The 72,089-nt window shown below is 43.5% G+C and overlaps 1 pseudogene; it reads left to right on the forward strand.

Moving 5' to 3' along the window:
• Window positions 1–9,208: 9,208 nt before the first annotated feature.
• Window positions 9,209–33,487, forward strand: LOC125532206 ((S)-beta-macrocarpene synthase-like; annotated as a pseudogene).
• Window positions 33,488–72,089: the final 38,602 nt, after the last annotated feature.

Genomic DNA, 72,089 nt, shown 5'->3' on the forward strand with positions numbered 1-72,089 from the left:
CTCTCTGATAATAAGGTCTCGATGTCATGATCAACACATAAAAAATGAAAATATACTCCAGGAACAACACATATTATGTGGACAAATAAAAAGACAAGTCTAACTCAGGCAAACAAATAATTATTGAGGAAGAAGGGGGAAGCCTTGGGCATCCCCGTTCTTAGATGTTTGAGACTCTTGAAAATATTTCTTGGGGTGCCTTGGGCATCCCAAGCATCAACACGTGTATATACTTATTCCTCTCATATTACTGTCTCAAAAAGGGTCCTAAAAAGCTTCATCCACATAAAACTTACACATGACTCGAGATAGGTTAGTATAAATAACACTTAATACTTCTTGCAAAAAATAAAATAAAAAAATAACACTTAATACACAATCATGCCTGGCTATAACATAATTGTCAAAATGTAATTCATTATTAGCTAATGCATGCTAACACAATCTAAGAAAAGTTATATACCTCTACAGGAATAACAAAATTGCAAACATCAGTAGTTAAGCACAATTACAACAAAAATATGTCTACACGGAGTAGTTTGTAAATATGCAAATGCATGTTTTTATTTACATGTCTGCTTTTAAGTACACATTGTACATTTTTTGATAACACATCAAACATTTTTCTGTTACACGTTGAACATTTTTCCAATGAATGATGAACATTTATTCAAATACATGTTTTGATTATTTTTGGCGAGACATGTCCAACATTTATGAAATACACATTAATGTTTTTTTAAATACCCAAACATTTATTTTGACATTGTATTAACATTTTTTTCTAAAAAGACAGGAACATATTTTGACAACATGTGGATTTTTTAATGTCAAGAAAATTAGTTTTAATGACACACAACAATTATTCAAGATACATATTTTTACATTTTCCAAAAATAAAGTCATGATCATTTTCTCGATATGTGTGAACTTTTTTGCTTGTTCCTACAAAGATTTCTTAAAATTACATGTTTTTTACATTGTATAAAAAATATTTAAAACATTCATCAAACATATTTTTTGAAACAAGTAAACATTTTTTAAATGGCACGAAACCTATGTTTTTCATGCTATCCATATTTTCTAAAGGTTGTACAAGAATTTTGTTTACAATGCCAGAATATTATTTAAATGTAAGATGAAAATTGTAGTAACATTTACTAAATTAATTTTTGAGTATATGTAAAAATTGTCAAAATTTAAGCAAAATATAAAATTACCAAAAATGAGGAAATAATGCTACTGGGACGGCCCGTTTCGTCAGCTCAAGGGGAGACAAAGGCACGCCTGTTTGGGAAGATCCTATTTAGCGCTTTAGGCGTCTGTTAATGTGCAGTATGCAACCGGGCGCCTTAACCCTTCAAGCTGGTCCGGCCAGTTTAGCTATTGTTTCTTTTTCTTATTTGTTTTTCCTGTTCCTAAATTTCGTGAATTTTTTCCCAAAATCGGTCAAGTTTTTTCTGAAATGATGATTTTTTTTCAATTTTGTGACTTTTCACAGAATTGCTGTACTTTTTTAAATCGATGAACTTTTTTCAAATTCAATGAATATTTTTTAAATTCGACGTTTTTTGAAAATCATTGAAACTTTTTTAGATTTTATGAACTTTTTACAAATTTAATGATTTTTTATATATCGATGAATTTTATTTCAAAATCAGTGAACTTTTTTTCAAGTTCATAGACTATTTTCCAAAATCCAAGGAATTTTTTAATTAAAGATTTCTTTTTAGTTTTTTGCGGTTTTTTCCTGTGCTTTTTTTTCAAAGATGAACGTGTACATGGGCCAGCCCACTAGAGCCTGCACATCGGCGCTAGGGAGCTTTTGATGGCGCCTGAAGCCCCCAATAGGAGCTACCAGGTGAAATCGCTGATTAAGGAGCACTCTTTATAAAGTTCACTCCCACCTTTTCAGATTGCGGCAAGTGGCACATCCACGTATCGCAACCTATGAGTCTTTTTCGTAGATCTGGTTTTTGAAAACATTTTATCTCTTAAATTGTGCGTCCAAATCTTGAACCGTTTTCGCTGTTGGATTCATCGCATCGAGATCTTCACAACTAGATCCCATGTTGATAGATTTTGACGAACTTTTTTTTCACGAAAAACCAGACAAAAAAACCGAACCGGGAGCATGCTTTTTCCCTTGCCGAAATAGGTACGACTGTGCTTCTCGCGGAAGCAAATCAGTGCCTCCACGAGAAGTAAATATGTGCCTCTCACGGCAGAAAAAAAAACACTTTTCTTTTCCTTTTCCGATAGACACGACTTTGCCTCTCGCGGAAGAAAAGAAAGTTTATTTATTTCCGTTCCTTAAAGCCACGACTGTACCTCTTGCAGAAGGAAAAACAAAAGAAAACGTTTTTTTGTTTCCGAAAGGAATGACTGTGCCTCTCGCGAAAGGAAAGAAAGAAAACCTTTTTTTTCGTTTCCGAGAGGCATGACTGCGCCTCTCGCAGAAGGAAGAAAACATGTTTTTCCCTGCTAATTTTTTTATCTCCAAAATCTAAGAAAAACTGAGGGAAAACGAAAAACTCGAAAACTCCCGAAAAACCCTCTAAAAAGCCGAAAAGCGTGTAGGAAATAAAAAATAAAAATCAGAGGGAACACCGAGAGCGTGACCCGTGGCAGTGGCGGAGAGCGTTCCAAGTGGCGCGTTCTCCACCCACCCTAGGTGACCCTTGCGGGGGCTCGTGAAGGAGTAGTCTCTCGTTAGTTGCTCTCGCTCCGGGGAACAGACTATGTGTCACCCACTATGTGTCCTCCCACAGCTTACCTGCTGGGGTAGGTATTGGGCTAGCGCAGTAACCATGTTCCACCATCATGCAACGCAATTTCGGTTTTTTGCTTTTCATCCATTTTTATTCATATTATTGTTATTTTTTGCTTTACTTTTTTTTACTTTATGTATATATATATAACTTTTAATTTATATTTCTATTTTTCTTTTCTTTATATTTTAGAATATATTACAAAAGATAATTTACATATTTTTGAAATAAAATTAACCTTACATTTAAAAATGTTAAACATATATAATTGTTTAATGTATACAAAAATATGCAATATCAATATAAAAAAAATATTAATCATGTGAATTGAATATGTGTAATCATGTGTATGAAAATTGTTTCTGACATTTTAAAAATGCTCAAATGAACATGCATTTTAAAAAATGTGTAAAAGTAATTTGTACGTTAAGAATATATATGTTAAATATATGTAAATCTTCGCAAGTTCCGAATATATATATTTAGTAAAAATATTAGCAAAATTTAAATTTCTTTTCACTAGGAAAAAGTTTCTATCGTTAAAAAATACCCAATGTGTATTTGAAAATGTTTGAAATGTCTTGAACAATTTTTAGATGTATGTAAAAAGAGACAAAAGAAATTATATTTGAAAAATGTTAATCATTAATTTGAGAAGTGTGAAATCTTACTAACATATACAAAAATGTGTAATGCATATGAAAATGTAGACGTGCGTTGAAAAAAACGAAGGACAAAAAGGCTAAAATTCAATGAAAACCTGAGAAAATTAGTTTATACTAAAGAAAAAAGTAAAAAAGGAAAAAGTAAGCAAGAAATCCAAGGGAAAAAAGAAACATAAAAAAGTAAAAGAAATAAAACCAGGAAAAGACCAAAAACAAAAAAGGAAAATAAAAAGTAGAGAAACCAGTGAAAACCCATAGAAAACTGGTCTTGAAAACTGGAAAAACCAGAAGAACAGAAAAACAAAAGAAAAAAGGACTCACGCCACTCTACAGTGCTTGGTCGGGCTACTAGCGTCCGCCTTTAGTTTCTTTCTTTTGACTGCTCCATGCACAAGTAGAAGCCGTTTCAGGGCAAGAAGAAGCCATTTTGGTTGGGATAATATGATTGTTGAAGTTCTCGGGCTGCCATTTTTCTTCCAAAACCACTATTACAGGAATTTTAAAAAAATCTGCACTAATTTGAAAACTCTCATAAATTTAAAAATCATTCTAGAAATTTAGCAATCTAACTATTTTGTGAGATTACAAAAATGTTCGTGTATTTAGAACTTATAGAATAAAAAATATACTTAAAGTTTTAAAAAATGTTCACGAAGTACAAAAAAGTTCATGATTAAAATAAGCAAAGGATTTTCATTCGCAAAAATATAAAGGATTTTTAAAAATGGTAAAAAATTAAAGTATGTACATTATTTTTTCTAAAAAGTTTGCGGATTATTAAAAATGTTCTATAATTTATAAAGTATTTACTGAAACTCAAGAAAGAAAGAGGAAATGAAGGTAAAAAGGTAAAAAAGTAAGAAAAGTTATAAGAAGAAAGATGCCACCCACTTCACACTAGAATCTAACCTTACATTTAAAAATGTTAAGCATGTATAATTGTTTAATGTATACAAAAATATGCAATACCAATATAAAAATAAATATTAATCATGTGAATTGAATATGTGTAATCATGTGTATGAAAATTGTTTCTGACATTTTAAAAATGCTCAAATGAACATGCATTTAAAAAAATGTGTAAAAGTAATTTGTACGTTAAGAAAATATATGTTAAATATATGTAAATCTTCGCAAGTTCCGAAATATATATATATATATATATATATATATAGTAAACATATTAGCAAAATTTAAATTTTCTTTCCACAGATTAGGAAAAAGTTTCTATCGTTAAAAAATACCCAATGTGTATTTGAAAATGTTTGAAATGTCTTGAACAATTTTTAGATGTATGTAAAAAGAGTCAAAAAGAAATTATATTTGAAAAATGTTAATCATTAATTTGAGAAGTGTGAAATCTTACTAACATATACAAAAATGTGTAATGCATATGAAAATGTAGACGTGCGTTGAAAAAAAAGAAGGACAAAAAGGCTAAAATTCAATGAAAACCTGAGAAAATTAGTTTATACTAAAGAAAGAAGTAAAAAAGGAAAAAGTAAGCAAGAAATCCAAGGGAAAAAAGAAACATAAAAAAGTAAAAGAAATAAAACCAGGAAAAGACCAAAAACAAAAAAAGGAAAATTAAAAACTAGAAAAAACAGCGAAAACCCATGGAAAACTGGTCTTGAAAACTGGAAAAAACCAGAAGAACAGAAAAACAAAAGAAAAAAGGACTCACGCCACTCTACAGTGCTGGGTCGGGCTACTAGCGTCCGCCTTTAGTTTCTTTCTTTTGACTGCTCCATGCACAAGTAGAAGCCGTTTCAGGGCAAGAAGAAGCCATTTTGGTTGGGATAATACGATTGTTGAAGCTCTCGGGCTGCCATTTTTCTTCCAAAACCACTATTACAGGAATTTTAAAAAAATCTGCACTAATTTGAAAACTCTCATAAATTTAAAAATCATTCTAGAAATTCAGCAATCTTACTATTTTGTGAGATTACAAAAATGTCCGTGTATTTAGAACTTATAGAATAAAACATATACTTAAAGTTTTAAAAAATGTTCATGGAGTACAAAAAAGTTCATGATTAAAATAAGCAAAGGATTTTCATTCGCAAAAATATAAAGGATTTTTAAAAATGGTAAAAAAAAATAAAGTATGTATATTATTTTTTCTAAAAAGTTTTGCAGATTATTAAAAATGTTCTGTAATTTATAAAGTATTTACTGAAACTCAAGAAAGAAAGAGGAAATGAAGGTAAAAAGGTAAAAAAATAAGAAAAGTTATAAGAAGAAAGATGCCACCCACTTCACACTAGAATCTGCGTTTACTTGAAAACTGTATGTTACACAAGAATAGAAAATCGCGACATATATGACACTCATTGTGTCGATTTTTTGAGCCTTTGATAAGGGACGACCGTCATGGGCCATGCCTAGTACCGAAGTGCGATGATTTTTTACGTTCGTTCAACACTGCTCAGTTTTGCAATGATTATACATGGTTCCTTTCGTTGATGTTTCTATTTTTTTACATCAATTTTTTTAGAGTTTCTCTTTTCTGTACTTATTAGTTTTTATTTTATTTTCTATCATTTCCCTTTCTTTAGAGCATGTTCCAAATTTTAAGTATGTTTATGTTTTTATGGAAAAGAATGCTCACTCATTTAAACAATCCATGAATCTTCAAAAGTGTTCATAAATTTTAGAAATTGTTCAAATTTTGAAGTTCACTTTATTTTGGAAAAAATGTTCATAATTTCTTAAAAAAATAAGTTTCTTTCTATTGTTGGTGAGTTTGGCAGTTGGCACCTAAGTCTTATGTCCAAGCCATCTGCATGTGTTGCTGCCCAATAGATAGTATCATCCATGTGAATGTGTGTTTGGTCTTCACATTGCCTTGATCTATGTAGATGCATCCACCATTTTATGTTAGCCATTTTGCCTTGATGTGGACGAATCCCGATCACGTGTCATTTGGGCTCACTTCTAGTGTCATTGTCGGCTGATCCTTGGACATCATTGTTTCCACATATTGCTTTTTTACTATTCCTTTTTGCCTCCTCGTCATATGTAAAAGGCTAAATTCCTATCTTGCTATCAAACATCATGGTACCGTCGATGCCGTATCAAAGCTCCACTAACACCACTAAGAACATCATTTTTCTCGATATACCTATTGTTGTGTGTGGTGTGACAGGGATCACCCTACGCTTGCTACTCCTTTTATTGGGACAACATTTGTTTGGTGCCCACGCACAAGACTTTGCAAACTAGTACAAACCAGTTCAAATAAGACTAATCATCACACATGGTCGGCCCGTTAGCGCTTGCGAAATAATTGTCGCATACACATGATGATTTACATGCGTTAAATTAAGAAACCCACTGCCTTAGAAAATGTAGAGATAAGGGATGCATTCATGTAGAGAAAAGATCACAAACTTGGTCCTTACTGAAAGTCCTGGGAGAAGCTCAGGACAAGGACAATACATAGAGAGAGAGAGAGAGAGAGAGAGAGAGAGAGAGAGAGAGAGATCCGCGCATGAGTCCATGATGATCGATGAGCCACGAGAAGGATCACCATGTAGATTGCCTTGGGGTCGGCAGTGGGGGTGGGGAGCCATTTTTCGATCTAGTTTTTTTTTTAATAAACACATCCTTGCTTTATAATGATATAATAGAAATGTCAGGATGAAGAATTTGAAATAGGGGCAACATATGCTCCTGGATAAATAGTAATATCATAAATATTTTAAACAAAAAATTGTTTTCTTTCTTTCTACAATATAGATGCTCGTGCCTTTCAACTACGTGCAAGTTTTATGAAGAAATGCTTTATTTGATACTCTAAAAATAACCATCACTCTAAAAAGTCAGTTATGTAAGCTCCATATTTGTTACTCCCTCCATCCAACAATACAAGAGCATTTTTGACACCGGTGTAGTGTAAAAAATGGTTGAAAATACATGGATGAACCCGGGTACATATGATCTCACTTCGGAAAACACATTCCTAAATGTCAAAAAAATCTGAAAAGAGTTGCATCCATACACCTACGCGTTCTATGTGCGCATATGAAGTTTTGCGGAAAAACAACTTTTATATTGGCGTGTACAAAAAAGACAAAAAAAAACTGTCGTCGAATGTTATTTAGAAGCACTGAAATTGTCTTTTTTGCGAAGGCAAAATAAAAACACATTTTATTTGCAAAACTTTGTGCCCGTACACATATTTATGAAGATGTACTCATGAAATTTTATTTTGTAGTTTTTGAAAATTTTAAAACACGTTTAAAATGCATTTTTAAAAAGTGGGTTCATATGTACCTAGGTTCAGGTAGTGCCTACTCCAAAAATGCTCTTCTATTATGGGACGGGGAAGTATTTCCCACACATGCCAAAGAAACATTTTTTTATTAAAGTTTTTTTCGAGAAACTGGCAGGAGCGCTGCCTTTCATTTTTATTAAAGTTATGTATGTGCATAAAAAATGTTTTTTTGTATCGATAGTATGACCTGTTTCACCATGGAATCATTAATTTTCTCTTGGGAGAATATCCAACAATCCCTTTTTCCCTGCAGTGAACGATTTTGTTGAAGCTTCCCGGAATCTTGCAGCCCCGGGAGTTCTCTAACTGCTGTGAATTGAAAAAAGAAGCTGGTTGTGGTCTGATAGACCAGCGTCCAAGATCCTAGCTGCTGCAGCAGCCTTCGTCGAAGTTCCATGTTGTCAGATTTTTATTAACCTATTGGGACTGATAGCCGTCGATGGCTCTTAAATTTCTATTTTGTCAGCATTGGCCTGGGGGATATTAGAATCTGGATTCTGGGAATGCAGTATTAGATCCGTCTAGCTGCCTAGCACGGACCTAAATCGTTGGATACACTCTTAGCTCACGCACAGAATACCCTTTTTTTTAATATTAGAAAACAGTGATGTTATTTTTTTTGCGGGAAGTCATGTTATTTTTTTTTTTGCGGGAAGTAGATAGAAAAACAGGAACAATGACGGCTACGTACGTTATCATATCATCATAACTTTTGAATATTCATGCATGTGTCATGGACTTCTTTTTGGAGGTATTGCACGTGTCATAGACTTTCGATGATGCCATTTCATATGACTTTGAGAGTTCGTGTTATTGGCAACTCCAAGCAAATAATATGTACTCTCGAGAAAAGCAGAAAATATGTAAAGATGCTCTGAAAATGGTATTTTGTCAACACGTCAATACCAAATCCTAGCTAGTGGAGTTTTAAGAAGGTGATGGACTTCTTTTTCGTAGGGATTGCATGTGTCATGGACTTTTGACCGTGCATGCCAGTTCAAATGATTTTGAAGGTTCGTATTATTGGAACCCCTAGTGGAAAAAAATTGTAAACTCGGTTCAAGTGCACGTCAATGCCAAATCCTAGCCAGTATTGACGGCGAGCACCTTCGTGGTGCCATGGTCTTAGGGCCGAGCAGAAGAAAATGATGTACAAGTGGATATTTAATTGTAATCTTGTGAAATTAATGATGTACAACTCTGTTCAGAGCTTAAAATACAGGAAAAGGAAAAAACAGCCGTACTGACATTTTTTTACTGGCAGCTCCAAGTCACCGGCACTTGATAATGCTTCGGTCGTAGTTTCCACCGGCCCTTGATAATGATCCATATGACCGAGTAATATTTTTGGAGTGTGTTTTCTCCATGGCTGCTATGTGGAGTATGTCAGCAGACTTTAATAGTTCGTCTAAGGTTACGGGTTAGAACCGGTTCTCTATATATATGTGCCCTTCTGCATGCATGGCACAAGTACACCTACAATTTGTCTCTGATCTACTTCACCGAGCACGAAGCACTATACATAAGAAGAACTGAATGGCAGCAGCACATGGACATGGAGACAGTGCTGGCCAGGAGCAGATGAGTACTTTTCATCCAAGCCTGTGGGGTGATTTCTTCCTTACTTATCAGGCCCCATCTTCAGCGCTGGTATGTGCGAGCCGGAGATGCCTGATTTATAAAGTTTGTGATTTAACTTAAATCTAAAAACAACTTTTTTGTTTTTATGGGAGTCGAGGCTTTGCGTTTTCTCCTCACAAGAACAAAATCATTGTAGTATTAATATATCAATATTTTATTTGGTGCGTATTGTTGTCCATCCTTCTTACAAGATACACATTAGACGTTACCACCATCTATTTTGGCATGTTTTTGTTAATAGGATGGATTAATGTCATATTCTTTGAAATTTTATTAAATTCAAAAATTATGACCCAAACCATGGCTGTTCATAAGATTGGCACTTATACTTGCAGCTACCTCAAATGAAAGAAAGAGCAGGAGTGTTAAGGGAACAAGTAAGGGCGATGATAAAAGATTCAAATGAAATACCAAAAATATTAGATCTTATAATGACGCTAGAACGACTTGGTTTGGACTACCATTATGAGAATGAGATCAACCAGCAATTCAATGTTGTTTTCAACTCTGATTACGATGATAATAATCTACACTTGGTTTCACTTCGGTTTTATCTTCTACGAAAAAATGGATATGATGTGCCATCAGGTAAGCGTTATTTATTAATGCTATAGCAAATTAAGATTTGAACATTTTGCTACTGAATTAGAAATCGAAAGGTTTGTTATCAATCAACTTTCAGATGTATTCCAAAAATTTCAAGACAAAAATGGATATTTTGTGAATGTTGATACAACAAATTTGCTAAGCTTATACAATGTGGCATATATGAGGACCCATGGTGAGGAAGTATTAGATGCGGCTATCTCTTTCACCAAAAGACGTCTTCAGTGTGATTTAGAACTGGAATCACCTTATGCAAAGGAAGTGTGTTCTACCCTAGATACACCTCTTTTTAGAAGGGTTGGAATATTAGAAACAAGAAGTTACATATCCAAGTATGAAAAGGATTCTATACGAAATGAAGCCATACTGGAGCTTGCAAAACTGAATTTTAACATTCTACAAATTCATTTCTGTGAGGAGTTAAAAGATGTCACACTGTAAGTTTATTAGAATTTCACATATTGAAATTAATGTCGGGAACTCTTCATTTCTTGCAACCATAATAATTTCATATGGTTTATTGTTTTCCTTATGGTAGGTGGTGGAAGGAGCTCTATGGTAAATCCAATTTGAGTTTTGTTAGAGATCGAATAGTAGAAGTGTATTTCTGGATGAATGGGGCATGCTACAAACCTCAATATTCTCATTCGCGAATTATACTGACAAATATCACAGCTTTCATTACCATTATAGACGATATATTTGACACATATGGTAGTACCAAAGAGAGTATGCAACTTCAAGAAGCAATTAAAAGGTCACAACATTCCTTGCATTCTCCATTTTTTTATTTAAGACAACTAATTCCTTTAATTTAAAAAAAATCTAGCATCAATTTTGAATGTTGTATGTCAATATAGGTGTATATAAACATAAGATTATATGAGTTTAAGCTATTAAGTAGTATGGAATGCCTATGTTGCTGATATGTATATTACATAGGTACATGACTCCTTTCAGCAGGCATAATAACTAGGCATGGTATTCCAGGTTGCCATATTGTTTCTTGAATCATTGTAAATGATATTGTTTAATAAAATATGGCTCGTGTTAAATAAGCTCATGGTCATGAAACATCATCTCATCAAATTACTGGCTCCCAAGAAATGAAACAACTAAAAATACTAGACACAATAGCATTTGAATGGAAATGAAGAATTGCTTAGGCCTACATTTCAAGATTTTTTTCCATCACAGCTACTATATTTCTTGACCATACATAATATCATAGCAAATTGCAGGTGGGATGAAAGTGCAGTAGCTCTTCTTCCAGAGTACATGAAGAATTTCTACCTGTATTTACTAGAGACATTTGCTTCCTTCGAGGTGGAGTTAGGAGTTGACAAGACCTACCGTGTGTTTTACCTAAAAGAAACGGCAAGTACTCTATTTTATTTCAGCAAACTAGCTCATTGTAAATAATTAGACAATTAGAAATGAAATGTCTGTCCTCCTATAAGTATATTATGATTGTGTATTGCCAAAATAGAACCACAACGGTCTATATGTATATATGTTATGTTTTAATATCTTATTTTGATACAATCAAGTTGATGACATAATGTAAAAATGTGAATATATTTTCATATAAATAATTAAATAGTATGTAAACATTTTCACTAAATAAAATAAGGTAAGGTAAAATGGGCATGTTTGGTATGAGACAAAAATTGCATGTTTCATAGTTCTCAAGGTTGGACCACAATCATTCACCATTTATTCCTTTCATTTCTAGTCATTTATTCAGAAATGGTATTTTTATTGGTCAATGAATTATTTAATATTGTTCACTCAAAACACAGAGACCTTCTAGGTGCATAAAATTGATGAAGTTCTTTTCCCTTTAAATGGAACTTATCCTGCAGGATACACCATATCATGTGAACTAATTGATTTTTATTGCAAGTAATCTAGCTTAAATAGTCGGTACTTCTAAGAAACTATAGAACCATCTACTAATATTGTTTTTATATATACACAGCTGGAGCAATTAGTTCAAGCATACGCCGATGAACTAAAATGGCGTGATGAACATTATGTGCCAAAAACAATGAGCGAACATCTTAAAGTTTCATCTACAAGCATTGGACCCTACCTGCTAGCTTGTGCTGCATATGTTGGAATGGATGAGATAACATCAGAGGAGACTTTCAAGTGGGTTCTAGAAAGTCCACAACTAATCAAGTGTTTGGGTATATTTGTCCGTCTCTCAAATGATATAGTGTCAACCAAGGTATTTCTCTATACTTACACAAGTGGACATGTGAATATTAATTTGGCATCTTGGAAAAAATGATGAATTTGCATGTAAAGAACTATGTTATGTATGTTTAGAACAAAAAGGAATACAAACATCAAAGGAGGCACAATTACGTTGATAATAGTAACTACTCCCTCCGTTCCTAAATATAAGGAGGCACAATTAGTTTTCAAAATTTCAAATGTCGAATATGTTTGACCAAATCTACAACAAAATATATAAATATTAAAAATACTAAATATATAAAATATAATTCCTGATGAATCTAGTGATAATGATTTGGTATTCTAGATATTGATATTTTTGTCTATAAACTTGGTCAAAGATAGATAAGTTTGACTTTTTGAAAAATATATAATTCATGATGAACCTTATATTTAGGAACGGAGGGAGTATAATATTACCTTCACATTTGATTTGGTGCTAGATTAAAGAAGCGAGCCCGAACCTGTCACATAGAAGAAGTAATTTGCAAATGTTATATTATTTGACACTTTGTAACTGAAGGAAATATGCCCTAGAGGCAATAATAAAGTTATTATTTATTTCCTTATATCATGATAAATGTTTATTATTCATGCTAGAATTGTATTAACCGGAAACATAGTACATGTGTGAATACATAGACAAACAGAAAGTCACTAGTATGCCTCTACTTAACTAGCTCGTTAATCAAAGATGGTTAAGTTTCCTAACCATGAACAAAGAGTTGTTATTTGATTAACGAGGTCACATCATTAGTTGAATGATCTGATTGACATGACCCATTCCATTAGCTTAGCACCCGATCGTTTAGTATGTTGCTATTGATTTTCTTCATGACTTATACATGTTCCTATGACTATGAGATTATGCAACTCCCGTTTGCCGGAGGAACACTTTGGGTGCTACCAAACGTCACAACGTAACTGGGTGATTATAAAGGAGCATTACAGGTGTCTCCAAAGGTACATGTTGGGTTGGCGTATTTCGAGATTAGGATTTGTCACTCCGATTGTCGGAGAGGTATCTCTGGGCCCTCTCGGTAATGCACATCACATAAGCCTTGCAAGCATTGTAACTAAGATGTTAGTTGTGAGATGATGTATTACGGAACGAGTAAAGAGACTTGCCGGTAATGAGATTGAACTAGGTATTGGATACCGACGATCGAATCTCGGGCAAGTAACATACCGATGACAAAGAGAACAACGTATGTTGTTATGCCGTCTGACCGATAAAGATCTTCGTAGAATATGTAGGAGCCAATATGGGCATCCAGGTCCCGCTATTGGTTATTGACCGGAGAAGTGTCTCGGTCATGTCTACATTGTTCTCGAACCGTAGGGTCCGCACGCTTAACGTTATGATGACAGTTATTATGAGTTTATGCATTTTGATGTACGAAAGGTTGTTCGGAGTCCCGGATGTGATCACGGACATGATGAGGAGTCTCGAAATGGTCGAGACATAAAGATTGATATATTGGAAGCCTATGTTTGGATATCGGAAGTGTTCCGGGTGAAATCGGGATTTTACCGGAGTACTGGGAGGTTACCGGAACCCCCCCGGGAGCCATATGGGCCTTAATGGGCTTTAGTGGAAAGGAGAAAGAGGCAGCCCAAGGTGGCCGCGTGCCTCCCCCCTCCCCTAGTCCTAGGTGGCCGGCCCCCTTCTCTCTCTTTCCCCCTCGGGGAATCCTAGTCCAACTAGGATTAGGGGGGGGGAGTCCTACTCCCGGTAGGAGTAGGACTCCTCCTGCGCCCTCCTCCTGGCCGGCGGCCCCCTCCCCCCTGGGTCCTTTATATACGGAGGCAGGGGGCACCTCTAGACACACAAGTTGATCCTTGAGATCGTTCCTTAGCCGTGTGCGGTGCCCCCTGCCACCATATTCCACCTCGATCATATTGTAGCGGTGCTTAGGCGAAGCCCTGTGACGGTAGAACATCAAGATCGTCACCATGCCGTCGTGCTGACGGAACTCTTCCCCGACGCTTTGCTGGATCGGAGCCCAGGGATCGTCATCGAGCTGTACGTGTGCTAAGAACTCGGAGGTGCCGGAGTAACAGTGCTTGGATCGGTCGGATCGGGAAGACGTACGACTACTTCCTCTACGTTGTGTGATCGCTTCCGCAGTCGGTCTGCGTGGGTACGTAGATAACACTCTCCCCTCTCATTGCTGTGCATCACCATGATCTTGCGTGTGCGTAGGAAATTTTTGAAATTACTGCGTTCCCCAACAGTGGCATCCGAGCCAGGTTTTATGGTTTGATGTTATATGCACGAGTAGAACACAAGTGAGTTGTGGGCGATATAAGTCATACTGCCTACCAGCATGTCATACTTTGGTTCGGCGGTATTGTTGGACGAGACGACCCGGACCAACATTTCGCGTACGCTTACGCGAGACCAGTTCCCCCGACGTGCTTTGCACACAGGTGGCTTGCGGGCGACTGTCTCTCCAACTTTAGCTGAACCGAGTGTGGCTACGCCCGGTCCTTGCGAAGGTTAAAACGGAGTCTATTTGACAAACTATCGTTGTGGTTTTGATGCGTAGGTGAGATTGGTTCTTGCTTAAGCCCGTAGCAGCCACGTAAAACTTGCAACAACAAAGTAGAGGACGTCTAACTTGTTTTTGCAGGGCATGTTGTGATGTGATATGGTCAAGGCATGATGCTGAATTTTATTGTATGAGATGATCATGTTTTGTAACCGAGTTATCGGCAACTGGCAGGAGCCATATGGTTGTCGCTTTATTGTATGCAATGCAATCGCGATGTAATGCTTTACTTTATCACTAAGCGGTAGCGATAGTCGTGGAAGCATAAGATTGGCGAGACGACAACGATACTACGATGGAGATCAAGGTGTCGCGCCGGTGACGATGGTGATCATGACGGTGCTTCGGAGATGGAGATCACAAGCACAAGATGATGATGGCCATATCATATCACTTATATTGATTGCATGTGATGTTTATCTTTTTATGCATCTTATCTTGCTTTGATTGACGGTAGAATTATAAGATGATCTCTCACTAAATTATCAAGAAGTGTTCTCCCTGAGTATGCACCGTTGCCAAAGTTCGTCGTGCCCAGACACCACGTGATGATCGGGTGTGATAAGCTCTACGTCCATCTACAACGGGTGCAAGCCAGTTTTGCACACGCAGAATACTCAGGTTAAACTTGACGAGCCTAGCATATGCAGATATGGCCTCGGAACACGGAGACCGAAAGGTCGAGCGTGAATCATATAGTAGATATGATCAACATAATGATGTTCACCATTGAAAACTACTCCATCTCACGTGATGATCGGTTATGGTTTAGTTGATTTGGATCACGTGATCACTTAGAGGATTAGAGGGATGTCTATCTAAGTGGGAGTTCTGAAGTAATTTGATTAATTGAACTTAAACTTATCATGAACTTAGTACCTGATAGTATCTTACTTGTTTATGTTTGATTGTAGATAGATGGCTCGTGCTGTTGTTCCGTTGAATTTTAATGCGTTCCTTGAGAAAGCAAAGTTGAAAGATGATGGTAGCAATTACACGGACTGGGTCCGTAACTTGAGGATTATCCTCATTGCTGCATAGAAGAATTACGTCCTGGAAGCACCGCTGGGTGCCAGGCCTGCTGCTGGAGCAACACCAGATGTTATGAACGTCTGGCAGAGCAAAGCTGATGACTACCCGATAGTTCAGTGTGCCATGCTTTACGGCTTAGAATCGGGACTTCAACGACGTTTTGAACGTCATGGAGCATATGAGATGTTCCAGGAGTTGAAGTTAATATTTCAAGCAAATGCCCGGATTGAGAGATATGAAGTCTCCAATAAGTTCTATAGCTGCAAGATGGAGGAGAACAGTTCTGTCAGTGAGCATATACTCAAAATGTCTGGGTATAATAATCACTTGATTCAGATGGGAGTTAATCTTCCAGATGATTGCGTCATTGACAGAATTCTCCAATCACTGCCACCAAGCTACAAGAGCTTCGTGATGAACTATAATATGCAAGGGATGGACAAGACTATTCCCGAGCTCTTCGCGATGCTGAAAGCTGCGGAGGTAGAAATCAAGAAGGAGCATCAAGTGTTGATGGTTAACAAGACCACTAGTTTCAAGAAAAAGGGCAAAGGGAAAAAGAAGGGGAACTTCAAGAAGAACGGCAAGCAAGTTGCTGCTCAGGAGAAGAAACCCAAGTCTGGACCTAAACCTGAAACTGAGTGCTTCTACTGCAAGCAGACTGGTCACTGGAAGCGGAACTGCCCCAAGTATTTGGCGGATAAGAAGGATGGCAAGGTGAACAAAGGTATATGTGATATACATGTTATTGATGTGTACCTTACTAGAGCTCGCAGTAGCACCTGGGTATTTGATACTGGTTCTGTTGCTAATATTTGCAACTCGAAACAGGGGCTACGGATCAAGCGAAGATTGGTTAAGGACGAGGTGACGATGCGCGTGGGAAACGGTTCCAAAGTCGATGTGATCGTGGTCGGCACGCTACCTCTACATCTACCTTCGGGATTAATATTAGACCTAAATAATTGTTATTTGGTGCCAGCGTTGAGCATGAACATTATATCTGGATCTTGTTTGATGCGAGACGGTTATTCATTTAAATCAGAGAATAATGGTTGTTCTATTTATATGAGTAATATCTTTTATGGTCATGCACCTTTGAAGAGTGGTCTATTTTTGATGAATCTCGACAGTAGTAATACACATATTCATAATGTTGAAGCCAAAAGATGCAGAGTTGATAATGAAAGTGCAACTTATTTGTGGCACTGTCGTTTAGGTCATATCAGTGTAAAGCGCATGAAGAAACTCCATACTGATGGACTTTTGGAACCACTTGATTATGAATCACTTGGTACTTGCGAACCGTGCCTCATGGGCAAGATGACTAAAACACCGTTCTCCGGTACTATGGAGAGAGCAACAGATTTGTTGGAAATCATACATACCGATGTATGTGGTCCGATGAATATTGAGGCTCGTGGCGGATATCATTATTTTCTCACCTTCACAGATGACTTAAGTAGATATGGATATATCTACTTGATGAAACATAAGTCTAAAACATTTGAAAAGTTCAAAGAATTTCAGAGTGAAGTGGAAAATCATCGTAACAAGAAAATAAAGTTTCTACGATCTGATCGTGGAGGAGAATATTTGAGTTACGAGTTTGGTGTACATTTGAAAAATTGTGGAATAGTTTCGCAACTCACGCCACCCGGAACACCACAGCGTAATGGTGTGTCCGAACATCGTAATCGTACTTTACTAGATATGGTGCGATCTATGATGTCTCTTACTGATTTACCGCTATCGTTTTGGGGTTATGCTTTAGAGACGGCCGCATTCACGTTAAATAGGGCACCATCAAAATCCGTTGAGACGACGCCTTATGAACTATGGTTTGGCAAGAAACCAAAGTTGTCGTTTCTTAAAGTTTGGGGCTGCGATGCTTATGTGAAAAAGCTTCAACCTGATAAGCTCGAACCCAAATCGGAGAAATGTGTCTTCATAGGATACCCAAAGGAGACTGTTGGGTACACCTTCTATCACAGATCCGAAGGCAAGACATTCGTTGCTAAGAATGGATCCTTTCTATAGAAGGAGTTTTCTCGAAAGAAGTGAGTGGGAGGAAAGTAGAACTTGACGAGGTAACTGTACCTGCTCCCTTATTGGAAAATAGTACATCACAGAAAACTGTTTCTGCGACATCTATACCAATTAGTGAGGAAGCTAATGATGTTGATCATGAAACTTCAGGTCAAGATACTACTGAACCTCGTAGATCAACCAGAGCGAGATCCGCACCAGAGTGGTACGGTAATCCTGTTCTGGAAGTCATGCTACTAGATCATGATGAACCTATGAACTATGAAGAAGCGATGGTGAGCCCAGATTCCGCAAAATGGCTTGAAGCCATGAAATCTGAGATGGGATCCATGTATGAGAACAAAGTATGGACTTTGGTTGACTTGCCCGATGATCGGCAAGCAATTGAGAATAAATGGATCTTCAAGAAGAAGACTGACGCTGATGGTAATGTTACTGTCTACAAAGCTTGACTTGTCGCAAAAGGTTTTCGACAAGTTCAAGGGGTTGACTACGATGAGACCTTCTCACCCGTAGCGATGCTTAAGTCTGTCCGAATCATGTTAGCAATAGCCGCATTTTTATGAAATTTGGCAGATGGATGTCAAAACTGCATTCCTGAATGGATTTCTGGAAGAAGAGTTGTATATGATGCAACCGGAAGGTTTTGTCGATCCAAAGGGAGCTAACAAAGTGTGCAAGCTCCAGCGATCCATTTATGGACTGGTGCAAGCCTCTCGGAGTTGGAATAAACGTTTTGATAGTGTGATCAAAGCATTTGGTTTTATACAGACTTTCGGAGAAGCCTGTATTTACAAGAAAGTGAGTGGGAGCTCTGTAGCATTTCTGATATTATATGTGGATGACATATTACTGATTGGAAATGATACAGAATTTCTGGATAGCATAAAGGGATACTTGAATAAGAGTTTTTCAATGAAAGACCTCGGTGAAGCTGCTTACATATTAGGCATAAAAATCTATAGAGATAGATCAAGACGCTTAATTGGACTTTCACAAAGCACATACCTTGACAAAATTTTGAAGAAGTTCAAAATGGATCAAGCAAAGAAAGGGTTCTTGCCTGTGTTACAAGGTGTGAAGTTGAGTCAGACTCAATGCCCGACCACTGCAGAAGATAGAGAGAAAATGAAAGATGTTCCCTATGCTTCGGTCATAGGCTCTATCATGTATGCAATGCTGTGTACCAGACCTGATGTGTGCCTTGCTATAAGTTTAGCAGGGAGGTACCAAAGTAATCCAGGAGTGGATCATTGGACAGCGGTCAAGGACATCCTGAAATACCTGAAAAGGACTAAGGATATGTTTCTCATATATGGAGGTGACAAAGAGCTCAACATAAAAGGTTACGTCGATGTAAGCTTTGACACTGATCCGGACGATTCTAAATCGCAGACCGGATACGTGTTTACATTAAACGGTGGAGCTGTCAGTTGGTGCAGTTCTAAACAAAGCGTCGTAGCAGGATCTACATGTGAAGCAGAGTACATAGCTGCTTCGGAAGCAGCGAACGAAGGAGTCTGGATGAAGGAGTTCATATCCGATCTAGGTGTCATACCTAGTGCATCGGGTCCAATGAAAATCTTTTGTGACAATACTGGTGCAATTGCCTTGGCGAAGGAATCCAGATTTCACAAGAGGACCAAACACATCAAGAGACGCTTCAATTCCATCCGGGATCTAGTCCAGGTGGGAGACATAGAGATTTGCAAGATACATACGGATCTGAATGTTGCAGACCCGTTGGCTAAGCCTCTTCCACGAGCAAAACATGATCAGCACCAAGACTCCATGGGTGTTAGGATCATTACAGTGTAATCTAGATTATTGACTCTGGTGCAAGTGGGAGACTGAAGGAAATATGCCCTAGAGGCAATAATAAAGTTATTATTTATTTCCTTATATCATGATAAATGTTTATTATTCATGCTAGAATTGTATTAACCGGAAACATAGTACATGTGTGAATACATAGACAAACAGAAAGTCACTAGTATGCCTCTACTTAACTAGCTCGTTAATCAAAGATGGTTAAGTTTCCTAACCATGAACAAAGAGTTGTTATTTGATTAACGAGGTCACATCATTAGTTGAATGATCTGATTGACATGACCCATTCCATTAGCTTAGCACCCGATCGTTTAGTATGTTGCTATTGCTTTTCTTCATGACTTATACATGTTCCTATGACTATGAGATTATGCAACTCCCGTTTGCCGGAGGAACACTTTGGGTGCTACCAAACGTCACAACGTAACTGGGTGATTATAAAGGAGCATTACAGGTGTCTCCAAAGGTACATGTTGGGTTGGCGTATTTCGAGATTAGGATTTGTCACTCCGATTGTCGGAGAGGTATCTCTGGGCCCTCTCGGTAATGCACATCACATAAGCCTTGCAAGCATTGTAACTAAGATGTTAGTTGTGAGATGATGTATTACGGAACGAGTAAAGAGACTTGCCGGTAATGAGATTGAACTAGGTATTGGATACCGACGATCGAATCTCGGGCAAGTAACATACCGATGACAAAGAGAACAACGTATGTTGTTATGCCGTCTGACCGATAAAGATCTTCGTAGAATATGTAGGAGCCAATATGGGCATCCAGGTCCTGCTATTGGTTATTGACCGGAGAAGTGTCTCGGTCATGTCTACATTGTTCTCGAACCGAAGGGTCCGCACGCTTAACGTTACGATGACAGTTATTATGAGTTTATGCATTTTGATGTACCGAAGGTTGTTCGGAGTCCCGAATGTGATCACGGACATGACGAGGAGTCTCGAAATGGTCGAGACATAAAGATTGATATATCGGAAGCCTATGTTTGTGTAACGCCCCGAGACCGATGTGCCAGGTGTCGTTCAGTTATTCGCTGGTGTTGCCTTGTCATTCCTTGCGTGTCATGCATTGCATATCATGTCATCATGCGCATTTCATTTGCATACGTGTTCGTCTCACGCATCCGAGCATTTTCCCCGTTGTCCGATTTGCAATCCGGCGTTCCGTTCTTCTCCGGTGGTCATTTCTACCTTTCTTTCATGTGTGGGGATTAAACATTTCCGGAATGGACCGAGACTTGCCAAGCGGCCTTGGTTTACTACCGGTAGACCGCCTGTCAAGTTTCGTACCATTTGGACTTCGTTTGATACTCCAACGGTTAACCGAGGGACCGAGAAGGCCTCGTGTGTGTTGCAGCCCAACACCCTTCCAATTTGGCCCAAAACCCACCTAACTCTGCTCCATCATCTCGGTCGTTCGATCACGATCGCGTGGCCGAAAACCGCACCTCATTTGGACTCTCTTAGCTCCCTCTATGCCTATATATACACCCCCCCTCCGAAATTCGCGGTTCATTCTTCCCCTAACCCTAAAAATTCTCAGATCCGCGCCGCCGGACATTTCTCCCACCACCGGCCGGACATGTCCGCTGCCTCCGCCACCTCTCTCCGCCCAATGAGAGAGCGACACGTCACCCCGCCGCCGCTTCCCCTTCACTCACCGCGCGCCACGTCAGCGCCCAGCCTCCCCACTTCGCCGCCGGGCCTGGAAAGCCCGCAACCGGCCCGCGCGGGTCCATCTCCTCGCGCCGCCGCCCGGGAGGCGCCGCCTTCGTCCTCCCCGACGCCGTCCGCCGCCCGCCGCCTGTCTCCACCGCGCTTCGACCCCGCCGTACTTCTCCCGTGCCGCCACCTACCAAGCTCCCCGCCGGCCCCGTCTTGCCGCGTCGTCGCCGGATCCGGGCCTTCCCTCGTCGGATCCGCCTCTCCCCATCCCCGCTGCTTCCCGTGCCGCAGCCGGGGAAGCCCCGCCGTCCCTCGCCGACTTCACCATCGGGCGCCGCCGCCCCTGCCTCCCCGATCCGATCGGGATCGAGGGAGACGAGCCCCTCCTCGTGGGCCTCCGCACCAGCCCAGATCGCCCGCGCCCCCGCGAAGGCCCAGCTCCCCGCGGTCTAGCCTCCCGCGCCTCCAGGCCCAGATCGCCCGCGCCCGAGTGGGCCACCTCCTCCGAACCGGGCCAGATCCATCTCCCACCGGCCTGCTTCCCCAGCGCGAGCGCCCCAAGGCCCAGCTCCAGCCGGCCTCGCCTCGGCCTCCGTCCTCTTCATTTTGGGCCGCGCCTCCAAGGCCCAGGGTGAGCCGACCCCAACGCCCCCTCCTCTATCTTTTTTTCCTTCGCTGTTGGGCTTCCTCAGATTCGGCCCGTGAAGTATTTTTTTTCAGCGCCTGCGATTTTCCTGTTTTCCAGAGACGGCCAGTTTCACAGTTTAGTCCCTAGACTTCATGCATTTAATAACTCACTAACCGTGCATCGGATTAAAATGATTTATATACGAAACTTGCTCAGAATTTTGTGTAGTTTAATAATATCCAACTTTCATCCATGTTTAAAATGTTTAAAATGTTGTTTGCATTAATTTGCTCCTATGCCATGCTAAAATGATTTAATTCATAACTAAATAACCGTAGCTCCGAATTAAATAAACTTTATATGTAAATGGGGTAGAATTTTGCCTAGTTTAACATGGTGCACTCATATTGCATGTTTAACAACTCTAAAATAATGTTTAGGGCAGAACAGTACCAAACCTTAAATTATGCATATGAGGATTTTCCGGAATTGTTGTTCGTTGCTTCCGGCCTCATTTAACCTTGACTAGATAGGTAGTTTTCATTTGCTTCACCCTCTTGCCATGCTTAACAACATTTAATATTGTTGGGTACATAAACGAGAGAGAACTAAATAATTGATGTGGTGTTTTGTCAATATGCATCCCGATGCATATTGAGCTTCCACTTAATTTGTAGTTTTGCTTGTGCACTTTGCCATGCCATGCATATTTAAATCGGACATGCATCATACTCGATTGTGCATCATGCCATGTTGATGTGTTGGTTGTTTACCATGTTGTTTGCTCTTTTCCGGTGATTGCTTCTTCGGGTTGGTTCCGTTAACGTCGTGATTGTGAGGATCCGTTCGACTACGTCCGTTTGTCTTCTTCATGGACTCGTTCTTCTTCCTTGCGGGATTTCAGGCAAGATGATCATACCCTCGAAATCACTTCTATCTTTGCTATGCTAGTTTGCTCGCTCTTTTGCTATGCCAATGCTACGATGCCTACCATTTGCTTGTCAGCCTCCCAAATTGCCATGTCAAACCTCTAACCCACCATGTCCTAGCAAACCGTTGTTTGGCTATGTTACCGCTTTGCTCAGCCCCTCTTATAGCGTTGTTAGTTGCAGGTGAAGATTGAAGTTTGTTCCTTGTTGGAACATGGAGATGTTGTTCCTTGTTGGAATATTTATTTACTTGTTGGGATATCACGTTATATCTTATTTAATTAATGCATCTATATACTTGGTGAAGGGTGGAAGGCTCGGCCTTATGCCTGGTGTTTTGTTCCACTCTTGCCGCCCTAGTTTCCGTCATATCGGTGTTATGTTCCCGGATTTTGCGTCCCTTACGCGGTTGGGCTATAATGGGAACCCCTTGACAGTTCGCCTTAAGTAAAGCTCTTCCAGCAATGCCCAACATTGGTTTTAACATTCGCCACCTAGCCTCTTTTTCCCTTGGGTTTCGCGGACTCAAGGGTCATCATTATTTTAACCCCCCCGGGCCAGTGCTCCTCTGAGTGTTGGTCCAACTGTCAGCTACCGGTGACCACCAGGGGCAACTCTGGGCTGGCCTACCCGTACCTAGGACAATCTGAGTGTGCCCTGAGAAAGAGATATGTGCAGCTCCTATCGGGATTTGTCGGCACATTCGGGCGGTGTTGCTGGTTTAGTTTTACCCTGTCGAAATGTCTTGTTGTACCGGGATACCGAGTCTGATCGGAACGTCTCGGGTGGAGGTCTATTCCTTCGTTGACCGTGAGAGCTTGTGATGGGCTAAGTTGGGACACCCCTGCAGGGATTGATCTTTCGAAAGCCGTGCCCGCGGTTATGGGCAGATGGGAATTTGTTAACGTCCGGTTGTAGAAAACCTGAACTTGACCTTAATTAAAACGAATCAACCGCGTGTGTAACCGTGATGGTCTCTTTCCGGCGGAGTCCGGGAAGTGAACACGGTTGTTGGAGTTATGCTTGACGTAGGTTGTTATAGGATCACTTCTTGATCATACTCTTATCGACCGTGCTTTGCCTTCTCTTCTCGCTCTCTTTTGCGTATGTTAGCCACCATACATGCTAGTCTCTTGCTGCAGCTCCACCTCATACCTTTACCTTACCCATAAGCTTAAATAGTCTTGATCGCGAGGGTGCGAGATTGCTGAGTCCCTGTGACTCACAGATACTTCCAAAACCAGCTTGCAGGTGCCGATGAGTCCGTACAGATGACACAACCAAGCTCAGGAGGAGCCCGATGCAGATCTTGTCCTTTGTGGTGTTTCGTTCTAGTTGATCAGTAGTAGAGCCCAGTTGGGGTCGATCAGGGACCTTTTGTCGCATTTGGGGTTCTTCTTTTATTTTGGCTCCGTAGTCGGGCCCTGATTGTATTTGGTTGTTGTAATGCTTTATTCATGTAATTGTGTGAAGTGGCGAGTGTAAGCCAACTATGTAATCTCTTTCCCTTATTATATTACATGGGTTGTGTGAAGATTACCTCACTTGCGACACATGCCTTCAATGCGATTATGCCTCTAAGTCGTGCCTCGACACGTGGGAGATATGGTCGCATCGAGGGTGTTACAAGTTGGTATCAGAGCCTTCCCCGACCTTAGGAGCCCCATTGCTTGCTCGTTATTAGTGGCCGAGTTGTGTCTAGAAAAATGTTTTGAGTCAATTAGGAATTAAATATCGGAGAGTTTAGGAATTCTTTTTTACTTCCCAGTCTCCTCATCGCTCTGGTAAGGCATCCTGACGTAGAGTTTTGTCTCTTCTCTTCTCAAATTTCACTAAATTTTTTTTAGGATCACGCGGGTATCTTGGAATCGTTCCGATGGTTTTATGATGAGAACATTGTCTTGGTGCCTCCTGTCAGGGGTTTTGTGGAAGTGTCCCGGGGAGTTGAGCTCTGAGGTGTTGTCATCATAATTTTATCGTTGCAATTCTGGAATACTTGAGATATGTTCGCCGACATCGAAAATCTCTTTTAAGCAGTTCGTTGGTGAGATAACCTAGACGCCACCCAGTACTGGGGCGGGAGTTCGGGAGTATCGCCATAACTTGTATAACGGATGCTTTTCGAAGGTTGAGGTAGACGATTTCCGAAGGTTTCTTGGTTATGTGTTGAAGGATGGATACAGCTGGATGTAGGATTTGCTAGAATTGGGTGAGATATTATGCTTCCCCTGTATCCCCAACACCTGATTGCATAACCGGAAAATTTCGGGAGTTTCATAGGTGGGAAATCAAGTAGCTCTTAGGATATCTTTTCGACGGATGTATGATATGAAATTGGGGTTCGACGTCTAGTGGTCCGCCTATTCACGGTCGGTTTTACAGTGGTCTCGTTGTGTCTTAAAGAGTCCTTGGCTATGCCGACTCGGGGACGCTTCGTATGTCATGTGCACTGCCTTGTACATGATGGTGCTGTACGATCGAGCCCGTGTAGGCCCCACCACGAAAACTTTGGACGAAATATCTATCATATGTTTGTTCCGGCTTATTCTGCAAGCCAACCCTTTGTTTTTGTTTTGAGTTGTGGTATTCGAGTTGCTTCAAAGTCAAATGTTGATTCCATACCTTCCCCAAATGGTGTTCTCATACTCCTATGTGAATACTAATCCTTCTTGATCATCGAGATTGTGCTGTCAATCCTTTTTAACCGGTGTGCTCCTCCTCAAGTGGATCTGATCAGTTCAACATTCGCAAGATCTATTATCATTTCTTCTCAACGGTGTTTGTTTCATCCGTCTCCAAGCTTGCCTTTGTTTTTCCCGCCCACCCACCCCTTTTTCCTCAAGGACTCAGATGTCTTAATCAAAGTATCCATTTTATTCATGTGAAGTCTCTCCATTCTTTTCTATCAATGTTCTTATCCGGTGATTCTCATGTATATTTTAACGGAGCTTCAAGTTCGTCAACCTTCACTCATTTTTCTTCTCCGGTGGAACCAATTCAAACTTTTGGTGTTGATCATATCCCTTTTTCCCCTCGTTTCTAATGTTTTTCTCGTGCCGGTGCACCTCATAATCATCCACTTCTCGTTATTTAATTGCTCCGGAGTGCTCAAGATATTTCGAAGATTCATGTATCCACTCTGTTTTCGTTCAAACTCTTTTGAGGATGTGATCTCATTCTAGCCATTTAATTCAACCGGTGCAATCTCTCTCTTTAAATCATTTCAACGGTGCTTCTTTTAAGTGGGCCCTAACCCACAGGTCTTTTCCCAGGATCTTACCTGACTCTTCTTATTTTCCCGGAGCTATCCTAAATTCTTTTGAAGTTTGACGTAAGAATGATTTATCATCAGTCAAATGTCTTCTCAAGATCTGTCAATTCTTTTCATCATTGGCTCAACCTCTTCGCTTTTGATTCTTCCGGTGTGCCTCAATAATTCTTGGTGGTGTTTCTCGGTGTCATTCGCATCTTTTGAAGACCGAAGAAGAGTTTCTCTTTAATCTTGCTCCATTCTCTTCAAGATTCGTGATTCTAGCGTGTTGCCATCCTCTTGTAATTGTTTTGATTGTGAGAATTCTTTTTCACCTATCCGGAGTAATTCAAGAGCCTTCTCAGTTTGTTATCCGGAGTCCATCAATTCAGATTTATTTATCCTCAGCTGTCAGTTATCATTCTCTAATCTTACCGGTGTTTCGTGCAAATATCCTCTAATCAGTTCTTGATCTCTTCGTTCTCGTGGATCTAAATTCCCTCAAGCACCTTCGTGCATTTGATAATTATTCCCGGTGTTCCTTTATCTTTTGTTCGTTCTTTTTCTTTTCTTATGGTGGTTCGTTCAAGATTTCTCTTCCTTCGTTATCATATCAATTCATTTGTTCTTTTAATCCTACCGGTGGCTCTTGAAGACCTTCCCAAGTTGGACACTATATCCCCCCTTAATCCTTTTAACATGGATAAGTTGTATGCAATCCATGGTTTGTCATCAATTTAATTGGTGAAGGATATGCATAACATAATTCTTATTCTTGTTCATTCAAGTGATTAATTCCCTATTCCGGAGGTGCATCAACTTCTTGATTCCAATTGTGTTCAGCTTTTTCTTTTCCCGGAGTTTCAAGATCTCTCATTTATCTCGTCGCAAACTTCATCTAATCATTTCAAGGCTTCAACCTTATTCTTTTCATCCTTCACTTCTTTGTGATCATTCTTTTAACCGGAGTTCTTCATGGAGGTTCTACATGATGGTTCATCAAGGATTTATATTCCTTCTCGAAGTGTTCATCAATATTCTTTTCAAAGGAGCTCAAGCTTTCTTCATATTGTAGTCCAGAGTGCAATTCTTTCTTCCGTATCATTGGAGGTGGTATTATGTCATTCTTGATATTTTTAATTCATGTTTCATGATTCACATGTTGTCATGAATGAGATATTTTAAATCCATCAATCTCGTCATTGGAGTTATCTTGGGTTATATTTCACCTTAAGCCTTCCCTAAGGATGATTGTTATTATGGTGCTTATATATGATCCAAGTTCTTCATATATCCTTTCGGTGATAAGCTTCTCGTCTCCTTATTCATGTCAATCCAATTCTTCTTCCGGTGAGTGGCAGGTTGTCACCTCATAATTCGAGATGTATTCCATACGAACTTATCGAGCTTATTCTTTTCGTTCTTGGTGTTCCAACAACTCCATTCGATCCTTCTCCTTAAGATGCCTTTTCAAGCTCTTTTGTAGCAGAAGTTGGATTTTTCTTCTACATTCTTTTGTCTCCATTATCCTTATCCTATTTTTTTTTTCTCCCGGAGGCCTATTGATGTTGCTCTTCTCAACCCATCATCTCATTTGTCTAAGATCATGTTCTTTTCATGATTGCCCATTTAACCGGAGTGTCGTGCCCTCTTTTCAAGTTCTATCACCTTATCAAGTTCTTATTCAATTCCTCTCTTTTCAGTCGGAGTGCTGCCCAAATTACATCATTCTTATTCCTTCCCTATTTTGTTTTAATCGGAGTCTTGTGTCTATCATTCCTCTTCTAACCGGAGTCTCATCCAAATGCTTTCATCTTGCCAACTTCATTTTCTTACCTTCCATTTCCAACCGGAGTGTTGTCGTAATTGATCCTTATCGTTCCTTGTACATCTAGTTTCAACCGGAGTGCTTGCTTATACTTCTTGTCCATTGCAATCCCTTTTCTTATGTCTTTCAACCTACAAGGTTCTAGTAATGTTCTTTGTCCCTCTTTTCTAACGGAGTGTTTTCAACTTCATTTATCTCTGTTGTATTCTTTTCTCGAAATGGCTTAACCTTTTCAAGGTTCGTGGTTTCACTCGTTTGTCAAAGAAGCAACTTAGTTTTACCTATTCTCTTTCTCCTCCGTTTTCCCTCCGGTGCCATTCTAGATCTCGGGACGAGATCCTCTCGTAGTGGTGGAGTGTTGTAACGCCCCGAGACCGATGTGCCAGGTGTCGTTCAGTTATTCGCTGGTGTTGCCTTATCATTCCTTGCGTGTCATGCATTGCATATCATGTCATCATGCGCATTTCATTTGCATACGTGTTCGTCTCACGCATCCGAGCATTTTCCCCGTTGTCCGATTTGCAATCCGGCGTTCCGTTCTTCTCCGGTGGTCATTTCTACCTTTCTTTCATGTGTGGGGATTAAACATTTCCGGAATGGACCGAGACTTGCCAAGCGGCCTTGGTTTACTACCGGTAGACCGCCTGTCAAGTTTCGTACCATTTGGACTTCGTTTGATACTCCAACGGTTAACCGAGGGACCGAGAAGGCCTCGTGTGTGTTGCAGCCCAACACCCTTCCAATTTGGCCCAAAACCCACCTAACTCTGCTCCATCATCTCGGTCGTTCGATCACGATCGCGTGGCCGAAAACCGCACCTCATTTGGACTCTCTTAGCTCCCTCTATGCCTATATATACACCCCCCCTCCGAAATTCGCGGTTCATTCTTCCCCTAACCCTAAAAATTCTCAGATCCGCGCCGCCGGACATTTCTCCCACCACCGGCCGGACATGTCCGCTGCCTCCGCCACCTCTCTCCGCCCAATGAGAGCGCGACACGTCACCCCGCCGCCGCTTCCCCTTCACTCACCGCGCGCCACGTCAGCGCCCAGCCTCCCCACTTCGCCGCCGGGCCCGGAAAGCCCGCAACCGGCCCGCGCGGGTCCATCTCCTCGCGCCGCCGCCCGGGAGGCGCCGCCTTCGTCCTCCCCGACGCCGTCCGCCGCCCGCCGCCTGTCTCCACCGCGCTTCGACCCCGCCGTACTTCTCCCGTGCCGCCACCTACCAAGCTCCCCGCCGGCCCCGTCTTGCCGCGTCGTCGCCGGATCCGGGCCTTCCCTCGTCGGATCCGCCTCTCCCCATCCCCGCTGCTTCCCGTGCCGCAGCCGGGGAAGCCCCGCCGTCCCACGCCGACTTCACCATCGGGCGCCGCCGCCCCTGCCTCCCCGATCCGATCGGGATCGAGGGAGACGAGCCCCTCCTCGTGGGCCTCCGCACCAGCCCAGCTCGCCCGCGCCCCCGCGAAGGCCCAGCTCCCCGCGGTCCAGCCTCCCGCGCCTCCAGGCCCAGATCGCCCGCGCCCGAGTGGGCCACCTCCTCCGAACCGGGCCAGATCCATCTCCCACCGGCCTGCTTCCCCAGCGCGAGCGCCCCAAGGCCCAGCTCCAGCCGGCCTCGCCTCGGCCTCCGTCCTCTTCATTTTGGGCCGTGCCTCCAAGGCCCAGGGTGAGCCGACCCCAACGCCCCCTCCTCTATCTTTTTTTCCTTCGCTGTTGGGCTTCCTCAGATTCGGCCCGTGAAGTATTTTTTTTCAGCGCCTGCGATTTTCCTGTTTTCCAGAGACGGCCAGTTTCACAGTTTAGTCCCTAGACTTCATGCATTTAATAACTCACTAACCGTGCATCGGATTAAAATGATTTATATACGAAACTTGCTCAGAATTTTGTGTAGTTTAATAATATCCAACTTTCATCCATGTTCAAATGTTTAAAATGTTGTTTGCATTAATTTGCTCCTATGCCATGCTAAAATGATTTAATTCATAACTAAATAACCGTAGCTCCGAATTAAATAAACTTTATATGTAAATGGGGTAGAATTTTGCCTAGTTTAACATGGTGCACTCATATTGCATGTTTAACAACTCTAAAATAATGTTTAGGGCAGAACAGTACCAAACCTTAAATTATGCATATGAGGATTTTCCGGAATTGTTGTTCGTTGCTTCCGGCCTCATTTAACCTTGACTAGATAGGTAGTTTTCATTTGCTTCACCCTCTTGCCATGCTTAACAACATTTAATATTGTTGGGTACATAAACGAGAGAGAACTAAATAATTGATGTGGTGTTTTGTCAATATGCATCCCGATGCATATTGAGCTTCCACTTAATTTGTAGTTTTGCTTGTGCACTTTGCCATGCCATGCATATTTAAATCGGACATGCATCATACTCGATTGTGCATCATGCCATGTTGATGTGTTGGTTGTTTACCATGTTGTTTGCTCTTTTCCGGTGATTGCTTCTTCGGGTTGGTTCCGTTAACGTCGTGATTGTGAGGATCCGTTCGACTACGTCCGTTTGTCTTCTTCATGGACTCGTTCTTCTTCCTTGCGGGATTTCAGGCAAGATGATCATACCCTCGAAATCACTTCTATCTTTGCTATGCTAGTTTGCTCGCTCTTTTGCTATGCCAATGCTACGATGCCTACCATTTGCTTGTCAGCCTCCCAAATTGCCATGTCAAACCTCTAACCCACCATGTCCTAGCAAACCGTTGTTTGGCTATGTTACCGCTTTGCTCAGCCCCTCTTATAGCGTTGTTAGTTGCAGGTGAAGATTGAAGTTTGTTCCTTGTTGGAACATGGAGATGTTGTTCCTTGTTGGAATATTTATTTACTTGTTGGGATATCACGTTATATCTTATTTAATTAATGCATCTATATACTTGGTGAAGGGCGGAAGGCTCGGCCTTATGCCTGGTGTTTTGTTCCACTCTTGCCGCCCTAGTTTCCGTCATATCGGTGTTATGTTCCCGGATTTTGCGTCCCTTACGCGGTTGGGCTATAATGGGAACCCCTTGACAGTTCGCCTTAAGTAAAGCTCTTCCAGCAATGCCCAACATTGGTTTTACCATTCGCCACCTAGCCTCTTTTTCCCTTGGGTTTCGCGGACTCAAGGGTCATCATTATTTTAACCCCCCCGGGCCAGTGCTCCTCTGAGTGTTGGTCCAACTGTCAGCTACCGGTGACCACCAGGGGCAACTCTGGGCTGGCCTACCCGTACCTAGGACAATCTGAGTGTGCCCTGAGAAAGAGATATGTGCAGCTCCTATCGGGATTTGTCGGCACATTCGGGCGGTGTTGCTGGTTTAGTTTTACCCTGTCGAAATGTCTTGTTGTACCGGGATACCGAGTCTGATCGGAACGTCTCGGGTGGAGGTCTATTCCTTCGTTGACCGTGAGAGCTTGTGATGGGCTAAGTTGGGACACCCCTGCAGGGATTGATCTTTCGAAAGCCGTGCCCGCGGTTATGGGCAGATGGGAATTTGTTAACGTCCGGTTGTAGAAAACCTGAACTTGACCTTAATTAAAACGAATCAACCGCATGTGTAACCGTGATGGTCTCTTTCCGGCGGAGTCCGGGAAGTGAACATGGTTGTTGGAGTTATGCTTGACGTAGGTTGTTATAGGATCACTTCTTGATCATACTCTTATCGACCGTGCTTTGCCTTCTCTTCTCGCTCTCTTTTGCGTATGTTAGCCACCATACATGCTAGTCGCTTGCTGCAGCTCCACCTCATACCTTTACCTTACCCATAAGCTTAAATAGTCTTGATCGCGAGGGTGCGAGATTGCTGAGTCCCTGTGACTCACAGATACTTCCAAAACCAGCTTGCAGGTGCCGATGAGTCCGTACAGATGACGCAACCAAGCTCAGGAGGAGCCCGATGCAGATCTTGTCCTTTGTGGTGTTTCGTTCTAGTTGATCAGTAGTGGAGCCCAGTTGGGGTCGATCGGGGACCTTTTGTCGCATTTGGGGTTCTTCTTTTATTTTGGCTCCGTAGTCGGGCCCTGATTGTATTTGGTTGTTGTAATGCTTTATTCATGTAATTGTGTGAAGTGGCGAGTGTAAGCCAACTATGTAATCTCTTTCCCTTATTATATTACATGGGTTGTGTGAAGATTACCTCACTTGCGACACATGCCTTCAATGCGATTATGCCTCTAAGTCGTGCCTCGACACGTGGGAGATATAGTCGCATCGAGGGTGTTACAGTTTGGATATCGGAAGTGTTCCGGGTGAAATCGGGATTTTACCGGAGTACCGGGAGGTTACCGGAACCCCCCGGGAGCCATATGGGCCTTAATGGGCTTTAGTGGAAAGGAGAAAGAGGCAGCCCAAGGTGGCCGCGCGCCTCCCCCCTCCCCTAGTCCTATTAGGACTAGGAGAGGTGGCCGGCCCCCTTCTCTCTCTTTCCCCCTCGGGGAATCCTAGTCCAACTAGGATTGGGGGGGGGAGTCCTACTCCCAGTAGGAGTAGGACTCCTCCTGCGCCCTCCTCCTGGCTGGCGGCCCCCTCCCCCTTGGCTCCTTTATATACGGAGGCAGGGGGCACCTCTAGACACACAAGTTGATCCTTGAGATCGTTCCTTAGCCGTGTGCGGTGCCCCCTGCCACCATATTCCACCTTGATCATATTGTAGCGGTGCTTAGGCGAAGCCCTGCGACGGTAGAACATCAAGATCGTCACCACGCCGTCGTGCTGACGGAACTCTTCCTAGACGCTTTGCTGGATCGGAGCCCGGGGATCGTCATCGAGCTGTACGTGTGCTAAGAACTCGGAGGTGCCGGAGTAACGGTGCTTGGATCGGTCGGATCGGGAAGACGTACGACTACTTCCTCTACGTTGTGTGATCGCTTCCGCAATCGGTCTGCGTGGGTACGTAGACAACACTCTCCCCTCTCGTTGCTGTGCATCACCATGATCTTGCGTGTGCGTAGGAAATTTTTGAAATTACTGCGTTCCCCAACAGTAACAATAAGGATAAATTTGCGCACACATATATAGCTAGCATGTATGTTCTTCAAGGTACAAGTTTATTGTGACGCAAACAGTACACATGAATCACTTCAACCTTGATAATGCATGCATGTTAATTATACACATAGATTCGCCGGCTATGACATGATTCCAAACATATCACTAACGATCAGAACCATAAATGAAGTTATGAAGATTAAAGAAATGATATTCCCTTACAACCATATTTTGCAGCGTGAGCAAATAGGGGACCACCGCGGCTCTACCATCCAATGTTACATGAAGGAGCATGGGACAACAATGCATGATGCTTGCCAGTAGATAAAAGAACTTGCTGAAGATTCATGGAAGGATATGTTACAACATTCTTTTGCTACAACAAATCAACCAATGGTTGTGCCACGAACAATACTTAATCTTGCTAAGACTGCGGGTAATATGTACAAACATAACGATGCGTACACTACTTCAGACACAATCAAAGATGCGATAAGGCTGATCTTTGTGGAGCCGATATAATAAATGTATGAAGATTGTGCATTTGCGATTTTTTTTTTCAAATCAGGTTCTGAAAAATGTTGACTAGTAGTTATCAACTGAGTTTACTACAATGTAATGATGTATCATTATCCTCTATTGAATAAATAAATGTATTGTGGTTGCCGTATGGTATTAGCTTGTACAGTGTTTGCTTTCATGTATTAATTGTTGAAAACAAATTTTTTTCTTGACATCATGGTGAGCCATGTGAGCAATCCAGAAAGCATGGCGGTTACGACATTTATTCCACATATACTCAAGAGTTATCGTGCTCATGCAGAGGGCCAAGCCATCCACAACGATTGGTTTATATGGCTACATTTATCATGTTTTGTTACTACAAGAATTAGGTGGTCGGAAAATAGATGAGAGGGTAGCATATCTCCTGCAAATAGATGTAGGGGTAACATTCCCCTAGAGTGGTGATGAGGGCATTCCAACCACTATTACACCCACAACACCCATCGCTACACATGTTCAACTCTCAGCAAAAACAAAGACAAGTAACTAGAACTCGCATGCACCAGCTAAATTAGTAGGTACTTTCGTTTTTATTGAATATTTCTATTGTTCATGAGAATATTATGGTATCTAAAATATATGTGTTTGTATGATCGGGAATGAAGGGTCTTTCATGAACAAGATGGATGGGCATTGGAGCATGAGTCCACAGAGGCGGAGGCGAGCATGTAAGGTATTATGATGGAGCTTCAAGTGGAGATGTCATGACTTTAAAGACACCTTAATGACGCATGAATACATGGACGAATACAAGATAACACTTGAAACTTTTGTCCACATCATGTTGTTCCTTGCTTAGGTAAGATTCTTTAATCAGACCGTTGTTACTTGCTAGTTTACACTGCAGAGGTGAAAGTGCATAGTGTTCTGTTAGGTTGCTGGAGTACAAGTGGTTTAGATGGTTCAAATCTTGACTGTTCTAAACCTTGAGTGCTCCATATTGCCTTGGAGGGGCGGTGTTAGAGAAAAATAACGCTAGTACACTAGTCTCACACAGATACAACAATATACGTAACTTCACCAAGAGTTTACCAACAATAATGTGTTTTTGACAAATCTTGTTATATATTAGAAGTCAGGAGGCATATATGATAACAAATAAGGGACAATGATTCTTGCCGAATGAATAAGCCGAGGATGATGCCACTAAAAGATAGTCGGTATTAGCATAATACATCATCCGACCTTGGATCCTTGATAATCGAAAAGATTAATGACGTGGCAACAACTTATCGTTTGAACATAATAAAATGAATAAATATAATTATAGTCTAGTTACCTTTTAGTATTGCACACTATTACTTTCATAAACCGTTTAATGACAGTTCGTGACTTTCTGTCTTTCTGCCATTTTCACACATCAAATAACATTATAAGAAGAAAATTATCATTGCAGTGGTTATTGCAAATAACTTCCCAAAATAAAACAGAATTCACAGCAAGCCAGCAGGATAGTGAGACGTATTAAAGAAATAAATCAGGATAGCTTATGTAGTTTAGACGAATAACATTTGAGCTGATTGAAAATTGAGACTTAGGGTGTACACTAGGATATAGCCTGCTAGGATCGACGACGATGGTGCAATCTAAAACAAGGTGGATGGTTGGCGCTAGAGCGCCCAGGCGTTGGCGGTCCGGCGTCCGACCTCCACGGTTGACTCGTGTTCCTCGTGAACTCATACCATCAACTCGGTTGCCTGGTGTCCTATTGAACTTGTGGGGTAGACAAGAAGTAAACTTGAAGGAAATGGCGCCCATGGGTCGATCAATCACCGGTCAAAAAAATAAAAATAAATCATTGTGCTATGTTTGCTCTTTTTTAGATGGTTTTCTCATTTGCCTAAGCTTTAGTAGCCTCCAACTAGTGCCCGACAAACGTGTCGGTTGTTAGTCTTTACTTTCCTGCACGTGTTCTTCCTTGACTATTGTGTAATGTTGTATCTGTCTATGCTTGTATGTACACACTACACCTGCTTGATGCTCTTGTAATCTTGTGGACTTTTGTCCACTTTGCAAAAATAACAAGTTAGCAGAGGAGCCCACCTGCGGAGGGCTTCAGTTTGCGAATAAAACTGGTGCCTAACCGGCCTTGTTGCCCACGAGGCCTACCCTGCATCTCGAGGGGTAAAAAATATCCAGCTTGATGCACTGCTATTAGTTTAGTCTGATGCACATGTTGACGTAGGTGCTAATCGCCGCAAATAGTTGAAATCACCTCGCCTGAAGCAATGGTTCTGATGAGCCTGCCCAGTAGCGTTGGTCTTGGAATCTTCTGGCCATTTTTATTTCTGTACGTTATTTTACTGATGTTTATTAGCTTTATTTTTTTGGTTTTTATTTATGGTTATTTTATTTTTAAAATACATGTTGACTTTTTAATAGAAGTTGTACATTTTTTGCATACACATTGAACATTTTTTAGATACGTAATATTTATCAAATACATGTTGAACATTTTTCAAATGCACACTGCACATTTTTTTACAGGTTGAACAGTTTCCAAGTACACGTTGAACATTTTCCAAGTACATGTTGAACATTTTGTCAAATCCACATTGAACATTCTTACAATACATGGTGAACATTTTTTCAACACACATTGAAAACTTTTCATAAATACCATGAACATTTTATTAAAAAGCGTAAAGAAAAAATTTAAGCATGACGGGCATTTTTTAAGTGTCATAAACTTTTTTATGAATGGTATGAAACATGATGCTGAAATTACGCGAAAAAGTTTCACATTGTAAATTTTTTCAAAAAAGTGTCACGAGCATATTTTTGAAACACGTGGATGTTTTGTAAACGTGGGGAACAATTTTTTGAATGATATGGTCATTTTTCAAAAAATACATTAACAATTTTTTAATGCACTGTGAAATTTTAAAATAAAAAAGATATTTCTTATAAAATACAATAGGATATTTCCAGATATGAAGAAAAGAAAGGATAAGGAAAAAAGACTAATGAAAGCAAACAAATGAAAAAAAAGCAAGAAGCAAATCAACCGGCTCCCTACTAGGTTGGCCCCTACAAGCTGGCGAGCCGTTTTTAGTCTCGCTAAAGGCGAGATAAAGACACGCCTGCTAATTGCTGCATGTAGCTCCGTCCCTAGCCCATGCAGATCCGAAAACATTATTGGAACTAGCAAAAGAGCCCGTGCGTTGCAACGGGAGAAAAAAATGTCACACGCTCTTATAGTCTATAAATGGTGGTTTAGAGTTTGAGAATATGTAGTTGCAGCCGAAACAAAGTTGTTCTTAGATTTCTTCATGACGTACGTGGAATGGGGTGTTGTTATGGGTAAAGGAAAACGATAAAAATAAACATTATACATTTGCACACTACGGAGACATACATGCATCGTGGGCGGTTAAGCGTAACCAACTTAGGGCATGTTGAACATCATTCCAGCTCTTGGCTTCGCTCCACGACCTCAAGCTTATCCTCGCACCGCCGCGCCGAGCTCGTCCTTGTTTCCCTCTAACGTGAAACATCGCTATGAAATTCTTCATGCATCCTCTATCATGTTTATTTTTTATGTGCAAATATTTTTGTTGCAACTCTTGAAAAAAAATCCACATGCATATTAATTAAAGGCATGAAGATTAAAAAAAACATAAACAACATTTTTTGTGTCAAATTATGGGCATATACATCGGATTTTCTTGCCATTCTTTTATAGCGTACCAACATAGCATCTTTAGGCCTCTCTTTTAATTCACACCCCATCTTTAGGCCTCTTTTTTATTTCTTGCCATGCATGTCTTTATTTATTTACAGATCCCATATTTGTCGGATCTCCACACGTCCTCTCTTTTATTTCTTTTATAGCGCAACACATTCCTTCTTTTATTCAGGCAACACAATCAACCATTATTCCCGCATTAATTGGATCTCCTTGCATGTCCCCTCTTTATTCCTATTATAGCGCAACACAATCCATCCTTATTCAGGCATCTCTTTTATTTCTTGCCAAGCTTGTTCCTTGTGTACTTGCGGACATATATAAATTGGTGTAATTTCATGTAAAGCAGCGATGTGGTACTATTGATTAATATGAACGAATACTACCTGTTCGTAGAACTGAATCATAGGCGAGCTGGTTCCTTACTTACCTGCGAAAACTGGAGGCGCGGGTTCGATACTGCCACACCACATTAATTTTTGGCTGATTTGAGCGATGCATCATCAATAGGCCGGCCCACGTGCGAGATGTACGCTTTTTCCATACAGACGGACGAAAATCTAACGATCTAACGATGGATCGTTGATCAGTTCGGTTTTTACCACGAATTAATACCACCTCGCGTATATGTTTTAAATTGAAATTGAAAGCGTAAATTCACCGAAAGAAGCGTATTACGACGGTGAACCCACGGAGTCAATCCGTGCTTTATTATTAGGGATAGATATCAGTGATTTTTTGTAATGGGTGAAATATTTCTTAAACCAAAATTTGAAATCATAGCAGCTCAGAAAGCCTGAAAGAAATTTTCGGTTTTCAACTACCACCATGTTGTGCGTCCGGTTCCTTAAAACAGTACAGTACAACTTGAGAATTCAAATCACATAATGCTCCTCCTGCAAATGCTAAGACGACCTCTATATGCCACACCTAAACATGTCACGGCGTATATATGTTTGGCCGTACAATTTTGAATTGTTTTGGAAGCTTATATCGATTCTATGTGTCAGCATAGCAATAGGTGTATGAAACATAGTAAAGATAAGCAGTAGCAGAGCAAGAGTTCTCTGTTAGATTAACGACGAGGAAAGAAAGGTACATCAAGCTCGTTGACCTGTCACCGGTGGAATGTGCACTGGATGATCTGTGGCCAGATATACATACGAGAACATCTCATAGAGCAATTGAGATGAAAGCTGCAGCGACATATGCAACGCAAGCCTATGGTGTTGTTGAGATTCATGCACAGGATCGATCACATAAAACAATCACGACGAATGTTGTGCTCGAGAAACTTTAGCGAGAGGCACCTGCCGTGCCTCATTTTTTTATTTCTTCTGTTTTTCTTCACTATGTTACATTTTTTTTCCGACAAAGGGTGAATTTTATTAACTCAAAATGAAGCATCAAGGGAATAAACACATTGAGCACACACCCGGCCTCTGCATAATCAGGATGCACACAGCCAACACCAACACACAAAAAAAGAAGAAAAAAACGCCAGCAAAGAGCAAAGTCATACAAGACTCAAGCTATGCCTAAGCGAGGGAAAAGAAAAAGAAAAACACTCTGAAACGACCAAAACAATGGTTGATAAACTACATCAACGACCATATCCGCACCAACCATCTCTTGGCAGAACAAGCGCAAGGAGAAAGTTTCTTCAACAGCAATGCCTTCAGGAAGGAAACGACGCTTAAACGTCACCGTCATTGGACCCGACCAACAAAGGTCAGACTCTAAGTTTTCACCCTGAAGAACAAGTCCGAGCACATCCGAACAATGCCTTCATGAAGGTAACGACGCAAAAACATCGCCATCGCCAGGTATAACCAATTCATGTCAGACCTAGGGTTTTCACCCCGGAACTCAAGACCGGGTACTCGAGAAGCACCACCAAATCGAAGTCATCATGTTGTCGCCACCACTTTCCGCGATCCCAGCAGCTAAAATTGCCGCTGAACAACCATCTCCTCTGCGTCAAGCCGTCGTCCATAGAATTTATCTCACCGCTGAATGCAAACTGGCCGGATTGAGAGCCACCAAAACTCCCAATGGAGCCTTCTGGTTACATCACACAACCTCGCCAGTGCGAGCTGCTGGCAACAACCAGTGGATCTTAAGAAAAAACTCTCATGAAGACCCTTGAATGGCCACTGCAATCTGCGGCTCGAGTGGCCGGACAGTGCCGCCATGGTCAGGACGAAAATTGCCCCCTCGCATCGATTGGACGAACCACCTGCAGCCAAGTGACAAGCATCGGTCAACCGATGTAAGTCCCAAGGCGCCACCACCAACCTCCTTCGGCCTTGTGATCTGCCGGCGGCAACAGCGGCGAGCGTCTTGGGTCGTTTGGGAAGATGACCATTATCACCAACGCTGCCATGCTCAACGTACTGGACAGCCGGAGGAAGCTTCGGTCCGAACCTGCATGATCTTCACCGCAGGCTGCTGGAGGAGAATGGATGGTCATCTCCACCCAGGCCATTGCCAAGGCATCACCATGCTGCCCAGTTCAGAATCCCAAATCGCTCTAGCCATTGACCTATGCATGTCCCTGTGCACAGATAACCTGCCGCTGCATGTCCATGCGCAGATCGCTCTAGCCTTCGGACCTGCTTCGGACGTTGCATGAAGATCGCTGCTGAGCTGTTGTTTACCTCGCGCGCCGTTCAGTGCCTTGCGTAGAAGCCGTCGCCCGGAGCCCCGCCGCCGCCGTCAGCCACACAGGCTTTGCCCGGCAGCGGCGAGGGAAGCGAGAGAGGTGGGGAGGTCCCGAAGAAACTGGATCGGGAGCCGCCCGTGCCGTCCGTCCGGACGACGCGGGGGCGGTTGCGTCCACTGCTATATCAGCTGCTCCACGATGTTACATGACTCATGCAACCAACGGACCTAAGTTTCCTAGACCTACAAGGACATGATGCTTCCTAAGTTCCTGGTATGAGGAAACATGTTTCTTTGATCTCAATATAACTTAAGTAGTTCTTTTATATGACGCTCCAGTAGCTGAAGCAGTTTGAGCTATCCACTTTCGTGATATGGTACTTGTGTTGCCAACAGGTTAGACTCCTTGAGCCATTATGTCCACTTGAGAAGAATATTACTAAAAGAAACAAGTGGTTTGGTGTCCTCATCTTAGCCTGTCTTATTTCTATACGTACGTGTATACGCTCTCAGAATTTATTTATACACTTGCTTCAGATTATGGTACAATGTGATCATGCTTATATATTAATTTGAACCACCAACTTGATTTCGTTTAACTTCCAAATTTTGGCCTACAGTTGATTTAATCATAATTTGCCGATTTTCATTCTTAATTAGCTTGTGAATGAACAAATAAACCGGGAAGCTTACTGTTCATGTAATTCGCTGAAACTGAAAGTTTTGAAGCCAAAATTGACCTCAATAATAGAGTAGTTCTGTGTTTCTTTAGCTCATTAGGTTTCTAAGGACCATCATCTAGTAACCATTTTCTTGTCATATTAAATTAATAAGAGAACTAAAACTGATGTATCACATAATTCTTCTAATGTTATGGCATCTAATTTTATGAATGCAGAGTACTTTGGTTTCTGTAGCGATCCGACCTCAAACGGTCAAATCTCTATGCATAAGTGTCATCCCTGGATCGGTAATGCTGACACACACAGTATTTCGAAGGATTTATAACAGAGTAGCAATCACACATTTATTACATCGATAGTCTCAAGAGATGACTTAATACAACAATATGGCTTAAGGCCATCTAAATACGATAACAGCGGAAGGCTTGGAAGATAAAGTGAGTCCGTCAACTCCAATGGCATAGCTGAGTGCATGACAACAACCTAACGCACCTTACTCTTTGTCTGAAAAGTCTGCAACATAATATGTTGCAGCCCGAAAACGGGTCAGCACATGGAATATGCTGGCAAAATAACACTGTAGAGCAATGAACAGGTAACAACTATAACTATATGCATATTTGGCTGGTGGAGGCTCTACGGTAAATATGTTTTTGCGAAAAGCCAATTTTTCCCTACAACAAAGGAATATATTTTGTTTAACTATCATGATAGTTGATAAACATTGAGAAGGTTCCTCCAACTCAATCCCAATTAAGCAGTATTAATAACCCAAAAAATTAATTTAGAGTGATGCGATCAACATGATAATCCAAGAACCAGATACTTAAGATGTCCATAACCGGGGATACGGCTAATCATGATTAGTTTGTACACTCTACAGAGGTTTGCGCACTTTTCCCGCCAAGACTCGATCTCCTCCGTTGGATTTCTCGCACTACGGGGTGCTTGAGAAATGGATGACCGAGACACAGTCTTTTAGAAGCATTAACTCTTTCCTCTGGATAGACAGTTACACCTACTTTCCCCTACATCTGCTAGCCTACCACTGAAAGAGGTCACACAACATACTCAACTATGCCAGAGCCCATAATGGCTTGTGGCTGCACACGGAAGTTTCTAGCATGAATAATTTTATGACCCCTTTGAGCCTAGGTGGCGAACCATAGGATGATCACACGGGTACTCCGGGATATCCTAGGACAACACTGGATTCTCCAGGTGCCCGCAACCAATCCACACAGATGTGTATTTAAATAACCACCTTAAGTTAACCCTTAATTAACGACTCTCACATCTGTCATGGATACACTCAAACCAAAACCACGTCTACCAGCATAGCATAGTAGTATAAGCATAACGTAAAAGTAACTCCCAGGGTTTGATAATAAAAGGACAATAGATTCTACCTCATCATCTACTTCTCAATACCCACATGTTAAGAGATCCTACTCATGCAATATTTGTGGGTTGAGACTAATGCATAAAAACTGGGTGATAACGAGGTATGATCAAAGTGTTACTTGCCTTGCTGATGATATGCAAACCCTAGAGACTCGTAGTAGCACGCTTCGCACTCCGGAAATTCTATCGCAAACAAACAATAGCATACATAAGCACTCGAGCATAGATGCAAGGGTAAAACTCAGATATGAAAGTCCAAACTGAAAGTTCAACTGAAGAGTTTCGATTTGCAAAAAGAATCAATTGAATGGAGCTACAAAACTAAAACTACGCTTAAAAGAATTTCGAATTCAAATCTGCTGGAAACCAAATTTTAAATTGTCAAAATCATGTTCAAGTTGATTAACTGGAAAGAGGACTTCGAGACGAAGATTTTGGCGTTGGTTTCACTGGATTTGGACGAACGGTTGAAAAGCTGCGAGGTTTGAAGATCAGGGGCTAATCTACGATAAAAAATATATTCACGGATAGGTCCCTGGTGAAAATAAAATATAAAGAAAAATATATCGGATGAATGTCCGCTAACAGAGACAAACTAATGAATCCGTTCGTTATAAGAACTAAACGAACGAATGTTCATGGAGTAGATCTAAACCGAGAAAAACGATCTATGAAAAAAACCGATCTAGATCTAGGGTTTACCGAAATAAACCGACGAGAACCGGAAAAAAACCCAGCGGTGGCGGATCCGAACGGCGGCGGCTTCCGGCGAGGCGGGGCGGCGCGGGGCTGAGGCGTCGGGCGGCGCGGGGTCAGCGGTGGCGGCGCGGCGAGGCAGCAGCAGCGGCGACGGCAGCGGTGGGCGGCTGCGGCGGCCCGGGGCTCAGGACGGGATGGAGAGGGGCGGCAGCGGCGCGGCTCGGCTTATAAAGGCCTCGGGGGAGGGGGGGGTGGGTGGCTTCCACGAGGGGCACGGACGCCGAGGCCGACCTGGACTCCGGCGGGAGTCTGGCGCTTGCACGACTGCGGGAGGCGGCGGCGCTGGTTGGGCTTGGCCCGGCTCGGCTGGGCCGTTGGCCTAGTCGGGCGAAACTTTTTTTTAAATAATTCCACCAAAGAAAATCCTAAATAAATATAAAAAAATTCTAAAAATGCCAAAAACAATTTTCACGTCTAAATAAATTATTTAGAATAAAGTGAACATTTTTCTAGCCTAAAAATACAATTTTTAAAAATGCATATTTTTCTAATTCAAATAAAATAGGAATAAAACCTCAAATAAAATATTTATTTGATTTTAGCATTTTTCCTCCAATATTTCTTTTGTTTTGGAGAAGTCCTTTTATCTCCTCTCTTTTATTTTTATATTGGAAATATTTCGGAGAGAAAAATATTAAAACCAAAATGATCCTCTTTTCAAATTTGAGAAAAATTCAAATATGAAAATAGTGAAAACCCCAACTCTCTCCGTGGGTCCTTGAGTTGCTTAGGATTTCTAGGATCGCAAGCGAGATGCAAATAAAATTCCATATTGAAAATTTGGGATGTTACAAACCTACACCCTTAAGATAAATCTCGCCCTCGAGATTTGGGTTGGCTAGAAAATAGGTGTGCGTGGTCTTTCCATAGGTCTTCCTCTCGTTCCCACGTGGCTTCATCCTCAGTATGGTGGCTCCTCTGAACTTTGCAAAACTTGATAACTTTGCTGCGCGTAACTCGGCTGGCAAACTCGAGAATCTTGACGGGTTTCTCCTCGTAGGTCAAATCACTCTCCAACTGAATTGCTTCCAGGGGCACTGTATCTCTCAGAGGAATATCGGCCATATCTGCATGGCACTTCTTCAACTGGGAAACGTGAAATACATCATGAACTCCTGACAGTCCTTCGGGTAACTCCAACTTGTAGGCAACTTCTCCCATACGTTCCAAAACTCGGTATGGTCCTACAAATCTCGGGGCTAACTTTTCCTTAACTTCAAAATTTTTTACTCCTCGGAGAGGTGACACACGAAGATATGCTCTATCTCCGATTTCATAGACTAACTCCTTGCGTTTTAAATCTACGTAACTCTTCTGCCTGGACTGAGCTACCTTTAGTCTGTCGCGAATCAACTTAACCTTCTCTTCGGATTCTTTGATCAAATCCGGTCCAAACAACTACCGGTCTCCAACTTCACCCCACATTAACGGTGTCCTGCACCTTCTTCCATACAAAGCTTTGAAAGGTGCCATCTTCAAACTAGCTTGATAACTGTTGTTGTATGAGAACTCCGTGTACGACAAATTATCATCCCAGCTGGATCCATAATCTAGCGCACAAGCTCTCAACATGTCCTCCAGAATCTGATTGACTCTCTCGGTCTGTCCATCTGTCTGCGGATGAAAGGCTGTACTAAAATCTAGCCTGGTTCCCAAAGTCTGGTGCAGCTGATGCCAAAACTTCGAAGTAAGCTGAGTCCCTCTATCCGATACAACGGTCCTTGGAACTTCATGCAGACATATGATCCTGGTCATATATATCTTGGCCAACTTCACACTCGTATAGGTGGTCTTCACTGGGATAAAGTGAGCCACTTTGGTCAAACGATCCACTACTACCTAGATAGGATCATATCCCGATCGTGTCCTGGGTAATCCGGTGATGAAATCCATGCCAAGCTTGTCCCACTTCCATTCGGGTATTGGCATAGGCTGCAGTAATCCTGCTGGCTTCTGATGTTCTGCCTTCACTCTCTCACATACATCACATACGGCTACACACTCGGCAATATCCTTCTTCATACCAGTCCACCAGAAACGCTCCTTCAAATCCAAATACATTTTGGTGTTTCCTGGGTGAATCGAGTATGGCGAGTCATGAGTTTCCTGTAGTATTAACTTCCTGATTTCTGCATTACTAGCAAACATGCCCGTGCGTTGCAACGGGAGAACACCAACCCTCACACGCCCTTACCACTGAGCATGGCTAAATACCTCACCCTCATGCCCCTAATATAATAAACATAATTAATACCTCATCCTCAGGTCCACATCCTGTATTTTAGTATAACACCAGGCCCATGTTTTCGCTTGTCCTCTTTGTCGTCCTTGTATCAGTGGTCGCAGTACCAATTGTCACTAACCAAGGTTGGCGAGATCTAATAGCTGGATCGTTGAGCCTCCTTCGTGTACGGCGAGATTAAGAACGTTGAACAAAGATTATTTTTATCATCCAACTAATATAACAGGGAAAAGCACTGCATATAACATATGTTTGTGCTATTATCATGTAAATTGAGTAGTTTGTATCAGATAGATCATGAAATCTTAGTTGGACTCCACATCCATTTTGACGGGTGTGACTGGGCCGAGCGAGGCTAGTTGTATGTGAAGACACGACCGAGACAAAGATTCCTTTCATATCCCTAGTTTAATAAATTGAACTAAAACAATGCATTTGTAGGCATATTTCAAAAATCACCTAGTTTTTAATAGGTATAGATTTAGAAAAATATTAGCTACAATACCTCCCAGTTTAAAAATAATAATGTCTTGTAAAATGTTTGCCTTTTCAAATTGAAAGTTCAGAAAAAAAAATTGTGTTTCAGAAAATTGTTCGCAATTCAAAAAAAATATCAGTACAGTACCTCCTAGTTTTCAGAAATTGTTCGTGTTAAATACTATTCAGTTCTCAAAAAGATAAAAAAATGAAATATTGTTCTTTTTCCTAAAAAATGTTCGAGTTTCAATTTTTTATTCAAAGATTTGCAAAATATCCGCATTCAAAAATATATTCACTTTTTCTAAAATAAATATTTTGCTCTCGGTAACTGGCGTGACTATTAGCTTAATTTAAGACGTTGCGCTGCCAGTAAACACCAAATCTTGTTTAGTCCGGTGGGTAGCCTTCCCAGTGATACGTGAGCGCCCGGGTTCGATTCCTCGCGGTGTAGTATTTTTTTCTTGACATTTTCACTGACGCGAGTAGTTGCTACGCTAATGGGCCGGCCCATGATGACTCTGTGCGTCCTACATTTTCTTTTCTACGGAAACAAATCAAGAGATCGAAATAACTCCCGAACGAGAAATCGTGCCAACGGACGAAAACTTATTTTGGTCCCACCGTAAACGAAAAAATGGAGAAACAATCCTTCCATTAATATTAGGTAGAGATTGGGTACATATACTCGGTCCTCAAACTATAAAGTGTCGTGCTCATCCTTACGAAAACCTTTGTCTTTTCCTTTTCTCATCTTCTCCTTTATCTCAACAATCTCTTTGTCATCCTTCTGAGCTTCTCGAATCTTTCCCAATAATGTTGACTGAACCTTTATTGCTGCGACAAAACCTCGTGGAACTATATCCAAACGAAGCTTCTTGAGATCGTCAACTAACTCCTACGGAAATCCTCCGCTTACAAGGGTATTGGCGTAACTTTTCCGGCTCAAGGCGTCTGCTACGACATTGGCTTTGCCTGGATGATAGTGTAGCTTCATATCATAATCCTTTATAAGCTCCAACCATCTTCTTTTTCTGAGATTCAGCTCCTTCTGTGTGAAAATGTACTTCAAACTCTTGTGATCCATGTACACATCACAACAGTTTCCAATAAGAAAGTGTCTCCAGGTCTTGAGTGTATGAACTACAGCTGCTAACTCCAAATCATGCGTGGCATAATTCAACTCATGCGGTTGAAGCTGACGTGAGGCATAGGAAACAACTGTTCTGTCTTGCATAAGTACACCTCCAAGTCTTAAGCGAGAAGCATCGCAATACACTTGGAAATCCTTGCGTATATCTGGCAAAATCAGCACCGGGGCTGTAACCAAACGTTTCTTCAACTCCTGAAAACTTGCCTCACATTCATCTGTCCATTTGAACTTAGTGTCCTTCTTCAACAACTCCGTCATGGGCTTCGCAATCTTGGAAAAATTCTCAATGAATCTCCGGTAATATTCCGCGAGTCCCAGAAAACTGTGGATCTCCCCTACTGAGGCGGGTGCTAGCCAATCAGTGACTGACTGAACCTTGGTAGGGTCTACTACTATACCTTCTCCTGATATAACATGTCCAAGAAATCCAACTTCCTTCAACCAAAACTCGCATTTGCTGAATTTAGCATAAAGCTAATGTTCCCTGAGCTTCTCGAGAACTAAACGCAAATGCTCCTTGTGTCCCTCTTCATTCTTTGAGCATACCAAAATATCATCAATGAACACCACAACAAACTTATCCAAGAACTCCATGAACACCTTATTCATCATACTCATGAAATACGCAGGGGCATTTGTCATTCCAAATGACATGACCGTGTACTCATATAACCCGTACCTAGTGGTGGAAAATGTCTTGGGTATATCCTTTTCTCGGATCTTCAGCTGGTGGTATCCTGATCGCAGGTCGATCTTGGAAAATACTTTAGCTCCTCGCAGCTGGTCAAAAAAATCATTGATCATCGGTAATGGGTACTTGTTGTTGATCGTCACTTCATTCAACACATGATAATCAACAAACATTCGCAAGGATCCATCCTTCTTCTCAACTAAGAGCACTGGGCTCCCCACGGTGACGAACTTCGTCGAATGTAACCTTTCTCCAATAACTCCTTAATCTGCTTCTTAATCTCCTCCAGATCATTTGCGGGCATCCGATATGGTCTCTTTGATATTGGTCTGGTGCCTGGCAACAACTCTATCAAAAACTTAATGTCTCGGTCCCGCGGCATGCCTGGTAGATCCTCTGGAAATACATCTGGTAATCCTTCACTACAGGCACTTCCTCCTGAACAACTCCCGAGAGGGAATTTACTTGGGTCCTCCTTGGCGCATGCCTGGATACATACTTAATCCTTTTTCCCTCCGGGGTGGTGAGCATAATTGACTTACTGGCACAATCGATGTTTCCCCCATACATCGATAGCCAATCCATGCCTAGTATATCACATCCAATCCTTGTGACTCCAGAATTACTATGACCGAGGGGAAAATATGCCTACATATGGTTAATGGCATCTGAAAATCCTTGGCTTGCCATAAACTCTGCTCCTGGCGAGCTTACTAACATAGGTGTCCTAAGAACTTTGGTGGGCAACTTATACTTATCCACATATCCCCTTGAAATGTATGAAAGCGATGCACCAGTATCAAAAAGAACGATTGCAATAAATGACTTAACCAAAAATTTACCTATAACTGCATCTGGCTATTCTTCAACCTCCTCCACGTTAACATGGTTCACTTGTCCCCTATTGAAAGGGTTGGTCTTCTTCCCAGAGCTTCCATTTCCATTTCTATTCTTTGCTTCAGAACACTCGGTGGCATAGTGTCCAGTCTTCCCACACTTGAAACAAGTAATGTGACTTAGATCCTTCTTGGCGGGCGTTGCTGGGTTGGAACGGTTCTGGCTGCTGCTTCCTCCATTCTCATTCCCATTCTTGGGGCCACTGTGGTTATGAGAACTTCCTCCATTGTGAGTATGGCCTCCATGGTTATGGGTGTAACTTCCGGAGTTAGGGGGTAAAGCGAGGCTTTTGCTGAGCTCTAGAATTGTACTTCCCCTGTCCATACTTCCGTTTGCGGCTCTCTATCTGCTGCTGTTTGTTTTCAATCATCAGGGCCCGGTCTACCAACTCCTGGTAGTTAGTGAATGTTGCCACCATCAACTGCATACCCATCTCATCATTCAGCCCTTCCATAAACTTCTCCTGCTTCGCGGCATATGTGGCCACATCATCTGGGGCATAGCGGGCTAACTTGCTAAACTCATCCACGTACTGCCCCACAGTACGGTTTCCCTGGCGTAAGTTGCAAAACTCACACTTCTTCATATTCATTGCTCCTGTAGAGACAAGGGCTGTGCGGAATGCTTGCTGAAACTGATCCCAAGTGACGTTGGCTATGGGAAAAGTGGTTGTGTAATTCTCCCACCATGAGGCTACGGGTCCATCCAATTGATGTGCAGCAAAGCGCACCTTCTCCGCATCTGTGCAACCTACGGTGGTCAACTCCCTTCCAATCCTATGTAGCTAGTCATCAGCAACAATCGGCTCGGTGCTACTGGAAAACACCGGCGGATTCAATCTCAGAAAACGGGCTAGGTTGTCCACTGGAGGTGGTGGTGGTGGGTCGTTGTTATTGTTGTTTTTGTTGCCTTGGTTCTGGACTAGTAGTTGCATCAAGGCATTCTGCTGTTGGATCAACTGAGTGAGCTACGGTGGGAATACAAATCCGGGGTCACTATCGATGTCAAAACCGGCGGATCTCGGGTAGGGGGTCCCGAACTGTGCGTGTAGGATCGATGGTAACAGGAGACGGGGGACACAATGTTTACCCAGGTCCGGGCCCTCTCTATGAAGGTAAAACCCTACATCTTGCTTGATTGATATTGATGAATATGAGTGTTACAAGAGTGGATCTACCACGATATCGTAATGGCTAAACCCTAGAAGTCTAGCCTATGTGGGTATGGTAATGAGTATATGTGGTGTACTTCCCGGACTATCCCCTTCGGTTCATATAGACACCGAGGAGATCTAGGGTTTACATGGAGTCGGTTACATAAGAAAGAATCTCCGGTCGCCAAGCTTGCCTTCCACGCCAAGTAGAGTCCAATCCGGACACGGTGCGGTCTTCGGCCTTCATGTCTTCAAAGCCCATCAGTCCGGCCCAAAGGATAATGGGCCGGACGCCCGAGGACCCCTTAGTCCAGGACTCCCTCAATAGCCCCTGAACCTGGCTTTCAATGACGAGGAGTCCGACATGCAAATTGTCTTCGGAATTTCAAGGCGGGTTCCCCTTTTCTCAAAACTCCAAGATAGTCTTCAGATGTAATGATAGTATCCTGACCTGTTACGTACACCATACACAACCACAGATAGAATATAATATTTGCACAAATCTAATCTGTTGATAGCTTTCTTTTTTCAACACGACATCATGTCTGTCCGGTTATAATTTCGAACCGTTTTTCTTCAGCCAATCCACGCTACGAGGCGTGGTTGCTACTAGCATGTCTTGTCAAAACAGAGATCGTGTCCCCTTATTGCGGGATTCTCATCAATGCGGGAATTGGTAACTCAACCGTGCCGTTTATATAACCCTAGGGAACAGACAAATCCTAAGGCGAGTGAGGAGGCGTTTAATATTTGCTGCCTCCGCATTTCCAATCTGTAATATAAGGGGATAAGGATCCCCTCTTCCTCTCCTCACGCTCTCTCTCTGTCTCCGCCTTTCCGATCTCAAGATCCAACGCCCAAGCTCTCATCTCCTTTCCACTCAAGCAACCATGTCCGGATCTGGTGGTCAGGGCAAGTGGATGGTCTCCTCTGTCAAGGAGGAGGACATTACTAAGCTCCGGGTGGCTGGATATTTGACGAAGGAGATCGCCCATCGTCTGCTAGCCGAGAGACAAGTTGTCCCCACGCCGGAGCCCACAGAGAGGGTGGTATTCATCCCCCATTTCTTCCGCGGGCTAGGGTTTCCACTCCATCCTTTCGTCCGCGGACTGATGTACTACTACGGGATATATTTCCATGATTTGTCCCCGAATTCCTTCCTCAACATCTCGGCGTTCATCGTCGTGTGCGAGGCCTTCCTCCGCGTCCATTGTCACACCCTAGCTAGTCCATGCATTAGAGTGTTGCATCATGTTTAAATTTCCAGAAAACTGAAATGGGGATGACAGAACCCCTAGCACCCCCTGGAACAACTAGGGTTTGCTAAAAACTTTTCAATGAACCTGAAATGCCCTTCTAAAAAGCCCACCCCTTTTGTTTTGGGTTAAAACCTTTGACAAAAATGGTGCACATTTTTCTAGGACATCTTAAGGTCATTGGATTAATTCATATAGTATTTGCATTTGGGCATTTAAATGCTATAAAATATTTTAAATGCTCAAATAATCATAAACTAAAATATTTACTGTTGGATATATTCTAAGCAGTAGCCATGACTAGTTTTATGATTTTTGGAAATGCCCTGGCATTTTTAATAAAGCCCTAAAGATACAGAAATAATAGAAAATAGATAAAACAGAAAAAGAGAGAGGGAAAGGAACTAACCTGGCTAAACCCCAGCAAGCCCACCTGGCTGGCCCAGCTGGCCAGCCCATCCCACTGGCCTCCCCCCTGTCGTCTTCCTCACGACAGAAGGACGCCGGGCGCGTGCCCCGTGCGCGCGGCCACGGGCCCCGGCCACCTCCTGCTTGCCGCCCCCCTCGACGCCTGTACGCCCCTGGGAGACGCCACGCACCCCCGTGGACCTCTCTCACTGTCTCTCGACCTTTCCCCCCTCCTATGCTCTCTCTCCCGCGCAGCCCGAGCGGAGCTCGTCACCGCTGACGCCGTTTGCCATGGCAAACGTGCTCCCCTCGCCTCCCCGCGCTGTCCACGGCCTCCGCCATCGTCCGACGCTCTGCCCCACCCTGGCCCCGAGCGCTGGGACGGCCTGCATCGCCGGCTGCCTCGTCTTCTTCCTCCTCGGCCACCGAGGACCGTCGCTGTCGATTCATCGTCGTCAGGTCTTCCCCGAGCCCGCTGAACAACTCATCGCACTGCCGTGAGCCCCTCTTCCTCTTCCCTCCTCTCTCAAGCTCGCACCCATTCCATAGCTCCATTTCCCACCGTGGTCGAGAGCTTCTCGCCGCCGGCCATGGCGCAGCCGTGGCCACAACCGCGCAAGCTCACAACAGAGCGCCTCACCGTGCTCAGGAAGCCCACAGGAGTCTAACGCACACACCCACTCGCCCTCCCGTGCACCGTAGCACCGACCCCGACCTCGCCCGAGCCCCGGCGTCCGCCAAGGTCGACACCGGCGACGACTTCGGCCACCCCAGGCCCAACCACCCACACCACTCGACGCGGACGAGTGCCCGCGTCACGTAGATGCCCTCCGCCGGCCAAATGGTCACCGGAGGAGGAAACCCGCACCCCTCCGCCGTCCCTGGCCTTGCCGGCGACGAGCCCCGGGTCAACTCCGGCGAGTTTGACCCGGGTTGACCCCAGTTTGACCCCGCCTGAGTCAATGACATGTGGGGCCGGCTCCTAACTAAAATAGTTTAATTTTTATTAGTGCTAATCACACTATTAGGGGTTAATGACCTCGCTAAGTAACTCCATCTCACTGACATGTGGGCCCAGAGCCTAACTAACCTAGTTTAGTGCTAACGAAACACTAACTAACTCTGTTAGTTAGCTGAGACACTGACAGATGGGGCCCACCAGTCAGGTTTGACCTGGGCTGGCGCCTGTGACCCGCTGACGTCACACTAACACCAGGCTGACGCAGTAAATCCTTTTCTGGATTTATTCTTATATAGGAAATTCCAGAAAATAACCAAAACTTCTAAAATTCATAACTTTTAATCTATAACTCCAAATGCAAAGATTTATATATGAAATTTGATCAGAAAAATTCAATCTTTCCATCTGTAATGGTTTCATGCATGACAAAACACTTTAACCTTGCTGTTTAGGTGAAACAAGATAATACACTTATAATGCCTAATAACATAAGCTTCCATTTGAATCTTTGATTCAAATGGACCCAATTCAACTTGTTTCACATTGCATTAGGCAGGACACCTCATTTTGCCATGTCATAGCATGCATGATATTGTTGCATATTGCCATGTGATGATTATATTATGTGGTGTCTTTCGTGGTAGGTTCTGCCTCCGAGGATATCTCTGAGTATCCAACTGAAGGGCAGTACCCTACTGCCACTCCATCAGGCAAGCAGCCCCATTGATCATATCGATACAATCCCATGTTCCCGCCTCTGCTCTCATTTACTGCATTAAGACAACAATGTTTCAAACTGTTGTGTGCTATGGTAGCTGAACCCTTATCCTCTGCATGACCTGTCATTGCCACAGTAACTAGATGAAACCCACTAGCATGTGTAGGAGTTGATTGAGCCATGTATGTGTTTCCTACCTTGCTATGCCTGCTATGCTTAGAGTTAAGTCAGGTCTGGTTCATCTGGGTGATAGGCTAGAGTGAAATGATTATGTCGGTAATGTGAGGGATGTGTTGAACATGTTTTGGTAAAGGTATCGATGAGAGGCCATGTAGGAGTACATGGTGGGCTGTTTCATTGAGGCCGTCCATAAGAACTGAGATCTGTATGCGTGATTTAAGATTCAGCTACTACCACACATTGGGCCCTGAAATATGACCCCGCTCGACTTACTGACCCCTCTCGTCCTCTGTCCAGGAGTTGCAACTAATTTCTGGTGTTTGTAGGTTATGTGTTGGCAGCCGTGTGTAGCGCTGACCCTAGGGGTGGGCTATGATGCGGCAGATACACCGTGGCACGGTGTACCGAGTCACCCGTTTGGTGTCTCGGGAACCCTGCACACATCGTTTGGGGCAGTTGAGGACACCCCGGCCGGATTTCCTTGCGGATGGAACCCGAATAGGCGATAAACCTGGACTAGAGACTTGTGCGGTTAGTCAGGTCGTGGTCTACACCCAAGTCGGCTTTCGCTTGAAGTCTGCCAAGCACATGTCGTGTGCAGACGCTAAGTGGTGGAAACATGTGTGACGAAGTACACCCCTGCAGGGTATAAAACTATTCGAATAGCCGCGTCCGCGGTAAAGGACTACTTGGTTGCCTATACAGTTCATAGACAAGTTAATGGTTACTACTAAAAGACCCAAGATAAGTGTGAGTACCGAGGATGGCCTCTCGTAGGATGACGAGGGAGGATCCCCGGTGGAGTATTGTGTGGGTGATTAGTGGACTCGTGTGCGGAAACTATTTTACTAGTGGTGTCTCGTAGGATAGCTTAGCCAAGAGTCAAAGCTGGCTTGCTGCAATAACTCCACCACCTTCTTGAGAATGAGCATGTATAGTAGGTTCTGTTGTAAGACTTGCTGAGTACCTTTGTACTCATGTTGCTTTAATTACTGTTTTCAGACGACAACACCGCCCCCTCCGATGGGTTTTATGTAGACCTCGAAGTTGATGAGTAACTTGCCACCCAGGTGGTGATCCTGGCCATGGAGGGCCCTATGTAGATAGACAGGCTTCGACAAGCCTTCTTTCTTTCTAGTGTCTGTACTCAGACTATTTGCTTCCGCATGTGCTTGTATGCTTGTATGACTTGAGTGTCGGGTCATGTGACCCCTACCTGTATGAACATGTTATGCATGGCTCTCTGGAGCCTTTAAATAAAGTACTTGAGTTGTAGAGTTTTGTTGTGATGCCATGTTGTATTTGCACATATCGAGCATATTGTGTGTATGATTAAAATGCTTGGTATGTGTGGGATCTGACAATCTAGTTGTTTATCCTTGGCAGCCTCTCTTATGGGGAAATGTAGTCTAGTGCTCCTTGAGCCATAGTAGTCCGCTACAGCCCGGTTCACCGGAGTCCTGCTAGCCCAGCACTACTGCTCATGACACTTGACTGGCCGGCATGTGTTTCACTTCGTTCCTATGTATGTCCCTTCGGGGAAATGTCACGCGGTGACATCTGGAGTCCTGCCTAGCCTGCTACAGCCCGGGTTCCCCGGAGTCCTGTTAGCCCAGTGCTACAGCCCGGATTCACATGCTGTTGACCGACATGCTGTTGGGGAACGTAGTAATTTCAAAAATTTTCCTACGCACACGCAAGATCATGTGATGCATAGCAACGAGATGGGAGAGTGTTGTCTATGTACCCAACGCAGACCGACTGCGGAAGCGCTGACACGACGTAGAGGAAGTAGTCGTACATCTTCACGATCCAACCGATCAAGCACCGAAACTACGGCACCTCCGAGTTCGAGCACACGTTCAACTCGATGACGATCCCCGGACTCCGATCCAGCAAAGTGTCGGGGAGGAGTTCCGTCAGCAAGACGGCGTGGTGACGATCTTGATGTACTACAGCAACAGGGCTTCGCCTAAACTCCACTACAGTATTATCGAGGAATATGGTGGCTGGGGGCACCGCACACGGCTAAGGAATAGATCACGTGGATCAACTTGTGTGTTTCTGGGGTGCCTCTACCTCAGTATATAAAGGAGTAGAGGGGGGGAGGCTGGCCGGCAAGCTTGGCGCGCCAGGAGAGTCCTACTCCCTCTGGGAGTAGGATTCCCCCCCCCCAATCCTAGTTGGAATAGGATTCGCGGAGGGGGAAAAGAGGAGGAGGGGGCCGGCCACCTCTCCTAGTCCTAATAGGACTAGGGGAAGGGGGAGGCGCGCAGCCCATCTAGGGCAGCCCCTTCTCTTTTCCACTAAGGCCCACTATGGCCCATATAGCTCCCGGGGGTTCCGGTAACCCTCCCGGTATTCCGGTAAAACCCCGATTTCACCCGGAACACTTCCGATATCCAAACATAGGCTTCCAATATATCAATCTTTATGTCTCGACCATTTCGAGACTCCTCGTCATGTCCGTGATCACATCCGGGACTCCGAACAACCTTCGGTACATCAAAATGCATAAACTCATAATATAACTATCATGTAACCTTAAGCGTGCGGACCCTACGGGTTCGAGAACAATGTAGACATGACCGAGACACGTCTCCGGTCAATAACCAATAGCGGGACCTGGATGCCCATATTGGCTCCTACATATTCTACAAAGATCTTTATCGGTCAGACCGCATAACAACATACGTTGTTCCCTTTGTCATCGGTATGTTACTTGCCCGAGATTCGATCGTCGGTATCCAATACCTAGTTCAATCTCGTTACCGGCAAGTCTCTTTACTCGTTCCGTAATACATCATCTCACAACTACCATATTAGTTGTAATGCTTGCAAGGCTTATGTGATGTGCATTACCGAGAGGGCCCAGAGATACCTCTCCGACAATCGGAGTGACAAAACCTAATCTCGAAATACGCCAACCCAACATGTACCATTGGAGACACCTGTAGTACTCCTTTATAATCACCCAGTTACGTTGTGACGTTTGGTAGTACCCAAAGTGTTCCTCCGGTAAACGGGAGTTGAATAATCTCATAATTATAGGAACATGTATAAGTCATGAAGAAAGCAATAGCAACATACTAAACGATCGGGTGCTAAGCTAATGGAATGGGTCATGTCAATCAGATCATTCAACTAATGATGTGACCTCGTTAATCAAATAACAACTCATTGTTCATGGTTAGGAAACATAACCATCTTTGATTAACGAGCTAGTCAAGTAGAGGCATACTAGTGACACTTTGTTTGTCTATGTATTCACACATGTATTATGTTTCCGGTTAATACAATTCTAACATGAATAATAAACATTTATCATGATTATAAGGAAATAAATAATAACTTTATTATTGCCTCTAGGGCATATTTCCTTCAGTCTCCCACTTGCACTAGAGTCAATAATCTAGATTACACTATAATGATTCTAACACCCATGGAGCCTTGGTGCTGATCATGTTTTGCTCGTGGAAGAGGCTTAGTCAACGGGTCTGCAACATTCAGATCCGTATTTATCTTGCAAATCTCTATGTCTCCCACCTGGACTAGATCCCGGATGGAGTTGAAGCGTCTCTTGATGTGCTTGGTCCTTTTGTGAAATCTGGATTCCTTTGCCAAGGCAATTGCACCACTATTGTCACAAAAGATTTTCATTGGACCCGATGCACTAGGTATGACACCTAGATCGGATATGAACTCCTTCATCCAGACTCCTTCGTTCACTGCTTCCGAAGCAGCTATGTACTCCGCTTCACATGTAGATCCCGCTACGACGCTTTGTTTAGAACTGTACCAACTGACAGCTCCACCGTTCAATGTAAACACATATCCGGTTTGCGATTTAGAATCGTCCGGATCAGTGTCAAAGCTTGCATCAACGTAACCTTTTACGGTGAGCTCTTTGTCACCTCCATATACGAGAAACATATCCTTAGTCCTTTTTAGGTATTTCAGGATGTTCTTGACCGCTGTCCAGTGATCCACTCCTGGATTACTTTGGTACCTCCCTGCTAAACTTATAGCAAGGCACACATCAGGTCTGGTACACAGCATTGCATACATGATAGAGCCTATGGCTGAAGCATAGGGAACATCTTTCATTTTCTCTCTATCTTCTGCAGTGGTCGGGCATTGAGTCTTACTCAACTTCACACCTTGTAACACAGGCAAGAACCCTTTCTTTGCTTGATCCATTTTGAACTTCTTCAAAATCTTGTCAAGGTATGTGCTTTGTGAAAGTCCAATTAAGCGTCTTGATCTATCTCTATAGATCTTTATGCCTAATATGTAAGCAGCTTCACCGAGGTCTTTCATTGAAAAACTCTTATTCAAGTATCCCTTTATGCTATCCAGAAATTCTATATCATTTCCAATCAGTAATATGTCATCCACATATAGTATCAGAAATGCTACAGAGCTCCCACTCACTTTCTTGTAAATACAGGCTTCTCCGAAAGTCTGTATAAAACCAAATGCTTTGATCACACTATCAAAACGTTTATTCCAACTCCGAGAGGCTTGCACCAGTCCATAAATGGATCGCTGGAGCTTGCACACTTTGTTAGCTCCCTTTGGATCGACAAAACCTTCTGGTTGCATCATATACAACTCTTCTTCCAGAAATCCATTCAGGAATGCAGTTTTGACATCCATCTGCCAAATTTCATAATCATAAAATGCGGCAATTGCTAACATGATTCGGACGGACTTAAGCATCGCTACGGGTGAGAAGGTCTCATCGTAGTCAATCCCTTGAACTTGCCGAAAACCTTTCGCGACAAGTCGAGCTTTGTAGACAGTAACATTACCATCAGCGTCAGTCTTCTTCTTGAAGATCCATTTATTCTCAATTGCTTGCCGATCATCGGGCAAGTCAACCAAAGTCCATACTTTGTTCTCATACATGGATCCCATCTCAGATTTCATGGCTTCAAGCCACTTTGCGGAATCTGGGCTCACCATCGCTTCTTCATAGTTCATAGGTTCATCATGATCTAGTAGCATGACTTCCAGAACAGGATTACGGTACCACTCTAGTGCGGATCTTACTCTGGTTGATCTACGAGGTTCAGTAGTGTCTTGTTCTGAAGTTTCATGATCATTATCATTAGCTTCCTCACTAACTGGTGTAGGTGTCACTAAAACAGTTTTCTGTGATGTACTACTTTCCAGTAGGGGAGCAGGTACAGTTACCTCGTCAAGTTCTACTTTCCTCCCACTCACTTCTTTCGAGAGAAACTCCTTCTCTAGAAAGGATCCATTCTTAGCAACGAATGTCTTGCCTTCGGATCTGTGATAGAAGGTGTACCCAACAGTCTCCTTTGGGTATCCTATGAAGACACATTTCTCCGATTTGGGTTCGAGCTTATCAGGTTGAAGTTTTTTCACATAAGCATCGCAGCCCCAAACTTTAAGAAACGACAACTTTGGTTTCTTGCCAAACCACAGTTCATAAGGCGTTGTCTCAACGGATTTTGATGGTGCCCTATTTAACGTGAATGCGGCCGTCTCTAGAGCATAACCCCAAAACGATAGCGGTAAATCTGTAAGAGACATCATAGATCGGACCATATCTAGTAAGGTACGATTACGACGTTCGGACACACCATTACGTTGTGGTGTTCTGGGTGGCGTGAGTTGCGAAACTATTCCACAGTTTTTCAAATGTACACCAAACTCGTAACTCAAATATTCTCCTCCACGATCAGATCGTAGAAACTTTATTTTCTTGTTATGATGATTTTCAACTTCGCTCTGAAATTCTTTGAACTTTTCAAATGTTTCAGACTTATGTTTCATTAAGTAGATATACCCATATTTGCTTAAATCATCTGTGAAGGTGAGAAAATAACGATATCCGCCACGAGCCTCAATATTCATCGGACCACATACATCGGTATGTATGATTTCCAACAAATCTGTTGCTCTCTCCATAGTACCGGAGAACGGTGTTTTAGTCATCTTGCCCATGAGGCACGGTTCGCAAGTACCAAGTGATTCATAATCAAGTGGTTCCAAAAGTCCATCAGTATGGAGTTTCTTCATGCGCTTTATACCGATATGACCTAAACGACAGTGCCACAAATAAGTTGCACTTTCATTATCAACTCTGCATCTTTTGGCTTCAACATTATGAATACGTGTATTACTACTATCGAGATTCAATAAGAATAGACCACTCTTCAAGGTTGCATGACCATAAAAGATATTACTCATATAAATAGAACAACCTTTATTCTCTGATTTAAATGAATAACCGTCTCGCATTAAACAAGATCCAGATATAATGTTCATGCTCAACGCTGGCACCAAATAACAATTATTTAGGTCTAATATTAATCCCGAAGGTAGATGCAGAGGTAGCGTGCCGACCGCGATCACATCGACTTTGGAACCGTTTCCCACGCGCATCGTCACCTCGTCCTTTGCCAGTGCCCGTTTATTCCGTAGTCCCTGTTTCGAGTTGCAAATATTAGCAACAGAACCAGTATCAAATACCCAGGTGCTACTGCGAGCTCTAGTAAGGTACACATCAATAACATGTATATCACATATACCTTTGTTCACCTTGCCATCCTTCTTATCCACCAAATACTTGGGGCAGTTCCGCTTCCAGTGACCAGTCTGCTTGCAGTAGAAGCACTCAGTTTCAGGCTTAGGTCCAGACTTGGGTTTCTTCTCCTGAGCAGCAACTTGCTTGCTGTTCTTCTTGAAGTTCCCCTTCTTCTTCCCTTTGCCCTTTTTCTTGAAACTAGTGGTCTTGTTAACCATCATAACTTGATGCTCCTTCTTGATTTCTACCTCCGTAGCTTTCAGCATTGCGAAGAGCTCGGGAATAGTCTTGTTCATCCCTTGCATATTATAGTTCATCACGAAGCTCTTGTAGCTTGGTGGCAGTGATTGGAGAATTCTGTCAATGACGCAATCATCCGGAAGATTAACTCCCAATTGAATCAAGTGATTATTATACCCAGACATTTTGAGTATATGCTCACTGACAGAACTATTCTCCTCCATCTTGCAGCTATAGAACTTATTGGAGACTTCATATCTCTCAATCCGGGCATTTGCTTGAAATATTAACTTCAACTCCTGGAACATCTCATATGCTCCATGACGTTCAAAACGTCGTTGAAGTCCCGATTCTAAGCCGTAAAGCATGGCACACTGAACTATCGAGTAGTCACCAGCTTTTCTCTACCAGACGTTCATAACATCTGGTGTTGCTCCAGCAGCAGGCCTGGCACCCAGCGGTGCTTCCAGGACGTAATTCTTCTGAGCAGCAATGAGGATAATCCTCAAGTTACGGACCCAGTCCGTGTAATTGCTACCATCATCTTTCAACTTTGCTTTCTCAAGGAACGCATTAAAATTCAACGGAACAACAGCACGAGCCATCTATCTACAATCAACATAAACAAGCAAGATACTATCAGGTACTAAGTTCATGATAAGTTTAAGTTCAATTAATCAGATTACTTAAGAACTCCCACTTAGATAGACATCCCTCTAATCTTCTAAGTGATTACGTGATCCAAATCAACTAAACCATAACCGATCATCACGTGATATGGAGTAGTTTTCAATGGTGAACATCGTTATGTTGATCATATCTACTATATGATTCACGCTCGACCTTTCGGTCTCCGTGTTCCGAGGCCATATCTGCATATGCTAGGCTCGTCAAGTTTAACCTGAGTATTCTGCGTGTGCAAAACTGGCTTGCACCCGTTGTAGATGGACGTAGAGCTTATCACACCCGATCATCACGTGGTATCTGGGCACGACGAACTTTGGCAACGGTGCATACTCAGGGAGAACACTTCTTGATAATTTAGTGAGAGATCATCTTATAATTCTACCGTCAATCAAAGCAAGATAAGATGCATAAAAGGATAAACATCACATGCAATCAATATAAGTGATATGATATGGCCATCATCATCTTGTGCTTGTGATCTCCATCTCCGAAGCACCGTCATGATCACCATCGTCACCGGTGCGACACCTTGATCTCCATCGTAGCATCGTTGTCGTCTCGCCAATCTTATGCTTCCATGACTATCACTACCGTTTAGTAATAAAGTAAAGCATTACATCGTGATTGCATTGCATACAATAAAGCGACAACCATATGGCTCCTGCCAGTTGCCGATAACTCGGTTACAAAACATGATCATCTCATACAATAAAATTCTGCATCATGCTTTGACCATATCACATCACAACATGCCCTGCAAAAGCAAGTTAGACGTCCTCTACTTTGTTGTTGCAAGTTTTACGTGGCTGCTACGGGCTTAAGCAAGAACCAATCTCACCTACGCATCAAAACCACAACGATAGTTTGTCAAATAGACTCCGTTTTAACCTTCGCAAGGACCGGGCGTAGCCATACTTGGTTCAACTAAAGTTGGAGAGACAGTCGCCCGCAAGCCATCTGTGTGCAAAGCACGTCGAGGGAACCGGTCTCGCGTAAGCGTACGCGTAAGGTTGGTCCGGGTCATCTCGTCCAACAATGCCGCCAAACCAAAGTATGACATGCTGGTAGGCAGTATGACTTATATCGCCCACAACTCACTTGTGTTCTACTCGTGCATATAACATCAACATAAATAACCTAGGCTCGGATGCCACTGTTGGGGAACGTAGTAATTTCAAAAAATTTCCTACGCACACACAAGATCATGTGATGCATAGCAACGAGATGGGAGAGTGTTGTCTATGTACCCAACGCAGACCGACTGCAGAAGCGCTGACACGACGTAGAGGAAGTAGTCGTACGTCTTCACGATCCAACCGATCAAGCACCGAAACTACGGCACCTCCGAGTTCGAGCACACGTTCAGCTCGATGACGATCCCCAGACTCCGATCCAGCAAAGTGTCGGGGAAGAGTTCCGTCAGCACGACGGCGTGGTGACGATCTTGATGTACTACAGCAGCAGGGCTTCGCCTAAACTCCGCTACAGTATTATCGAGGAATATGGTGGCTGGGGGCACCGCACACGGCTAAGGAATAGATCACGTGGATCAACTTGTGTGTTTCTGGGGTGCCTCTACCTCAGTATATAAAGGAGTAGAGGGGGGGAGGCTGGCCGGCCAAGCTTGGCGCGCCAGGAGAGTCCTACTCCCTCTGGGAGTAGGATTCCCCCCCCCCCCAATCCTAGTTGGAATAGGATTCGCGGAGGGGGAAAAGAGGAGGAGGGGGCCGGCCACCTCTCCTAGTCCTAATAGGACTAGGGGAAGCGGGAGGCGCGCAGCCCATCTAGGGCAGCCCCTTCTCTTTTCCACTAAGGCCCACTATGGCCCATATAGCTCCCGGGGGGTTCCGGTAACCCTCCCGGTATTCCGGTAAAATCCCGATTTCACCCGGAACACTTCCGATATCCAAACATAGGCTTCCAATATATCAATCTTTATGTCTCGACCATTTCGAGACTCCTTGTCATGTCTGTGATCACATCCGGGACTCCGAACAACCTTCGGTACATCAAAATGCATAAACTCATAATATAACTGTCATCGTAACCTTAAGCGTGCGGACCCTACGGGTTCGAGAATAATGTAGACATGACCGAGACACGTCTCCGGTCAATAACCAATAGCGGGACCTGGATGCCCATATTGGCTCCTACATATTCTACGAAGATCTTTATCGGTCAGACCGCATAACAACATACGTTGTTCCCTTTGTCATCGGTATGTTACTTGCCCGAGATTCGATCGTCGGTATCCAATACCTAGTTCAATCTCGTTACCGGCAAGTCTCTTTACTCGTTCCGTAATACATCATCTCACAACTACCATATTAGTTGTAATGCTTGCAAGGCTTATGTGATGTGCATTACCGAGAGGGCCTAGAGATACCTCTCCGACAATCGGAGTGACAAAACCTAATCTCGAAATACGCCAACCCAACATGTACCATTGGAGACACCTGTAGTACTCCTTTATAATCACCCAGTTATGTTGTGACGTTTGGTAGTACCCAAAGTGTTCCTCCGGTAAACGGGAGTTGCATAATCTCATAGTTATAGGAACATGTATAAGTCATGAAGAAAGCAATAGCAACATACTAAACGATCGGGTGCTAAGCTAATGGAATGGGTCATGTCAATCAGATCATTCAACTAATGATGTGACCTCGTTAATCAAATAACAACTCATTGTTCATGGTTAGGAAACATAACCATCTTTGATTAACGAGCTAGTCAAGTAGAGGCATACTAGTGACACTTTGTTTGTCTATGTATTCACACATGTATTATGTTTCCGGTTAATACAATTCTAGCATGAATAATAAACATTTATCATGATTATAAGGAAATAAATAATAACTTTATTATTGCCTCTAGGGCATATTTCCTTCACATGCTCGATGTGATTCATGTATGCCTGTCCCCATAGGTCTGTGCCGCTTTGGGTTCATGACTAGCCATGTCGGCCCGAGTTCTCTGTCATATGGATGCTAGCGACACTATCATATACGTGAGCCAAAAGGCGCAAATGGTCCCGGGCCATGGTAAGGCAACACCCGTGGGGATACCGTGCGTGAGGCCGCAATGTGATATGAGGTGTTACTGGCTAGATCGATGTGACTTGGAATCGGGGTCCTGACAGCGTTGGCATCAGAGCCGGACTGCCTGTAGGTTCGTTGAGCCAAACTGGTCGATGTCGAGTCTAGAAATGCTTTAGTTATATGTAGGGGAATTGATTGTGGGAGGGAACGTAAGGCTCTTTTTACTCCTTTACCTTATGCCCTCTGATCTGAGTCATTCTCTTCTCATTCAACGTGGGTTAAGGAATAGGCCCTCTTCTTCTATCAGGTTCATGTGTTACTAATCCATAGTAGCTTATAGGATTGTTGTTACAAGCCTCAGTGCAGTTTCTACTACTTTTAGTATGTTGTCAGTTGAACCAGAACCTTGATATGATGTTGTTGAGTGGTATTGCAAACTGTTGTGGATGTCTCAAATCTTTTTCTGAGCATTTACAGCCGTTATGCTATCCGATTTCCCCTAGAAAATTATAATGCCTTTGCATTATTCTGTGCTTTCAGATGGCCACCCGTTCCCAGAACCAAGTGGTTCGTCTGACCCGGTGCCTCGATGTACCCGGCCACACGGCCATGTTGGTTCGAGTGATGGTCGAGTCAGGCTATCGGTGGTATCTGAAATATACCGTTGAGGAGCAGTTCCGAGACTTCAACCAGAGCCAGTACCTTTGTACCGTCAGGATATATCCCTCTTATCCTGGAGCCACTGAGCCCCTTCACTGTTCCTATGGACTTGGGGTCACTATTGAGATGTCTGTGCAGGATGCAGCTTACTCAATGATGACTATCATCCGAGCCAGGACTGCCTTGCTTCAGAACACCGATTTCCGCTACATGCCAGCCTCACTTCCTGGAGCACAGGGGTACTATCAGGCTTTGTACTATGACTCTACACATGAGGAGTCACTACTCCACACCACTGCCGAGATGCTCGAGGATAAGGACCGCGAAAATCGGGCCTTGTGTATGGAGCTTTTCAACTCTCGTGCTGATCACTGGGCCACCTTGACTCGGTTTGCACTTGTGGTACAGGCAGGATACATGGACCTGAGGGACCTGTACCCTGTGCGGTCTGGATTGCCAGATTGTATGGAATGGCGTGATGTAGGAGGCATCACCCCTCCTCGTGGTCCCCGTCTGCCACCGTTTGTGGGACCAAGGCCACATCCGAGTCCCTATGGTCCGCAGGCTCCACAGGACCGTCTGTTCCCGGATGATCATGTTCCACTTCTAGGCTTTGGTGGTGACTTTTATGAGGATTACTACGGCGCCGTCTGAGCTAGTAGTAGTTTCACTAGTACTGTAATAGTTGTATTCTCCACAGTCCTGCGTGACCGTGGGATACGACTTGGTGTGTATCATGCTCCGGAGGTGTAGAAAAATAATGTATAGGAGCTTGGAATGCCTCCGATGAGATGTAATGTCTTTCACCGTAGTTGTACTCTAGCCTGGGCTTGTACTAAACTATGTACGGTGTGTATGACCAATGGTATATATATGGCAGTTTCTATATTACCATGTCGTGCAATGAACATCTTAGCATTCCATGTTATCCATTACATTCTGCACTTCCTTGCCAAGTTTGTGCCATCCTTGTCTAAACCGTTGTCTTGTTTTTCCTAGGATGGTCAACACCTGCAGCAACCCTGCTGCCCCGGAGTAGGGAGAAGCCAGTGCAGCTAGGGGTGAAAATCTGCCTCACCCGCCTTCTCTGGCCGAAGTTATGCTGGAGGCAGAAAGAAACAAGCGTGAGACTAACCGCTTGCTGGAGTGGATTGAGCAGAACACTGCACGTCAACAGCGAAATGACTTGGTGTCAATCAATGACTTTACCAAGTTGTACCCACCAAAGTTTAATCATTCCGTCGAGCCCCTCCACGCGGATGACTGGCTTCGCAGCATCACCCACAAGCTACGTTCTGCTAACATAGCCGAAGCTCACAAGGTTACCTATGCTGCCTATCACGTCGAAGGCCCTGCTAGCCTTTGGTGGGAAAACTTTGAGGCTAAGCGCCCGGTCGGCCAAATCACTACTTGAGCTGAATTCAGTGAGGCTTTCCGTGAGCATCACATCCCGGAAGGTCTCATAGATCGTAAGAGGGAAGAGTTCTGCAATTTCACCCAAGGAAGACTGACTGTGGATGCATATAGTCGTGAATTTGGGAATCTGGCACGATATGCTCCTGAAGAGGTATCCACCGACGCTAAGAAGCAGGCAAGGTTCCGCAAGGGACTTGGCCCCGAGCTTCGCCGCGATCTTCGTCTGCATGAGTGCACCTCCTTCCAGAAGTTGGTCAATAAAGCCATCAGTGCTGAGACAGGCCATTTTGACTATGACGCCTCACGCAAGCACTCTCGTGATTTTGGTTCTTCATCCGGCTCTGGATCTCAGAAGCGCCGGGTGTGGATTCCAAGCACAGCACTGCCACCCAAGTTCATTCCGAGGCCATCCTTTGAGGCGCCTCGCCCCAACCAGCAGTTTGCACCACCTAAACCCTATGGTGGCCCCGCTGCTAATGCTGCTCCACGCCCCAATGTTGTGACATGTTTCAAGTGTGGAGAGCCGGGGCACTACAGTCAGGAGTGTCCCCAGAACAACAACCCCAATCAGTCTGGAAAGTCCGTTGGCCGTGGTAAGCCAGCGGGAAAGACATTCTACGCCAAGCCAGCCACCACTGCACGTGGCCATGTCAACTATGTCTCAGCTGAGGAGGCTCATGAGGATCCTAACGTCGTCCTTGGTACGCTCCTTGTTAATTGCCATCCGACATCTGTTCTTTTCGATACGGGAGCATCTCATTCATTCATATCTGAGAACTATGCTCGATTGCATAACATGACATTCTGTGACATGCCCACTTCCATGGTAATTCAAACTCCGGGTTCCAAATGGAAACTTCTAGGGTAAGCCATGGGAATGAAATTCTTGTCGATAGACTTGTCTTCCTTGCATCTTTAATAGCTCTCAAGTCCTCGGACATAAATATCATCTTGGGTATGGACTGGATGTCAGCTCATTATGCTAAGATTGATTGTGCCACTAGAACCGTTCAACTTACTCACCCATCGGGCAAGACAATCAATGTCTTAACTTGAGTGGCCAAGCGCCAGCTTTACTCCCCGAATTCCAACCCCCTTCCATACCTTGAAGATATTCCGGTAGTCTGAGACTTTCCGGATGTCTTTCCAGAAGAACTGCCAGGTGTTCCACCTGACAGGGATGTCGAGTTTGTGATAGACCTTGTTCCAGGAACCGTCCCAATTTCTAGGAGACCCTATAAGATGGCACCCTTAGAACTAGCCGATCTTAAGAACCAACTCGATGAGTCCTTGAAAAAGGGTTTCATCCATCCTAGTTCCTCTCCTTGGGCTTGCCCCGTCCTCTTCGTCAAGAAGAAGGATGGAACGGATCGGATGGTTGTAGATTACCGACCTGTCAACTTGGTCACAATCAAGAACAAGTATCCGCTTCCCAGGATCAACGATCTCTATGACCAGCTCGCTGGATCCTCAGTCTTTTCCAAGATGGATTTGAGGTTGGGCTACCATCAAATCAAAATCAGAAACGGGGACATTCCCAAAATGGCCTTTGTTACTCGCTATGGCCAATACAAGTACACCGTCATGTCCTTCGGTTTAACCAATGCCCCAGCCACCTTCTCTCGGTTAATGAACTCGGTCTTCATGGAGTATTTGGATAAATTCGTCGTAGTATACCTCGATGATATACTCATCTACTCCAAGAGTGAGGAGGAACATGCCGAACATCTAAGGCTGGTACTGATGAAACTTCGAGAGCATCGCCTTTATGCCAAATTCTCCAAGTGTGAATTTTGGTTACCAGAAGTGACCTATCTAGGCCATGTAATCTCTGGTAAGGGTATTGCTGTCAATCCCGAGCGAGTTCAAGCCGTCCTTGATTGGACTCCACCTGAGACGGTCAAACAAGTTCGGAGCTTCCTTGGCTTAGCGAGTTATTGCCGTCACTTCGTCGAGAATTTCTCCAAGGTTGCTAAACCTCTAACTGAACTCCTCAAGAAAGATAAAAAGTTTGAGTGGACCCCACAGTGCGAGTTCAGCTTTCAGGAACTGAAAAGACGCCTGGCAACTGCTCCCGTACTGGTACCACCTGATTTCTCCAAGGACTTTATTATCTATTGCGACGCCTCGCGACAAGGACTAGGTTGCATAATCATGCAAGATCGTCAGGTAATTGCCTATGCTTCACGACAATTACACCCCCATGAGGAAAACTATCCCACACATGATCTAGAGCTTGCAGCTGTAGTCCGTGCACTCAAAACTTGGCGACATTACCTTCTCGGTAATCGTTGCGAGATCTTCACCGATCACCAAAGTTTGAAATATATGTTCACCCAACCGGATTTGAATCTCAGGCAAAGACATTGGGTCGAGTTAATCTCGGATTAAGACTTAGGAATAACTTACACCCCGGGCAAGGCCAATGTCATGGCCGATGTGCTAAGTCGTAAATCTTATTGTAACAACCTAATGTTACAACAAAGTCAACCACTTCTCCACGAGGAATTTCGTAAGCTTAACCTTCACATAGCTCCTCGAGGATTCCTATCCACCCTGGTGACGAAGCCTAACCTTACGGATCAAATCATAGCTGCCCAGAAGCATGATAAGGGCATATCCCGGATTAAGGAAAACATCGCTAGCGGAGTTGCTAAATGTTTTTCCGTGGATGAGCGAGGTGTTGTTTTCTTTGAGAACCGCTTGGTGGTTCCCAAGAAACAACATCTACGTCAGTTGATTCTTAAGGAAGCTCATGATTCCCCTCTCACCATTCATCCCGGTAGTACTAAAATGTATCAAGACCTACGCCAGAGGTTTTGGTGGACTAGGATGAAGAGAGAAATTGCTCAATACATTGCTAGTTGCAACGTCTGTCGTCATGTTAAAGCAGAGCATCAACGTCCTGCTGGCACCCTTCAACCTTTGGCTATTCCTGAGTGGAAATGGGATAAAATCAGTATGGATTTCATTACTGGGTTTCCCAGGACCAAGAGAGGGAATAATGCCATCTTCGTCGTGATCGACCGTCTTTCCAAGGTGGCCCACTTTCTACCTGTTCGTGAGAGTATCACCGCTAGCCAGCTAGCTGATTTATACATCTCCCGAATAGTGTCTCTTCATGGTGTCCCATTGGAAATTAACTCAAACCATGGGAGTCTCTTCACCTCTCGATTTTGGGAAAGTTTCCAAAATGCTATGGGAACTCGTCTCTCTTTTAGCACCGCCTTCCACCCCCAATCAAGTGGTCAAGTAGAGCGAGTCAATCAAATTCTGGAGGATATGCTCCGAGCTTCTGTCATCTCATTCGGAATGGATTGGGAGAAATGCCTTCCATTCGCAGAGTTCGCTTATTACAATAGTTATTAAGCTAGCTTGGGCAAATCTCCTTTCGAAGTTCTCTATGGACGAAAATGTCGAACACCTCTTAACTGGTCAGAAACCGGGGAAAGACAACTCTTTGGCCCAGATATGATTCAGGAAGCAGAAGAGCAGGTTCGCATTATTCGTGAGAAATTGAAAACAACCCAATCTCGTCAAAAGAGCCAATATGATCGTAAACATAAGCTCATGACTTATGAAGTCGGCGAGAAGGCTTACCTTCGGGTCAGTCCGTTAAAGGGAACCCATCGTTTCGGTATCAAAGGCAAATTGGCTCCTCGTAACATTGGACCCTTTCACATTCTTACCAAACGAGGGGAAGTTGCCTACCAATTGGAACTACCTCCGCATCTTTCTAGAGTTCATGATGTCTTCCATGTTTCTCAACTCAGGCATTACTTCGTGGATCCTATCTGCGGAGTGGACCACGAAACGCTTGATCTACAAGATAATCTTTCATATCGGGAATATCCCGTTCGTATCCTTGATCAAGCCGAGCGTACCACTCGACGCCATAACATCAAGTTTCTCAAGGTTCAATGGTCACACCATCCCGAAAAGGAAGCCACTTGGGAAAGGGAGGATCGTCTTCGACTCGAGTACCCCACCTTCTTCCCAACGGATCCTAAATCTCGGGACGAGATTCTTTTGAGTGGGGGTGAGTTGTCACACCCTAGCTAGTCCATGCATTAGAGTGTTGCGTCATGTTTAAATTTCCAGAAAACTGAAATGGGGATCACACAACCCCCAGCACACCCCTGGAACAACTAGGGTTTGCTAAAAACTTTTTCAATGAACCTGAAATGCCCTTCTAAAAAGCCCACCCTTTTTGTTCTGGGTTAAAACCTTTGACAAAAATGGTGCACATTTTCTAGGACATCTTAAGGTCATTGGATTAATTCATATAGTATTTGCATTTGGGCATTTAAATGCTATAAAATATTTTAAATGCTCAAATAATCATAAACTAAAATGTTTACTGTTGGATATATTCTAAGCAGTAGCCATGACTAGTTTTATGATTTTTGGAAATGCCCTAGCATTTTTAATAAAGCCCTAAAGATACAGAACTAATAGAAAATAGATAAAAACAGAAAAAGAGAGAGGGAAAGGAACTAACCTGGCTAAACCCCAGCAAGCCCAGCTGGCCAGCCCAGCCCAGCGGCCACGCGCCCCGGCCACCTCCTGCTTGCCGCTCCCCTCGACGCCTGGACGCCCCTGGGAGACGCCACGCACCCCCGTGGACCTCTCTCAATCTCTCCCGACCTTCCCCCCCTCCTCTACTCTCTCTCCCGCGCAGCCCGAGTGGAGCTCGTCCCCGACGACGCCGTTTGCCACGGCCACCGTGCTCCCCTCGCCTCCCCGCGCTGTCCACGGACTCCGACATCGTCCGACGCTCCCCCCCACCCTGGCCCCGAGCGCTGCGACGGCCTGCATCGCCGGCTGCCTCGTCTTCTTCCTCCTTGGCCAGCGAGGACCGCCGCCGTCGATTCATCACCGTCAGGTCTTCCCCGAGCCCGCTGAACAGCTCGTCGCACCGCCGTGAGCCCCTCTTCCTCTTCCCTCCTCTCTCAAGCTCACACCCGTCCTGTAGCTCCATTTCCCACCGCGGTCGAGAGCTTCTCGCCACTGGCCATGGCGCAGCCGTGGCCACAGCCGCGCAAGCTCACAACGGAGCGCCTCACTGTGCTCAGGAAGCCCCCAAGAGTCTAACGCACACACCCACTCGCCCTCCCGTGCACCGTAGCACCGACCCCGACCTCACCCGAGCCCCGGCGACCGCCAAGGTCGACGCCGGCGACGACTCCGGCTACCCCAGGCCCAACCACCCACACCACTCGACGCGGACGAGTGCCCGCGTCACGTAGATGCCCTCCGCCAGCCAAATGGTCACCGGAGGAGGAAACCCGCACCCCTCCGCCGTCCATGGCCTTGCCGGCGACGAGCCCCGGGTCAACTCCGGCGAGTTTGACCCGGGTTGACCCCGCCTGAGTCAATGACATGTGGGGCCGGCTCCTAACTAAAATAGTTTAATTTTTATTAGTGCTAATCACACTGTTAGGGGTTAATGATGTCAGGACCCCGATTCCAAGTCACATCGATCTAGCCGGTAACACCTCATATCACATTGCGGCCTCACGCACGGTATCCCACGGGTGTCGCCTTACCATGGCCCGGGACCGTTTGCGCCTTTTGGCTCACGTATATGATAGTGTCGCTAGCATCCATATGACAGAGAACCCGGGCCGACATGGCTAGTCGTGAATCCAAAGCGGCACAGACCTATGGAGATAGGCATACATGAACCACATCGAGCATGTCGGTCATCAGCGAGTGAATCCGGGCTGTAGCACTGGGCTAACAGGACTCCGGGGAACCCGGGCTGTAGCAGGCTAGGCAGGACTCCGGATGTCACCGCGTGACATTTCCCCGAAGGGACAGACATAGGAACGATGTGAAACACATGCCGGCCAGTCAAGTGTCCTGAGCAGTAGTGCTGGACTAGCAGGACTCCGGTGAACCGGGCTGTAGCGGACTACTATGGCTCGAGGAACACTCGACTACATTTCCCCATAAGAAAGGCTGCCAAGGATAAACAACTAGATTGTCGGATTCCACTCACACCAAGCATTTCAATCATACACACAATATGCCCGATATGAGTACATACAACATGGCATCACAACAAAACTCTACAACTCAAGTACTTTATTTAAAGGCTCCAGAGAGCCATAAATAACAAGTTCATACAAGTAGGGGTCACATGACCCGACACTCAAGTCATACAATCATACAAGCACAAGCGGAAGCAACTAGTCTGAGTACACACACTAGAAAGAAAGAAGGCTTCTCGAAGCCTGTCTATCTACATAGGGCCCTCCATGGCCAGGATCACCACCTGGGTGGCTAGTCACTCGTCGACATCAAGGTCTACGTAGAACCCATCGGAGGGGGCAGTGTTGTCGTCCGAAAACAGTAATTAAGCAAACATGAGTACAAAGGTACTCAGCAAGTCTTACAACAGAACCTACTATACATGCTCATTCTCAAGAAGGTGGTGGGGTTATTGCAGCAAGCCAGCTTTGACTCTTGGCTAGGCAATCCTACGGAACTTCACTAGTAAATTAGTTTTCACACACGAGTCCACTACTCACCAACACAATACTCCACCGGGGATCCTCCCTCGTCATCCTACGAGAGGGCCATCCTCGGTACTCACACTTATCTTGAGTCTTTTAGTAGTA

This window comes from Triticum urartu, chromosome 3A (genome assembly GCF_056163025.1).
Source record: "Triticum urartu cultivar PI428250 chromosome 3A, HENAU_Tu73, whole genome shotgun sequence".
NCBI lineage: Eukaryota > Viridiplantae > Streptophyta > Magnoliopsida > Poales > Poaceae > Triticum > Triticum urartu.